The following is a 69,941-nucleotide window of genomic DNA, read 5'->3' as shown; positions in this document are numbered from 1 at the left end:
GACTGCTTTGGTAACCTTGCTCTTTGCCTGTGGTAGTTTTGTGGTGCCGGTTACAGATGCTACCTTCCCCGGTTTTTTCCCCTCTGCCGTGTCACAGCTGTCTGTGTCCCAGTCTTCTGTGGTAGCTGATGGCGTGACGGAGGACGCGTCAGTGGATTTTCGTGCCGAGAGCTCGTTGGTCGAGGTGGAGGCCGACTTCTCATTGGGAGAGAATGTGTTTTGCTTGATCTCCTGGCCGTTTTTCTTGTTTGGAGTTTTTAGGTCCAACCCTTCCCTCAATATCGGCAAGCTGTCTATCTCGGAATAATCCAATGCAACAGAGCAGTCGGCTTCGGTGCAGTCCAGAATGTTAAACATCGGCTTCTTATTGGACACAGAGGAGTCTAGTGGGAGGGGCGTATCGCAGGTGGTTGATGAAAGGCTGCTGTTGTCCTCTTCTTCTATGTCCTTGTGAAGCCAATCTCCAGACTGAGTTATCCCCGCTTTACCCAATTCCTTGGGATCTGTGTCGCTTTCTAAAATGTTACTAAGTGGAGTGATGTCCAAAACAAGGTTTATCGGAGAGGACCCTCTCTGCCCCTCCTCGTAAGTCCCAAAATCCCCCTGTTGGACAAAGTGTGTGTGATTGCTGTTGTTGTTCGGGCTAGCTAAGTCAAAGGTTTGAGGTCCTTGGACTAGCGTGTGTTTCTCAACACTTATGTTCATATGCCCTGTAATTGTTGGGTTGGGGAGTTGCGCTGGGCTTCGGAACATGTAACAGGAGCTGGGCAGAGCACTGCCCTCGGACACAGAGCGGTAATTATTGTTGTTGCAATAGGGGTCCTCATTAGCATTAAACCCTGGGGAAGAGAACCTGGCCAGGGGACTAATGGGCTCTGTTTCTGGACTCGGTGACAGCGCCGCGGGCTGTCTGTCCCGCCCCAGCTCGGGGCTGCTGTCCAGGTCGGAGAGGATCCAGGGAGCGGTCCTCCGCTGATGGGTGCGGCCCGCCCGAGGTAGGCTGTTGAACCTGGAGAAGTCGGTGGGAGCCCCGGGCTCGCCAAACAGCTCCAGGTACCCATGGAGCTCGCGGTCAGCTGCGGAGTTGACGGTGTGGCGGTGGCGACGGGCGCTGGCCGAGCGCGACATGGGGCTGCCCGGGCTCTGGGATCGCTGCTGGAAGAAGCCCAGCAGGCCTTCCTTGGTGAGCATCTCCACGTCATTCTCGCTGGAGCTCCGACCGAAGCCCCCCGCGCTCTGGTCGGCGCCGGTCCAGGCGAAGCGCTTCTCCTCCAGCTCCCTCAGCCGCCGATGCCTGGCCTCCTCCTTCAGTTCCCGGTCCTGGTTGTCCTGAGAGGGAGGGGAAGGGAGAGGAGATAGAAAACAAAAGAGAGGAATATAGAGGAAATAAGTGATATAAATGACTACAGCTAAATTAATACAAATTTGGTTTAAAGCTTGATTTTCTGAAACGTACTCTGTTGAAAACCTACCTTGACGGCTTTCTTGAACTTAATACAGAAATCTTGAAAGATGCGGAAGCCTTCATCCAGCTTAAAGGTTTCCTTGTCCTCGCAGAAGAAGTCGATCAAGGCGTTCCCTTCCTTGCGCAGATCTAGCCGGCGTCTTTTCAGGTCCTGAAGGGTCTGTCCCGAACTCTGAAACCCAAGGAATATTTCGGTTACCTAACGTTGCTATACCTCATTGACACATAAGTCCTCCTTATCATATTAAGAACAGCATAATGTGTGCAGAAAATGGTTGAAAGTAGATGTACACTCATCGCTGCCTCACCTGGAGGAAAGGCTCCAGCTGCAGATGGAGCTCCTGGTCCTCCTGCACCTTCTCCTCCAGGGTCTTGGTCCGGACGTAAAGGGAGGTGAACTCCGACTCAATGCTCTCCACTGAGATTCTGCCACAGTCAAACATCCACAACAACCTCGACGTCAACATTCAGCATTGTGTTGTGAGGGTGAACTGTGCCGGGTGTTTGTTATTCTCGTGTGTGGGTCCTATGTTGTGTTGCCCTGCGGCCGGTGCAGTGAACCGATAGGATAACCGATGCAGGTCACGAGACAACAACAGGCTACTGAGGTGACATACTGTACTGCTGCACCAGAATACCGTACATGAGAGAGAGGAGAGCGGCGGCGTGTACAACCCCCCCCCCCCCCTCACCCACCCCAGGGATAAAAACTAATCTAGGCTCTTGTTCAGGAGATGTATTATGCTATGCCGACACAAAAGCTGGAGGCTCACGGCACACATAGGCAGAGCGTCCTTGAACAATTTCTTAGGAGAGAATCGCAAGTTATGGCATCGTGGAAATATACAGCATTGCCGCCTTTTTGTTATTGTATGGGAATTTTACTGCATGTGAAAGATACGGTACCAAAAACAAAATGGTCGACCTGTAAAAACAAGATACAAATTTTGGAAAAATACTATAATTTGAAAGAAATGCAATGACACAATGCAAATTGAGGATCTAAGTGATGGTATACCTAGCAGCACTTTGGACATCTTGAAGTTTTTCTGGAAACTTGAGCAGCATCTCGTCTTTCTTCTTTGCCTCCTGAATAGGCAGAGTATACATTTTCAATACACACAGATGTATAGGAACCCAGGCAGACAGATATACAAACAGGTGGATAGAAATGCAGGCATACAGAGAGACAAGTAGCCGACGATTCAAACATGCACTTCTTGCAGGTTGTTTCGAAAATAGTTTTGGTGTCAGTACATCAGTTTATATCGGGACAAACCCCATTGTGAAAATCCCAAAAAATCGAGTGACTTTTTATGAGAAGTGTGAATGACTCTGACACATTCATTAATCTATGCATATACATAAATATCAACATCTGTAACTGTTTGTGGAAAACATTGGTTACCAGAGCAACAAAGTGCAGCAGGTTCATCCCGGGCTTGTTGGCCTTAGTGTCAGCCAGTGAGAGGAGAGACGAGAGCTTGAATCCCACAGCGTTTCCAGCGTATCCACCCTGGAGACCACCGGGAGGAGAACGTGAGCAACACAGCACAGAAAACCGTTGGCATGAGTACGTACGTTGAAAAATAACAGGGGGGAAAAGTGCACTGATGTGAAGGCTAGACTAATAGAAAGGAAGGGAGAATGTATGGTGAAGTGTTAACATTACTGTCACGGTATCTAAGACTTACAGCGTTCATGATGTTCCCAGCCTGGAGCACTAAGTGCAGGATTGCATGGAGCTCTTCGCAGTTCATTAGCTCTACAGCACAGGATCAATACAAACAAACACCACACAGTTACACACTGTTTAACGACCATTGGCTGTCAGCTATCCATCTTACTACCATGGCTTTCAGAAAGCTATCAGTCGTTTTTTAAAGTCATGTCAAGAATCAGGAAAAGGGAAGTTACTACCGAAGATTAACACAACGATATGAATGTATGCAAAAATCCACTATCAAATCCACTATCACTAGAGAATAGATTCACTGTTCTACGTATCATTCTATCATCATGCTCTGAGCCATCATCAGCCTTTTATATTTATTTAACCAACATCAGCTAATTAAAGAACAATGTTTAAAACCACAACACAGCTTTATATCACTGGACCGAGTTCGTAGTGAGGATCCAAAAATATCTAAGTCTTTCAATACCTATAATTTTCTGAAGGGGGCTACATACAACTGGTAAGTGAACCTTTTCACCACATATTGGGCTGTTAAGTTTGTTCACACTTTATATGATCAAAACCACCTTTATTTTAGGCACATACAAAACATCATGCTGTAAAACCGAACAGATGTATCTTTTATGCATTCTTAACACCTCGGCAGAGTATTTTGCTGTCTCACCTCAGGTAAGGTGTAGCGACGGTTTTCCACTGATGATGGCTCATATATCTAGGTCAGGCCTGCATGTGTGTGTGTGTGTGTGTGTGTCAGTTTGTGTGCACGTGCTTGTGCATGTGCGTCCAGCAGAAGCTTGCCATTACCTTTAGTGGCCACACGAATGACATCGATCTCACGGCTCATCACAGCACAGGAAGCAGAGAACTCTGCACAGAGCACCATCGCCTCGATCCGAACCTCGAACCTTTCAGAAGGAAAGCAGTAATATATGATAACAGTGTTTGAATCGTGCAGATCGATACACCTCTGAAATCTCTCTGTGATTATTCGACAGACATCGATGCACAACCTGTGGAAAAACAATCTGGTCCGAAATGCTTTTTTGAAATTCTATCTGAAAAGGGAGACGAGAGCCATGACATCATCACGTCCTCTCTGCCAGTTGGTGCAGAGGAAACAGATTAGGTCAGAAGGGAGGGGAGGAAAGGTAGTGAAGGAGTAGTATCACTATAAAGCCGTCCTTTGTGAGAGCAGGAAACATGATTGCACTAAATGTTCTGAACTGCATTACTGTGTTGTTGTTTTTTTATGGCTCGTTTGCATGTTCTGGGAAAACCCATCACTGCATAAATTTCAATGAATGAAGACAACATTAACGCGGTTGGCGTTTCCAGGCGATGTGGTCATGAGTTGAGACCGACAGTCTTGACCCTTGACCCTTAAGAATATTGAATATTGCTTGTGCTATCCTTGTTTGCGTATTCTACTGTGAGTACTGTACTATAGGGGTATACTATAGTACACCTAAGGCCATGGGGGACATCCTTACCGTGGTACCTGGATCAACAGGAACATAAAGGAATCAACAAGTGTCAGCTTGCTTGGGTCCCCCTTAAAGGACTGGAGCTTCTTGATCTATGGAAGGAAACAAAAAGGAGATCAGAGGCTGTGGACAAATGTGTACAATTATTGCTAAGTATGTATCAAACAAACATACGTATCACATAGGCACATGCACACACACTCGTGCACACACCTCCTCTGCATCAGGCAGCAGCTTGAGAAGGTCTTTTAGTAGCTCTGCTCCATAGATCTGGCCTTCTCCCTGTCGTATGTCTTCCACGATGGAATGGTTGGACCTAGAGAACATAGTGGAGGTAAAGTTGAGTTCCTAAACACATTTATCTATAATGTAGCTCTGCGCTATCATCTTATACCAATGTGGGTACATTGATTACTGTTAGCATCGAAACACATTTAGGTACAGTTTAGTTGCGGGTCAATATATGTAGGTCTCATTAAACCCTGAGTCACATTAGAACCCCAGGGTGATGAGAAAGACAACACTGTATACTCTAGGTCTATAGGGCTTGCACATCAGAATGCATCATGTGATTGTGTGTTGGGGATACTCCGCCATATTGAGAGGATTTAAAAGAGTTGTAGTTCTATAATATCCAAAATGAATGTGAATATACCGCAACCTGGGATTTTTTAAAAGTTTTTTTGCCAAATCTCGCAATGAATGTGGCAGTTTCAAGCACAGTGAGCAACAATTTTGCAGTTTCAATCACAATGCTTGTCCATAATGACAAATAGTCGATCAATTTATTACTTGGCAATTACCAAAACATTCACATCATAATAACTAACACTCTGACCCTCCTTTGCTTCCACGATGGAGGCTGTTATTGCGATTTGAAGTTGAGATGAACACAAATCCTTTATTAATCAATTAGCTAGCCACACAGTTTAGTAACACTTAAACTACTTTACACACACCACAAGTACAAAATAATGAAAGTTGAGTTCTAATGTAAACACTTTGAACTGAATGACGGCAGAAGTGAGGACTAGTATACTGGCAGTCCTCTCATACATTCGCGAATGAGTCAAATGGCATGGAAATGTTGCACAGAGCAATGCAAAACAAGCAGCCATGCAAATATGAGTGATTGTGCTGCAGTGAGAAACTTAGCACATCGAGCTAGCCACTCTGTGCTACGCATGGAACACAATGGAGAGCTTGGTTCTGCAACACAGAGTAAGAGTGTTTTTGTCTGCTAAGTATGTAGACCGTTTCCCTGGCCAGTCCTTTGAGATTAATGAGCTCTATCAAGCCTATTCGAAGTCTCAAAAATGTTGACCCCAATCCCCAAATAGTTTGACTATTTTTAAGGAACCACACAGACAACACTATTTCCTAGTTAATAAGGGACATCAAAGAAACTGGCCAGTCAACGTACCTTTTTATTCTCAATGTTAGACAGTTTGTTGTGGCCAAATGTAACAGTGGGTGTTGAATCTGTGTTTCAACCCAATGCATAAATAAGTTTGTGCCTCCGTCTCTCTGAGACCCATAAGTCAGATTCTTTCTGTAACTATAACTACTGTACTGAATGGTGTTCTCATTCAACCCGCTCACTACGGCACATCTGCTTGGCCATGTACTGAATACAAGGAGGGAGTGTGAGGTGGAACCTTCTTATCTAGGATTGATTAAATCCGAATTATTATTCTTATTACTATGTTCAAAACTGCAGACCTCATTATTTAGGCCTCAAAGTTTTGGTTGTTCTGAACTTTGGGCCCCTCTTCTTAAAACCTAATCCAGTTATACAAGCGCATTAGGTGTCACACGGGGCAGTTCACTATTTCCCCACATTGATCAATGGAACAGACTCGCACTCCGCTGGCTTTGTGTAAGCCAGTCACGTACAGAGCACTTACTTCTTAAACTGCTTCAGGAAAATTCCGACATTCATTCCTCTTTTAGCGTCCAGGATGTTGATCTGTAAAAATAAAACAAAATAAAGATTTAGAATGTCTATCAACGTTATATTATTCTAAGCAGTAACACAGGATAGTGTTGGGGGTAATGTGGTCGGCTCCATGCTGAAAAAGTACTAGATTTGATCTTAAGTAAGATACCTGAAAATGTCAACTTCATGCATAAACCTTGGTTAAATGTTTTGCCTACAAGCCTTTTGTGTGTAATGATGTACATTTAAAACCCCAAACTCAATTGACGTAGCCTTTAATCTCAATGGGTCACCCCCCCAACAGAAAATGAAACTCTACCCGGGCTTTCACCTAGGCTATATTATCCATTTTAAACAATGGCAATTGTTGGCTTGTGTTGTCTTCCTATTAATGGTGAGGGGACTTTAAGTTCCCCAACAGAATTCCTGGCAGATTAATTATAGCATTTAAACACAGCTGACTGAAACTCCAGTGCGAGATGGTGTGTGTGTGTGTGTGTGTGTGTGTGTGTGTGTGTGTGTGTGTGTGTGTGTGTGTGTGTGTGTGTGTGTGTGTGTGTTTTAAGTGTGGATGTGTTGAGTATGGATGTGCATGAGCGCATGGTGTGTGAGGCGATAAAAGAAGTGATGGCAAATCTGATATATTGTTAGCCTTATATGTCAAGTGGTAAGCAGTGAATAACATGCAATTATTCTGCACTAGGAATATGAACCACTTCTAACATGGCTCTCAATGAAACTTAACTTTTAACTTTGACGTGTAATAAATGAACCATATTCATTTCATAACTATTGCAGCCGAACGTGTGTGTGTGTGTGTGTGTGTGTGTGTGTGTGTGTGTGTGTGTGTGTGCGTGCGTGCGTGTGCATTTGACACCCTCATAGCGTGGCTTTTGTAACCGCTGAATATTCCCTAAAGGCTTGTTAAGCGTTTGACGATCTATAAACCTGACTCACGACCTGACTCACGAAGGTTGAGGTTAGTCTGAACCTGATTTAAGTCCCTCTTCTCTCTCTCTCTTGTGGGTATTGCCTTACACTTCATGCAGGTTGCTGCAAGCAAGCTTTTGTGTTTATTGTGTATGCAGACATTTTCAATGCGATAAAGGAAACGGGTCATTCAGCACCTTATATTTGTTACCTGGTATGCCCCAGCAGGAGGGAAAAACAAAAAGCTCCTCAAAATGTTCAGGTGCAAGTATGAATGATGTAATCTTGTATTCTTTCATTATATCCTCACATTACTCTCTAACACTCTGGGATCGTCGTAGTTTAAATGTAGTTTAAATGATGCTTCAAGACCTATATTTACCTCCTAATAGACAATGGTCTTTTATGGGTCACGTTTCAGAGATGGCTTGGTTGTGGAAAGCATTAAGAACCAGCTAAACTAATTATAATATATATATCTATACATATATATCTATGTGGGCATCCTTAAACAAAGCAAAATTAAAATATTGTTCCATTTAAATCCTAAAGACCCACTGTATTCAAAACTCGAAATTCTCTAAATATCACGTAAAACATTTTCGATTTTGGAACCCTTTATAACATTCCTTGTTATCTATTGAGTGTCGATTTTATAATGTAGAAGTTTGTTGCTTAGCCCTGAGCTTTGTGGTGAATATAATGGCTCTCCATGGACAACACAACAGCCAACCACTGCACCCTATTGTATCGACTCTCATCGAGCTCTGCAGGAGGACAACAAAAGATTCACACCATCCTTATCCTCACCCTCATCATCCTCCTAGCCATCTTACGGACACCACCCCCACACCAGCCTCAGCCTCCAGCTGAACCCCCTCACCTCATCCTTGCTGCTCTCCTTGAAGGAGCGGGTCCGTCCGACCCCCGCCTGCTGTTCCGAGGCCGGCGTCTTGTCCCGCCGGTGGGCCACGCCGCCCCCGCCGCCGCCCTCTTCGCGCTGTCCGAACAGCTCCTCCACGGAGCTCACGTCGATCTGGTACTGCTGCTGGCGCACGGCCATGGTCCAGATGTTGGGCTTGCCCCGCACCTTCTCCTCCGGGATAGTCTTCCAGAAGAAGCTCCGCACGCGACGCTTCTTCCGCACCCCGCCGTGGCCGCCGATGTCGGGCGGAGGTGGCGGTAGTGGGGGTGGTGGTGGCGGCGGCGGCGGCGGAGGAGGGGGCGGGGCCGGTGCATGAGGCGCTCCCAGGGGCGGGGGCTCTTGGGATTGGTCGCGAGGCGAGGGGGACTGGGGATGGGTCTGGGCCAAGGAGGAGACGGAGGACAGGGAGGCCAGGCCGGAGGAGCTGGAGGTGGAGGCGTCGTCGTCGGCGGTGCAGCTGAGGCTCTCGCTGCTGCTACCGCCGCCGCCGACTCCGCCCTCGGCGTCGTCGCTCGTGGACGGGAGACTCATGGCACGCATCACAGCGTTCGCCTGGAGGGCGAACGCGCCGTCCGGGAGGAGCAGGAGGCCTGCGGAAACTCAAGGCCGCGCGGCGACGCTGTCTCGTTCCAAAAAACCTCAACCAATCAGCTCTCTCTTCATTTATCTCTTTATCCCGTTATTCTGCGAAGCACGTCCAGACCAGAAGTGTCATATCACCAAAGAGATGTTTTTAGCGACGGTAGGGGTCAACGCCACCCCCACCCCTCCCCCCCCACTCCTGCCCAACCCCACCCCTCCACCCCTTCTCCTCCCTTGTTAGAAGACGGCAGGTGCCCCTTCATCTAGTTTACAGCGAGTGGAGCGTCGCCTTTGATGGTGTCCATCTCTATCACCGAGCTGGTCATCCATGGCGCTGCGGCGCCGTGCCTTTGAAGGAGCCCTCCTGGGGACGGGGGCAGGCCGGGGGGGGGAGCGCAGCGGTAATGGCCATGGAGCTGTGGGAGAGAACACACGGAGCAACACAGGTCCGGATTACACGGAGGTAGTCAAGCATGTCGCGCTGCGCAATCTGAAATTAGGGGACATTAAGGCGAGCAGCAGATGAAAAAGGAGGCCCTCCCGTTCAAAGGCGGGGTGACGTTAAGGGGGGAAATGAGAAAAAATCCTATTGTTTGTTTTCAGCGTCTTTGAAGTCACGCTCTGGGGTATAAAATGGTCAGTGACACTTAATAATGCCACTGCATTGCAGGCCCGATGAAGAGAATTGGTTTTAAAACGGTGTAGTTGTCATCGGTGTCCATGATGTATTGAGGCCGCAGTCCTTTAAAATGTTAGCGAATTGAATTCTTACTGGATGAAAAAACACCAATTAACCTATTAATAGCTGGCCTGGCCTTATAATGGGATTCTTATTCAAAAAAATCAAAATATCAAAGAGCCAATGGATGTTTTGCCATTTCCTATTTGTTACGTTTTTTTTCAATCTGGAAAATAATTGATAGGCGCCCTACAGACTACACACCAAGGTGACTAGAACAACAAAAACCATACAGTAGGAATCTGCCTCTTTGCATAAAGGCGCTCCATGAACGACTAGTTCCCTAAAAGCCACAAAAGTTGAAAGCGTGGGTTGAAATGACGATTTTTTCCCATTCAGGTAAAGACCCAAATCTAGGCTATTCAAAAAAGAAAAATGGTTACGTGAGCTTACGGCTTAGCCCTACAACTTAGCATGGGTCTTAGTGGAGGACATTTGCTGGAACTTTAGTCTACCCGATACCCATGGGTCTGCTTTACTAATTAATACTGCCGACGTCAGGGCCAGCTTCATGTTGCCGCCATGGCCAAAAACACACTCATCTTGTCCCGTCCCCAGCAGCGCACTGCATCATCTCTCATGTTTAATTCATATGGACGTGTGGGGTGGGACAGACTGACCCCACTCTGACTCACCTCCACCGGGCACCGGCCCACAGAGCTGTGACACCACGAATGAAGGGCACTATAGGCGAAAGGAAAAAGAGTACTGTTTGCTTTTGTGTGTGTGTGGGAGGGTTGTTTGTTTGTTGGGGGGGGGGGGGGGGGGGGGGTCCGTTACTTTGGTAATTATCGTTACCACTGCCTATGTGTGTGGTCATCTGTTATTTGAAAGGTGATTTTATAAGATATAGGATTTTCTCATCATTCTGAATCACTCACTGATTTACCAACCAACCAAGTAACGACCAACTAACTCATTTGCTAGTTTGCAAAAACCTATCGATACACTTTGTTTTCCATTGTAATGGTGTTTTAAATCAAAATGCTGGGACCACACTACAACTATTAGCTTTGGCATAAAGTGATGAGGGCGGGGAGAAGAGTGGAGGAGAGAACAACCCCGGAGCACAGTGTAACTCTATGAGGAGGCGCCCGAGGGGAGAGAGAGAGGGCCGGCCAACGGGGAAACCAATTCAACCCAATGTCCCGGGATGTCCACCTGTCAACCCTGAACGGACACGGATAGATTATCAGGGGGTCTCACTCCAATAGACCACCTGCTTCCGACCCCCAGGCATTAACCTGCGCTCATCAGTCCTCCTTTGTGACAAGGACTGCCACACCCAAAAGGATCATGCCCAGTAAGTGTCAGAGTGCCATGTATTGAAAAGGTTAAGGGTTGCCATGTTGGGGAAATGGCCTTGTAAAAAAACCCAAAGTTCAGTAAAAAGGGTGGGAAGGGAAATAAATACATCTAGGGGGGGGGGGGGGGGGGGGACAACAGCTTTGACCGAAACTGAATATTGAATGTTGCTCGTTTAGACTCTTAAACACTTAGATACATTTATATATTTATACATTTGTTTTATAAATGATGGCTAGCAACAGATGCCAAAAAAAATACAAAACAAATTACATAACACATTTACCCACATCTAACATGCTTATGTCTCTTCCTGTTTGGGCTGTAATCCCCTGTCACTAACTTCCAGTTCAATTTCCTGAGCGCTGGTTAACCCCCATAGAGCGCAGGTCTTTCACTCACGCTGCTAGGGCAAAGAACCTGTGTTCACAAGGGATTTAGCCATTCCTCATCAACCCTCATTTCCACGGAAACCCTTGTTAGCGAGGGCTAAAGTTGTTAAATAGCACTACGGTAGGGCCACAGTGGCAATCAGCTGCTGTCATCAGTGATGATGGATTATTTCTTGCCAAATACTTGAAGAAATGTGTTACATAATTGACTATACTTTAATATGCTGTGGCATAAAACCATCACTACAACTATAAGTATAAAATAAGGCTCCTCAATGAGTCAGATCCTCCGATCACCTATAGGTTTCTATAGACTAAAAAGCAATCAAGCTTGCTACACACAGAAATCTTTGCTTGGATGAGCCCATCCATAGTCTGTATAACTTTACCTAAGCCAACAAGGGAAGCTGTAAACCTTCAACCGTTTGAATGATACAGCTACAGCTAGTTCTTTTGTAAAAGTAAAAGAGATCTTTTCTGAAGAACTCACTGGCAACCATTCTACATTCAACCATTTAACAAACAGAGGATATTGACTTTGACAACTGCACTGTTAACACAGTTATAACTCTGTTGTGTTGAATGAATCACAGATTTGTTTTATAACCAAGAATCTGCAATTTGTCCAAAACAAAAACGGAACTTTAGGCTGTTAAAAATATGCCGGTGGCACTTTTCCATCTCCCTTTATAAGAAAGTTCCAAAATTAAACAAACTAAGTACCAATCACCAGTACCAGCAAGCCGAGATCTCACAAACTATTCCATGATTTGGATGAATGAGCCTGCATGAAGGATTAACATCAGCAAAATAACTCAACGGTTTCACAATTCTGCAAATCTGCTTTCAACACATGAACACGGTGTGTTTTTGCTTCAGAGAAGAAGAATGAGCATTGGGACATTTCAGTGCACTGTACAATAAAAAGCCCAACCCTTCAGTTTAGACTGTATTGGATCTTTTCAATCTCTGGTTGTCTCCTAATGACCACGTATGTATCTCTGTTTACTGAAGCGTTTAGCGGTGCATGGCTGTAATCATATACCAAACATTTGTTTTAGAAAACATTGGATTTGTAAGAGGCACAGCATACATATAATTATCTCTGGATATCACGAATGCCAGGCATAAGGCTAGGATCTGCAGTACAACATTATGATTATAAGATCTACTGTGTCGTGTTTGATCAAAATACCAATCAAGAGGAGAAAGTGGGCAATTACGCCCTTAGATTTTGTCTCTATGATTGATTGTAGTGATTGATTAGACCTCCGTTTAAAAACCTCCAATTTGTGGGTCACTGGTGGTAACCCTTCTAAGGACACTGGCTAGAGGTCACAGCGATGACTCATGTCTCATAGCCAGGTTGTAGGCCCTAATAGATGCTCTACCACCAGGACCTCTAACTTGGTGAAATATATATATATAATACACCAAGAAGGAAAGATTTGTGTGCCTCACACAGCAGCATACAATTGAGTGTTATGCTGCTGTGGTTTCCTTTGGGGTGCAATTATTTCATGAAACACTTGAGAATATAATAAACAAGAGAAGGGAAGATAAATCTCAGTTTTGAGCAGTGCAAGCTCAGACCTTTCGTCGTTTTTTCTATTTCAGAAATACAGTGTAACAGAAGAAATAAAGAATGACTTTAATAGCTACCATAATGAATGGGCCGCCGCACATATTGCAGCAGCGTGTGCGTTTTCAGTAGTCTGCTTCTCCACATAGTTGTAAATGATCCATGCCCTGTGAACTGGTTGTTTTTCTAATGCTTTTAACCAAGAGATTGACAAAAGAGTTAATTCATTCTCACTTGTCGGCTCAGCCAAGAGTTGATTTGAGCGGATCAATTGACTACATCAACAAGACACCTCAGCCACACAGATAGACGCAATGACATGAATGCAAATTAAATAAATCTAATTTATTCAATCAACGAAACTATGCATCCATCCTCCTAACTATTTATTTCATACCCATTCAAATCATATATACCTTCCTCAGGAAGAAAACGGTTACTTTTTTTGCTATAAATCTTCTACAGAAAGTAAGGATTAAGGAGTCAAAAAGCAACAAATAGCGAAAGACTCATTATTTTAGATACTAAATCTACGTTGAAATGTGTCAGACAGTTGAATTTATAGTGTCATGAAGCCCCTGAAATCAAACAAGCATCAGCTGGTCTTGCAGAGATGGGCGCCTGAGAGAGAGGGTGTAAGAGGGGATTCAGCCACACAGCCCAACAAAGCCTAGAATACTTTCCTGTTTGTTCTATTGTTCAGGCGTTCTCCGTGTCTAGCCTGCAGCAGAAAATGGGTTCTATTAAACATCTGGCAAGGCAATTCGATCCATAAACTGCCGAAAGCATCTTCTATTTTTTAGGGAGCTTGGTTTTAAATTTTGAAGTAGGCTTATGCATTGCTACTTTTAACAAGTTTGGTCATTCAATAATTTAGTACATATGAAAGCTTACAGATTATAGAACATGTACGCCAAATGGTGAACGGCTGTGCAGTATATGCAACAGAATCAAACACAGATTGAGGCAGGTGTTACGGGTTGCTATGAGACAACAGGTGGGAGACAAAGAGCGAATACAAACATGTTTTCATGGCAGTGGGGAGGGGACGACTAGGCCCAGGAGCATAGACAAATACAAACAGCAGTGAAAGTATAGCAGTTGTTACCTATGAACCACCGATCTTCGCAGCATCAGCCATCGCATACAGTCTTCCAATGCCCAGGTCTCTCACCCAAAGACTATAGATCCTAATAGACAACTTCCACTAAAAAACGATTCATAGGATTAGAAACCAAAGAAGATGATGCTGTTACTGAGTCCTAGCAGCAGTAGTAGTAGTAATAGTGGTAGCAGTAGTAAACAAAACTGAGACAGTCACAGACCGAGTTGACAACTATACGACACAGTGTCCCTCCTTGCTCCCACACCAATAAATCAAGTGTCCCAACTGTGCTCCTCGCAGTGCTGACGTCAGAGCAGTGAGTTTTCCATGTTGGTCCCGGCCACCACAGCAACCAGGGGGCTGGAAGCATCCCTCCCCCCTGACCTGACCCTTGGAGATACTTTTTTCTAGCCCTCGGGGTATTGTTCCCACCACACTTGAATGGGTCTCCCTCTAATTCATCTCAGCATGTGGAATGGCTCACAAAGGCCCGGAGAGCCAGGGTTTGGCTTTAGAACAAAACTAACTACCTAGACACTGTTACAAAGCCATACGTGTAAAACCAGGGGGCTGGCGGGGGTCTTCGGACTGGACCACTACTAACACTTTGGTGTCATGCTGAAACCAAAGTTGTAGTGGACACAAAAATGTATATCAATATTATTGTACTTCTATCATCACTAGTGACGATGGTGATGGCTATAATAGTGATACTATTAATATTGACAAGGGTAATAATAAGGTAATTGAGTAAAATAGTGTTAGAACTGTAACCTAACATGACTTGTCTGCTGCCACAATAATACTACCTGAAACAAATGCTATGCTATTGTCTTTCAGTGTCAATGGAATACGAATAGACTCTTAGAGCCTGCTCATCAAATTGTAAATAGTGCATTGACCAAAATGTCTTAAGTTTATCGTTTATATATATCTATACAATTTATCATATTTATGCAATGTTGCACTATTACTGCATTGCAGGCTATTGCCGGACACAAGAACACGGAGCTACACGGTGATATTGTACCAGATAACAAACGATGCAAATGAAGATCAACCCCATCCCCAAACTTGCATTCTGATAACTTTACAGCATAGTCGTTGGTCACCGTGCAATCGCAATCGCATAAACCACGTCTGTACATTTGATGAAAAAAAATCCCTGCATGACTTACCAGAGGATGAAGAGGAGTTTTCATGGAACGTATGCTAATCCAGCATTGGGTTAAGGGTTTTAAACTAGCAATTAAAAAAAAGAGTCAGAGGCGAAAACACCTGCTGTTGTCAAGACGTTAGATGGTTAGAGAGCCGTTAGGAGTCGATGCGATCCCGTCCTTCGTCCCCGCGTTGAACACTGAAGGGCGGCCAGGGAAGACAGCAGCAGCAGCAGCAGCCAAGCAGGCTGGCTTCTGCACTCGCTCGTACTTGATTGGGCCAGGTGGAGCAGACAGGCCCAGCCCACCCCTTCCCCGCACACACTCTTTACAGTGGCCGGCGATGACCGCTGGTGCAATGCCTCCTGCTGCCAGAGCAGAAGAATTTGAGAGGGAAATAAATAGATGCACCCTCTTGTTACCTTACCTGTATGGGGAATGACATTCTTCAGTCAATTTCGTTTTTGTCACTCGATGACAAGAATAGTCATGCAATAGTCAATGCCCTATCAGCAAGTCATCAGGTGGTAGGCCAAAAGGTCCAGTCTAGATATGTAGATCACCAGAGGTAGATGAGGAGGCGATCGGCTCTTATAAATATCGGTCTGATAGAGCTTTGCCTAGCTACGATGTAGAGTTTGGACAAGTTCCAATGTCTCCTTTCTGAGGGCATTTTTAAAGGTGGTGTGGTGTGTAGGCTATCATTTCTCTTTGTTAAATGGGCCTTGACTCAGACAATCGTGTTGCTATAGATGCCAAGCCATTAAACAAAGTAAACACAAAAGCATTCACGGAGGCCCTAATTGGGCGGTGATCTCTTGTCATGTTTGATTAAAGTGAACAACGGGAAAACAGTGGTTTTACGGAGCAGCATAACGTTATTCAGAAAAAGATTACGCAATGGCATATTTTTATAAATATAAATAAATAAATATAGCCTACATATATTTTATACATTATTTTGGTATGACACATTGATTGAGTCTTTAATTTTAAACATAAGGTGTAAGGTGTATTTTAAGAATTGATTTAGCAAGCCCTTTCCATCATTCTGTAGTGTTGTGTTAATAAAGATTGCTTAAATGCCATCGATTCATGAAATCATTTTTCCTAAATCATCGTTTCTAAATATATCCATAGAAAAAAATATATCGTCTAATCATCCAACCTCTTTCAAATGAAACATTTGTTTGTTTCTATGTGAACAGCATGCAAATATTAGTTTATGCTGGTGTTTGGAAGTTTTCACAAATAATAACAGGAGAAATGTCAGCATTAATTTTATTGAGCAAAAGATGCAATAGAGGAAATTACAAATATATATTCTTCTGGAAAATGCTTTAAAGAGAACACCTGTTTGATTCACAACAAAGTCCTCATCTGCTTTCTACCAAAAGTCATACAACTGGTACAAAACAGAGTTAAGATGACATACCTTTTCCAGAAACTACTTTCACAAAATATTTACTTCTGTATCATTTAACCGTCATTGAAGAGTTAGCAGCTGAGGAGGAAAAGGTTCAGGATGGTCTTTTGTCCCAATAGACAAAGTCATTCAGTTTTTTATCTTGTACACGTCGTACAAATCAAAAAGGTACTCATGATTGGTCTCGAATGCATACATGCCCAGTATGCATGACGTATTAAACATTAATTATTTTAAAAGGCATTTAGGTATCTCGGGGTACACCGATTTCTTGTGCAGTCGTCCACCTTGCTGTAGTTGTACTTTGTGCATGTATGTGTGCGTTTGTGCACGATTTTGGTCCATTTCCTCTGTTTAACAGTGAGATTGTAAAAGGCAGGAACAGAGGCAGGGCTTGGAGTCCCAGAACAGGGGAGCATTAACAATATACACCAATCAAGGCACAGTGGAACTAATCAAAAGGCTGGTCCTTCAAAAGTGTTAAATAATTTATGTATATAATTCATTATCCAGTCAAATCTCTTCATAGAAACGCTATAGAAAATCGGAAAACCGTGAGAGCACGTGATTGTGAATTCTGTACAGTCAAATCATGATTTTCCTCTGCCAAATGCTATTGACTATAACCAAGATAATTAAGTTGAAAAATGAATATAATGATGCCAGGACCATAAGATGGCAGTTTAACCGCATGAAATGAATGAAGCATATATGTGCTGAAATAAACCTGGTCTGGCTACCGCTAAGAGGCACATCTAGAAACTATAGGCTTCCCTAGGCATCGCTCTCCCCATACAAAAGTGCATTTCCCATGATTTGAAAGAATTGCAGAACTGACAAGTGAAGCAAAAGTATTCAGAATAATATAAGCAGTCCAACAACCTTAAGCATTTACATTTTTTGTTGCCCTCGAGAAGGGTTTACAGCCTAGATAAACAGGGAGTGATAAACAAAAGCAAAAACTAGGTGGTGTCCCTGTTTTGTGGAGATTTGGGGGAACCGTCCATTCCCCGTCAAAGAACTACGATTTGAGCCATAATGGCCGCCACGTCGGAGTGACTAGTTCCCTTCGAGCCAAGATGGAGTGTCGCCGCCTGGCAGTTTCAGCTTAATGTGGAACTGCTTGAGTGTCTGTTCCAGCTGCTGCTGGTTCCCCGCGTAGTACGCAGCGATGGCGTTGTGGAACAGCATGAGCTGGTTGTGCAATACTTTCACCTGTTGAGGAAAAAAGACAATGATCAGAGAACATGCCCAACAATAAAAAGGAAAAAGAAGAATCACCTGAAACCTAATCCCCCAGACATCCAGTAAAGGGACACGGGTGTAGCATTGGCCCAAAGCCTTTACCTTGTTCTCCTCCAGAAACCTAAGCTTGATGGAGACGTCGTTGCGCATTCTCTCGTACTTCTCGCGGTAGGCCTGGAAGTGCTGCTGGGAGAGCTCTATCTTGGGCATGGTGGAGGCGTCGCGAGGGCCCAGGTTCAGCTCCTCCAGGTCCGTGCGGTAGGCGTCGTACTCGATCCTAGGAGCGAGGACCCAGTTCAGTCAAAGGATAGAGACCCAAAAATATGCATGCGTCCCTAACAATTACAAATGCATAGTATTTTACGACCTGAATTCATTTACCATTTAGGGATTTATTTAGTTTTTAGAGGGGGTGGGGGGGTAGGTATCTTGCTCAGGAAGACTTTCTGTTTGGAGTCGTACACCCTAGCCAGTAGACACTTAAACAATGCAGCCCCTAAGGAGTGGGGAATAGAGCCGGTCACAACAATAGAGTGAACACGGGTACCTTGCGGCTTCATATTGCTTGATGTTGATCAGGGTGTCCTCGATGGTTTTATCTACAAGCGTGTTGACACTGGCGATGAAGAAGTTGATGGCGCTCAAAAGGGTCTCTGCATTTTTGGATAAAAGCCTTTGGGTTTCAGCGTTGTAGCCAAACTCCTCCTACAGGTGGCAAAGAGGAATTATATTCCTTCACATCAGTGAATCCAAACAATGAATCCAATTTCAGGGAATGTTTTGATCCAGACAACAATGGCATATGGTTTGAAATATATAAATATCTGAGACAATTCACTCTGAAACATCAGCATCATTCATTAGATTCATTAAGATTAAGCATTTTGAAAGAAATCAAGCCAGTACACCTCTCCAATCGTTAAGTTAAACAAAATGAAAATAGACATTTATTTTTAATTGTTACGTTTAGCTGGCGTTAGATGGTTAGGCATTACATAAAAATCAGGCATTAGATTAGAACTGGTAAAGTCGGTGTAGTTTAGAGATTACTGTGAAAGTTAAAAAGGTAAGGATCTGAGCAGTGTTTCAGGCATGTCAGCATGATGTCACTGCCAGCACCTTAAGAGATGGAAGGTCTTAAATATTAACGAGACATAAATTAAACAGTGATTGCGGCTATATAGCAAGGTAGGGTGAGTCTGTGGAACACACCACATACAAGTGGACAACCCAAAGCACACGAAGCACCGATTTTTGGTTAACATTTGAAGCGCCACCAAAAATAGAAAATAGCTTTGTATTGTTTTAATGGACAGCGAATGTAGCGGGGCTGTAGTTTACACAAATCGGTTTGAATAAGACTCAAGCCTATTTGGGATTGAACTATTCTAAAAAGTTAGTTTGGGTCCGTCCCAACACAGCTGTGTGCTTTTGGCAGAAGAAAATAACACTGATTGTAATGTGCGAATGTGTGAATGAGTGCTGAACTGACATGGAGCTCTGGGGACTTGAGGCTAAGGTCGGCGAAGGCGTCCCCCAGCGCCTTCTGGGTGTGCATCATCTGGGCCAGCTGGGTGGAGAGGGTCTGGGCCAGCTTGACCACCTGCTCGTAGCGTCGCTTGTTGTCGCGGAGCACCTCGATCTGGCTCTCCAGCTCCAGGTCCACCGTTTTGGATCCCCGGCCCATCTTCTCAGACAGGATCTGCCGGGTGCACTGTGTTTGGGGAGGGAGGGAGGGGGGGGGGGGGGGGGGGGGGGGGTGGTGGTCAGAACTTGAACCATAACCAGGGTCTGGTAGGAAAAGGGAGGAGCTCCACAAGAGGCTGTGTTTATAGTGAGGGGTTTTGTCATGTAATGGTTAAAAGAGAGATGCAGAGAGATATGGGACATGTATTCAGTCTAGGATTAGAACAATGTCCTCTACAGTAGAATGAGGACAGAGAATGTTCCCTCGCTTTAATTGAAGAAGGGAGCTACTAAGGGAGTTTTAATGTACAAAGAAGTTGTAATTGAATTTCATTAGTCAAAAAAGAACATCAAAACACAAAATGGGTCAGACCAATAAAATGATTACTTTGTACGTATTGATGCTCCACTTTCGCACTAGGTCCAGTTTCTCCATGGCGGGGTTCTTCAAGTCATCCGCGAGAACCATGGCCCCGCTCGTCTGCTGGCCTGGATAAAGGAACGTACTTTAGAGCCGTAGACTGAGCTTCTTCTGCACTGGGTTGTAACTAAGGTTGGCGTTTACACGCCACTAACGTTTAAAGGTTGCACCAGGGAAAATAGTTCTGACGTAGGCATAAGTTACAACTTACACGTAGCCCCTAGTAGGTTTAAAGTCCTTTGTAAAATGGCGGTTCATCATGGTGCATCGTTTGGTGGAGGTGGGAAAATTTGGGAGGATGAGGAGAAGAGAATTAAACCGACTGCTTGGTGTCGGCAACGCATGCTCCGTGACAGATTAAACCCTCTGGAAATTGGCCCATAGTCTCTTTTCTGTTGCTGAGAATGTTCAAAGCACTACAATAGTTGTTTTCACCATTTAAGCACAGGAGGTGAAAACGTAATGTTCTGCCACAATGTTTCAGTTAGTGTGGACTTAACGCCAGAGTAGTCAATATAGTACATATAGCTGGTGCAACAGGCTGCTCGAGAGGACGTCAACCAGCACATTTGGAAAAAATCATTAACAAACAGTGTACATTATAGCGGAAAGACATTGATAGAGGAAAATAGCAAGTGCAGAAAGAGGTTTTCTCAAAGGTCAAAGGAAGCAAGCAGAAATACCCGAAGACAGGATTTTCTAGCAAAGCAGCTTTCTTCCAGAGAAAATGTACCCATCCGGTATCACCTCAAGCGGTTTAGGTGAAGCGTCTGGAATTTGGACGAGTTTTGATTGTCAAAGCAGGGAACTACCTCCACAAGTAACAGATCACTTGGGTTAAAAAAAAAAAGCATAGGAGAAAAGTGAGGGTTTCACTTTGAATGGGAAACGACCATTAATGACAAAGAGAGGAGGGATGAAACAAGCTCAGGAAGGACAGATTGATGCACATACGGCGATAGATTTGCTGGCGCATTATCCCTGAGCCTCAAGCCGTGCCTGTGCTTTACCTGTCTCAGGCTGACTAGCACTGGCAGAGCGGGCCAGACGGCCGCCCACTGCCATACTGGGAGCTACTGGTGTTGCTGGGGACGTGGGCAGGCTGGCTGACCCTGGGAGATATTCACAGTGGCGATTCATTAGAAGTAGGTCTGTTTCCAGTGTGAAAAGAGAGGCTATTGAATATCGAGTGATGACATACATCACAGGGTAGAAGTGACTCATCACACTTTCCATAAAAGATCTTCAATCTGGAGTTCATTCATTCCATGGTCTGGTTTTGCCAATTAACCTAAACATTAAACTCTGCTTTTTGAAATGTAAAAATAGGGTAGCATACGTGTAGTCTTATTGAATGATAAAAGTGGTAAAGCGAGCCAGAGACTCATAGGAAAGCATATATGCATATGTGAAGGCACAATAATAAAGAGGAAATCAGGGAACAAAATGGAGGTCAGAAGCAACTCATTAAATCACACTTAAGACTGTCAGCTATACAAATTCAAATTTTAGCCTGACCTATTTATCAAAGATTGCTGCCATATCCTTATGCACACAGAGTATTATCATGTAACAGTGTGTGCAGTCATAGCAGTAAGCGGTATTAGGCGGAAAATGGTTCACTTTTTTTGTTGTTTTGGATTTTCAAATTCAAGATTGAATAATAAGAAAGAACAAACATTGTATATTAAGAAAATGGGGAAAATAAATAAACATAAAAAATCTAACGACACAGATTAAAATATAATGCAAACTGGTTTGTACCTCTGTATGGCCCTGATTCAATGATGCCCTCTGTTGTTGAAGCGTAGTTACTGGAGTGTATATGGGCCTCTGCGAGGTTAGGTCCACTGGGAGGACCGGGAGAAGTAGAAGAGTCCTGGAGGGGTAGACCATTGTGGTTCAATAAAGAGATTATACTTTCAAACAGGTTTGAATGCAAATGCACACAGCATGCGTTCCCATGTGGCCTCTTTTGTACGGCAACGCAATTCAGTTTAGACATCCATATCAAATCAATTAATATCCCTCTAGTCATGTATTCCTTTATGTAAAAACATAAACACACACATCACATTGTTATGGGTGTGAGGAATTATTCTTGGACCACTTTACGTAAGTTAATATTGACATACTTTTACTTGTGTAAAATATAGGAAAAAATACACTTTGGTTAAATGGCTTCACTAAAGTTTGAAATCGTGATAAAGATGTAGATCTATAGTTTCAACTGTGGATACCAAATACGTAAGTATTTACATTTGCAACTAAACAACCAGAGCTTTGGAGGTGGAGTACAGTACAGTTTCAGTGTGTGGCGGACTTCCTAACACAAAAGTTTGACCCTATTTGGTACCTTTTCAGAGCTCTGGTCCATCTCGCCGTTGCTGGTGATGGGGATCTCTGCAGCGGAACTTCTATGGGAATCCTCAGCCATGGGGGTTTCCTGTCATTAAAACCGGTGCACATAAAAGACCGATAGATATTAGCCCATAGATATTGTAGCCCTTCACCAGCCTAGCCTATGGGGTAGCCTTAGCAACAGCATTCTGCATACATCAACACATTTGGAAAAATACAAGACACACCATTGTAATCACAACCCTACTTCCCACGTCACTGCTACCCAACCATTAGCAGCAACATTATTCTTCATTTCAGTTTTTTTTTTTTTTTTTTTTAACAGTGTTCAAATTATTTAAGTCTTGTTAAACTGACCTTTCCTATGCCTTTTTTTTTTTTTTTTGAAATGTTCTCACTTATCACAACTTGTTGACACAGCAAACCGCTCACAGTAGAACCGTAAGCATTTTACATAGGCCTATCTTCTACCTCCAAATCCTCCTTTGCAAAATAACCTTTGCAAAGTAAGAGTGGTGCTACTATGATAAGCCTCATACAATCCTCTTATTATGCACTATTCCACCATGTCTTGGAGGATTCCAACAGAGATTTTTATAATATGCAAGGACTTCCAGAAAGTCCTAAAGATGTGGCAAGTCTTAACAATAAAACGGTGGACTTTGGTTGAAAGTCAAGCAGTTACACATTTATTTATTATGCCATTGAGATGAATGTACTCAGGCCTTTTGCTGTAGGCGGAGTATAAAGAGAACGGAGATCTCCCACTGGGAGACAAAATCTAGCACTGATAGCAGTTTTACAATGCCACCGTAAATTCAATTTGACTGTGGTAGGGACAACACTTGGCCTAGTGTAGTGCTATTGAAAAATACCATCTCAACAAATATTCCCAACTCGTCTTTCAAATAAGAGGCTTCTCTTCAAAATCAAGACTGAACGAAACCAGTTCATATTGTAACTAGTCACAAAAAGAATAAACTCAGATAAGGAATGCATAGAAAATATAAAATAATTGTATGCACATTGTTAAAGCATGTGACCTCAAAGTTACATTACACTGCCAAGCCCTTTGATAATTTAAAGTGTTGAGATGCGTCAACAAATAGGTGGACAACACAATGTGTTTAAAGAAATTTCAAAAATAATTTTGATCATCATTCAGCCGTGTTGCATTTGGATTTTAGAAGTCAAGATGGACAAAAAAACATTGCCACAAGCTAGCCATCAAGTTCAAACTAATAATTTGATTTATATTGATTACGTAATTACATTTTCCATAATATCATCCAAATGTATCAAGACGAGGAAGCAATTATCTTACAAGTTGAGACGTAGGCCTATATCCTTTTATATCATGACCCAACCCAAGACAAGTGCTGTTAACAGATTTCTGTAGACTGTAGTCTGTTCCATTGGGGTCATATAACACAGCATAAATGTTTAAAGGCCATATGACACCCATATCCTAGCAGACAACAGACACATAGACGGGAAAACTTCCACGTGCTAACGGCTTAGATAACGACAGGTCGCTCTCCCTGAAGAAAAGCTGGACAAATTCAATCCAGTGGTCAGGAGCTTTCCCACAGGAATACCACATTATGGGTTACACTAGCCATATCAGTGTTTTTGGGCATGTCAAACAAAATAATCAAATATCTCACAGAACTTCGGCCAACGCTGTCCAATAAATGAGTTTATCATGGGTCATTAACAAGATTTCACGATACTAGATAATTCACTTTGTTCAGGAATTCGATATTGATGTATTCTTTTTTTAAGGTTGATCCTATTTGCGTTAGCACGTGTATTTTCTGTGTGAGTAAATATGCACTGGGTTGGAAAGCTCCATGTCAGTACTTTCTTTGGTGCCATATTTGAATACTCAAATGCAGTTGCTTAAGAATGTGAAACAGAACACATATCCTGTATTCATTGATAAATAGCACTGTGTAATAAATGTAATTCCAGGGATTAATCACATTTACTCTCAACATTTGAAAACATAGAGACAACAATGAACAAGCTGCAGAGGCGACAATAGTACTCAGATTACTCCATCTGCCAGGAATTATGGCGGCCAGCACAAACACTAGCTTTTATGTGTTTTGCAATTTCCTTGTTCTGCCATTTGGGTTAAAGGTCATTATCACAACCTAATGTGCAATGTTTTAATAATAGGGAAACACAAAATATCAATTATATACAGTACATTGGCACAAAAAGAGCAAGATACCTAATATGTAGCACAGGGAAGTGCCCCAACACCCAATCACAACATGTTCAGCCACTTCAAGAAACCTCAACCAGCCTCATACACTGTCCTGATTAATGTACGACAGAAAACCCCAAAAGAGAACCAAAGAGACAATGAAAGCCCCAGCCACCAAAAGCATGTGAGACACAGGCGCAACAAGCATGTGAGCCAAAAGGCAAAACAAATATGCAAGCCAAGGACGAGTTCATGACTGAAAAGTGGCGGATATCACCTGAGTTTGAGGGCAAGTTTCTCCATTTGCCTCTGGTGTTTCTGAAGTGTTAGTAGTGTGGTGATTTGTAACGTGCTGCTCCTCATCGTCTGCACTGCCCTTCGTGATCACAGCATCTCCGCTGTTCTCAACATCTGTGTCACTGCATGAGCCCTTACAGACACTCTGAACATCTGTATCCAACTGTGGGTTCACCTCCTGAAACCCGCTTTCCACATGATGGGCATCAGTGGGGGAATGGTCTTTGTCAAGGTCTACACTTTCATAATTGTCGTCATTCTCATCATTTCGCAAAGAATGCTCTGTTTTAAGATCCTCCTTATAATCCATTTGCAGGTCCGTGGTTATGGTCTCCGATTCAGCTTCAAGACTAACTTCAGACATACCTGAAAAAAGATATGGATAGACCAAGTACATTTGAGACAGCAGATTATTCTTACTGTCCACCCTCTGCAAATATGTGAACGGAGTAGCCTATTGGTAAATACGGCAAATAAGTTTATGCTGTTGTATTCATTACTATCCATTTGCATTTGGGGCATAGGTAAGGAGCAACATTCTTGATCATTAGCATAGTTATTTTCAAAAGGTAAATGTAGTTTATTAAACTCAGATGGGAATTAAGGGTGTCAAAGCAGAAAGTACCGGATATTCAGCACTCTAAACTTGTGATTTAAATTTGTCACCAACACAATGACTTAACACTAGATTGTTTATTTAACAATGTAACAGTTAGAAGCTAGGGACTACAACTTCCTGTAATGTTTTCTTTAACTGACCTTTGCAGTATCACAGTTTTGAATGGCATGAACCCAATTTAAAAGACAATACGCGGTCGATATTACAAAGCCATATTCACACAGACATATTAAAAGATTCATTGAGGCATATATCTCTGACACGAAGATGCTAAGGCCAGCAATGGCTAGTTAGGCGAGGCACTGTTGCACACCATACAACATGGCTAGCTCACGATTACTGTCAGTGGACCGCATATGATGTGCGAGGACCTTTCCCTTCAAAAACCACGGTCTAAAAACAAAACCCTTTAGTTCTAAGTTACTAGTCGACAAGCGTCCCCATACTAGTACATCTATGGCGCTGGAAGCTACTGTCAACGTTAGCAACACACACTAAACATACAGTTTACTCGTCGCAAGTTCATCTGCTTGGTAACAATATAGTAAGGGCAGCCCAACAAGGTGGTCTAAATACCCGCATTGTGGTTAAATGTCTGTAAATTAGTAGATAGATGGAGGTAATAAACAAGATTGAATTATCAAGCGAGGGGTTTTGTAATGGAGAAAAACTTTATCTTACCTGTCTGCGACCGTGGCTAACTATGTTAGTTAGCTATCGCTTAACAAACGTTTGGTGGCGTTTCTAAACGACGCAACAACTCCTCCCAATCACGAAAAGTGCAAAAATCCACCGTATCTATTCAATGATCTGTGCTTCAGGCTGCGGCTATATCTGCAGTTGGGATCCCGGAAAACCAAATCGAATGGTTCATCTACTGCCATTATCTGCAAAAACTTTGCTGCATGCGACCCCCCCCTGCTGTTGACCTCCGCTGTGCTGTCACGTCAGCAGATGTGGGTGACAGTTTATGGGTCACGTATTTATCACAAATATCAACCAGGAAATTAAGATACATTTGACATCGGCGTTGCCTTTATTTCTATTTTCAAGCGTTTATACTGTCTCTTATCATTGGTGTCTATAATTCTGTCAGTGATCGTAATAAAACACAATTTCCCAGAAGTACCAGCGGCACGTTTCGTACGTAGGAACGCAAACTCCAGCCCGACGAGGCCAACCAGAGGCCATATTGGAATCTAGTCGGCTTACACTTGGATGGCACTGAGTGTCTGCCGTTCTGGTAGTCTCTAAAAATCATCTTCCAAACTTATATCGGAGTATTCTTACACGACATTCCCCTCAAGAGCCTGCCAGTTCTGAAAGGCACGTTGTCTCCGTGTTGTTGTGGAAAGAATGAGTCCAACCGATGCTAAACGAGGAGCTAAACGTAGGAAGAACAAGCGGGGCGGTGGCAGTAGCTGCAGTACTGTCTGCAACAGCAGCAGTGGCAAGGCCGGGGTTGTCTCGGCCCTATGTTCTCAAGGAACGACAACACCTGTCCCTGCAGTAAGTTTTTTGACATCCGATTGCAGTGGAAATGGGAATATAGCGTCAATGGCTGGTCTGAATGGAGAGGTGAGTGTGTCACGATATCCAGTTTGTGGCAAAGCCAGGGTCGCTGTCCACATATCAGCGACACATCTGAATTTGGGCCTGACATGGCAGGCGAGGAAGGAAGCTAATGAACCTCTTGGCAGCTAGACAGTATTCCAATAGGCTTAGTACACATAATAAGGTTTATGTACGTTGCGTTCATATGGTACATACATAGTTAACGATATGCACGATGTGGTACTGACCTCGTTTTGTTATTCTGGTGTAAGAAGGTGGCCCAGTGTTGTCTTATTTCATTAGCTGGGGCTAGCCTGAAACAACCATAACATGGACACTAAGTGAGCGCTATTTAGGTAAATAAAAACGTATGTTTAGTTGTTCCACGCCTGTGACATCTACTGAACCTATTGAATAGTGACTTGTCGTTCAGTGTGGGCGATGTGCATTGCTACTTACACAAACATTGGCACACAGGAGTTGCTAACGTAAAGTTAAGTCCTGCTGGGCCTTGTTTGAACTTGGGTGTTTTTTTTATGGACTAGACGAACATCTTTTTATGTCTAATATTAAGCATATGATTGCACATTTGGTGGATAAGAAAATTGATTGCAGATTGGTTGGAAATCTATGACGTTGCGTTGTTTGGATATAGCTAGATATAACACTAGGTTAGCATGTTCCATGCTCAATAGCTGTTGTACATGTGTACATACACATCCAAACCTGTGACGATGTTGTCAAAGTTGCTGTCTGACACACGCCCAGCAGAACCTACTTTCGTTTCACAAGAAGATTAGTACATAATAGACATACGGTGGTTTGAATAAATACTTTCATAGTTAAAAGGAAATGGAATAGGTGTACTTAAAATAAGTAAATAGACGCACGTTAAATGGAGCCACAGTTCACCTACATTGCTGGGAGATATGTTATTGCCATGATTTCCCCAAACAATATCGGTACCATTAGGCTATGCTGTTATTTTGTATTTAATGAATATCTCAATGTATTATCCTTAGCCTTCCTCAATCAGTTTAAGATTTACCTATGTGCCCCCCCACTCTCATTTCAAGAGTTGATTTGATGTATAAACAAATGTTGATATCTACTAAGCATTATGATCCTTTTTCCAATATGTGTATGTTGATGCCAATGACTGACAGCTGTCATATGTGTTATAATACATTTCATAAGGTGCAATTGAGTGTTCATGTTGGGGTATTTGTTTTCCCCTAGGTTCCAATGAACAATAGTCTCACACCACAGTTCACAGAGGGGCCAGTCAATGCTGACTTCTCAGGCGTCCTTCAGGTAAATTACTTGATGAGAAAATTCAACAAAAAACGTCCACGATCATTTTTAGTGTGTGGTTTTGAAAACATGGAAGACGTCTGCCAGTATATTGTTATCAGATTTCAAAATGCAGTAAATAGCCAAGATTATTTATAATTAAAATAAATATTTTTTCTTTACTGTTTGACCCTAAGATGTGTTTGGTTTTAGGGTTGTATAATAAGCTGTCCCGTATGTAGAAATGATTTCAGACTGTGCATGTTGATTCTGTTACAAGTTTGACAGAGTTACGCTTTCATTTTAAACAGTGACTACCTGAAGTTAAAGCTAAGATGGTTCTGTATTGTTTCTACCATCATTTCATCAACCCTTCCCTTCCCCCACCCATAACAGACCCCATTCACCTTCGGTCTGAACCAGCGGGCACCCTACACGTCCGGTGACCGATGCCTCTTGTGCCGCTGTGAACGCAAAGAAAGTGTCTTACAGTCTGAGACGGAGGGCTGCGGCCAGAATGGCAGTGACCAGCCCACAAAGAACCCCAGTGCCCTACAGCTGCCCCTGTGGGTCTGTCCTGACTGCAGGCGCACGGTGGAGAAGGAGGACCGACAAACCGCTCTGGAGCAATCGCTTGGGGTGAGTCGCGGCGGCTTATAAGTCTGATGTAAAGTGGTTGCTTTTCACTGCTCCTCTTTGCTTCTTCGTCCTGAATGTAGTTTGATTTAGATATGAAATGCTACTCTGTTTGAAGGGGTAGCTATGTTTAGCATTGCCTTGAGTTCAATTGTTGTTTTTGTGGGTTCTTTGTGCTTTCATGTGTCCAGAAGTGTCCAACTTCATCTTCTTGTTTCTTGTGTGTGAATGTGAAAGTTACCATATAACCATTTATCATACTAGGGATGTAACGGTTACCGGTGGTACGGTAAAGCCCGATAAAAATGTTGTCCTAACAATTACCGTTTTCAATTCAAATAAAATTATTATCTTGGTGGATAACTGCGCTCGCGGCGTGGTAACCGTTTGCTTAAATCCTTCCCAGCGCTTCATCCGAGTCTCCTGAAGTTGCCGCGCAGGCGCACTGTGTAGCCTACAACATAATGTTTTTAAGTTTCTTGAAGTTGGAATCATGGCAGAAGGAGGAGACGACAGCGCTCAAGACATCCATCAGCCTTCTAATAGGGATGTGCATTTCTGGCAAAAAATACTATTCAATGTTCGCTGAAGAGTATTCGAATAATATTTCAATCAAGAACCCCCCACTGCGAACGCACGCACGCAACTCGTATACACACACAATGACACAGGGAGAGGCTTTTATGATTTGTATGAAATCAATTTGTTTATTTCAACAACTGCGCCATCAACATTCAACATCAAAATTATTTCAACGTGGGCTTAGGCAGATATGCCTACAAGCACCGAAAACAGATCGCTATTTATTTTACTGAACACAGCCTGCATGACGGTGAACTAGACACGTCTAAAGCATACCAGCATTCGTAGTGTTGATCGGCAGAGAAATAGTCCGCCAAAGACGTTGACGTCGCTTAGCAACCGAGGACGCTGGGGTTGAAAAAAAAAATATCCCCTTTCCTTGACAGCGGTCATTATATGCTTAGCAACGTTGAATTATCAAAAAGATTTTCACCACCAGAAGTTAACCCTTGTGCCTTTGAGGTTAGAAGTTACACTTTTGATAATATAATATATAAATAAATATAAACTGTTAGACTTTTTTAAACTATTTCAGTTGCGTAGGCCTATCAGTGCTTTCTGAACATATTGAACCCACTTTTAAAAAATACCTTGATAATACCGAAAACCGGGATAATTTTGGTCACAATAACCGTGAGGTAAAATTTTCATACCGTTACATCCCTAATCATACCACTGTGTTTTTCTAATAAGCTGTGCTGTAAAAATCATAATTGTAGGGCAATGGCAGTTTGTCTTGTTGCAGATTTATATGTAATGAAAGGGTAATAATTATTACAAATGTCTAAACATGTTTGTGCAATAAAAAATATTTGTGTAGATACAGGCATTTCCCTACCCCAATATGAGACCCAACTCACATCCATTATATAACATATCATATTCATGTACTATGTTACTGGGTCACAGAACATACCAGCTTAGATATGGACATGCTTGCTTATCTTCAAAGACTTTCAAACCTGGAGGTTAAAACGTCAAACATAAAGTTTGCATTTTACCGCCTAGTTTTCCATAGGATCACTGTGACCCTATAATGTTTTATATTACAGTGTTCGGTCTCATATGGGTTCTGCATTTCCTATTTCTTAACTGTGGCATGTCGGAGCCTTTCTTACACTTGTTGTGGTCCTTTGCATGTGGTCACTCACTGTGAATGTGCTGCATACAATAAGTGATTATTGGTCGACCAGTCCATAATCTATCGTATGTAGGCTTAAATTAATGGGCACTTGTTTTCAATGTCTTAATAACCACCACAGTTACATGCCAGCTCTAACACATACGTGTTAAAGTGGCACGTTTACAATACTGGAAACAGGTTTTAATAAAATACGCTTCTTGAATAGAATCCATATACCGGTATATATTTTATATTGCCTACCAAAAATGGGTTCAAACCCTACAACTCCTTCAACATATAAAGGGTCTTCTCGAACATACACAAGATAAATTAACCTCACCTCTTCTCATATTTCCCCCTTGCTCAGAGTCAGGACTTCCTTTTACACATGCCTGTGGGTAATGGAGGCCTGGTGCAGGAGCCCGCCCCCGCGGACAGACTGACCACTGCAGCGCCCGCCCTACCCATGCTCCCGGCCCCCGACCTCACCACGCCAATGACTGCAGACACTGTGTGCAGCTGTGAAGCCTGCAACGAAAGACGGTCCGTTTCAAGCCATTCCTCGTCTCCCCTTTAATTAACCTTATGTTTTTTTTATCAGATCCTGACTTATAAATCGTAGTGTTTTAAATATTCCTTAGTTAGCATTTTAGCCTTTTATTGGAATCCAATAAAACTTGAAGTTAATCCTTAGACACATGTCAGTCAGGAGCAGGTGAGGGTTAAGCTTGTTAGAATCTCGCACAGGGCTGCGTACAGGTCGACTGCAAACCCTGGGCATTCGGGTTGAGATTAAACCACCCAAGCCACCAGTCTGGTGGCTTGGGTCTCCTATCTGCCTTTATTAATCAATTTTGGAAACCCCTGAATCAAACCCCCTCTGGTTCGGCCCTTTGCAGGGAGATCTCGGCCGAGTCGGAGAGGGAGTCCCAGCAGCTGCAGAACCACTGGTCGGAGGTGAGGTACCTGGTGCGCTGCATCTACCGGCAGACGGGAACCCCTCTGGGAGAGGACCACGACCAGCCGCTGGACAGAGACAAGGAGGGCATGAAGGAGCTTGTGGATAGGTAGGACACAGCCCCCCCACCACCCTATCCTTTCCTCGACGTCCATCCTCTGAAAGCCTATGAACACAACAAGGCCACAAGGAGAGAATATGTGTTAGTACTGCATAAATGTAATGTTGTCTCAGACTAACTTTAGTGATGGGTGTAATGGCCACCATTGAACAAGAAAGGGATACCGGCTGTTGGATGGATGATTTGTACATTTGTTTATTAAGGGATGTTTTTTATGGTTTTCCAAATGTTTTTAAACTGAGCAATATTTTTGACTGAATAATCAAATTGGAGCCACATGTTATTAAACTTCAGTTTGCAGTAGTTTGTCGAGATAGGAAGTGGTCAGTTTGGCATATTGCTCGGTCAGCTCATTTGGGGACTCCCAGCACAGTGACACAGTGACCTGGATGTTTTGGGTCTAGTTCACTGAATGCCAGCTTGACTTGTCAAAACGGGGCCAGCTTGAAACATGCTGAGTAGAAACCTAGAAGAAAAATTTACCAAACATATTTTAGGACTGTGGCATTAACGTATGCCAAATAGAAAGCATACAAACAGTGCAATGTTTAGAATTGTATAAACAAGTTTCACAGGACAATTTGTTCCCTCAGCCACTCCCAACTTTCACCGACGTTTAATTTGTATATGGCTAGGAAAGGGCTGATGAATGTAAGAGAACTTGTTATCAGTTAGTATGTTATGGATTTAGAGGCTTGATAACCTTCAGGGCTCCAGACTGCGACCAAATGGTCGCATTTTGCGACCAGAATTTGAGAGTGTGCGACCGAATTTTCCATCTCGTCACGCATGTGCGGCCAGTAAATTTGCCCTTTTATTTTTTACACGGTAAACGTGGAAGGGGCACGTCAATGAATCCGGAATCTTTAGCAGGCCAATGAGTGTAAGAAGGATAGGGAATGGCCACTGTAAGTGGCTAATGTGTCGAGGAGGAGGGTCCTAGAGATTATCGAGCGTGTGTAAACGTCAGGCGTCCGACCCAACTCGTTTCATCCAAATTGTGCGGGTCACCCGAACCAGTGCAGGACTCTGCTTCAGGTGCCATAAAGGGATTTTCACACGGGAGACGTTTGTCGGGAATGATAATGCATTCTCAATGGAGAGGCGAGCGGGCCGAGAGGATGCTCAGCGTCCTGTCAAGCGGCACGACAAGCGGGCGCACTCCCGTGAAACTGTCGCTTCCGTACTTGTCGAACGCATGAATGCGCAAACCTGGAAACCGTTGGGATAGATGAGATCCTAGTGAAAAAAATAATTCTGGAGCCCAGACAAGCCCAAAGTCCCATCTCCAAATGTAGTTTGTTGTATATGGGGCCAGGTCATTAAAGTAAAGCTAAGCAATAAGAAGGAACTTATACACCATAAACAAACTATAGTTAACCAAACTGCTTAAGGATGTCCTAAGAAGACTAACTTCCATTTGTTTTTTTGTTATCACTGGGGTTAGTCACAATGTCATGGGCAGAACAAAACAAATCACCATTAAACAGTGGTACTCCCATTTCTGTTATAATATGAGGTCATCAACTACAATTAATTTAAATAAAATACAGCTACTTGCAGATTCACTTAACAGAATAGAAAAGGTATGCTTACAAACGACTAGCCGTGTGTATTACTATAAATAGAGTTAGGAACAGGGCAATGAGGAGACACTGAACCTGTAATTCCTGGAGGTAGAAAGTTCAGAATCGTCCATCGTTGCCACATTAGTCAGAAAAGGACAGCTTTGAGCATGTCGGTTGTAGTGGAAGTTCTGTGGAGCACAACAGATATTGCAACATATATTGTGTCATGTCGTTTGTTTGCAATCAGTATTGCATATTGATTGATAAGAGAGAGAAGAAAAGAGAATTTTGGACACAGCCAAATATCTGATCACAAACGGGGCATTATTTGAATCGAGACAATTTTACCTTAGATCAGCGTTCAGCCGACGAATCCTTTTGAACTGGATGGCATGTTTCAAACAGACTGAGGAGGATTGTACTCTGTGTGGCCGTGGATGGACCTCAATGTGTTCTAGTCTTAACATCAACTATTGTTCTCTCAGGCTGTGTGAGAAGGACCCCTACCAGCTGTACCAGCGGCTGGAGCAGCAGGCCCGCGAGTACGTCCTGGAGATGAAGGTGCGGCTGCTGAAGCACCTGTCTGCTGGCTCCAAGGCCGGGGCCGCGGTGGTGGTGGGGTCCGGGGCAGCAGCAGCAGCCCAGGGCCCGCCCCAGGCCCACCAGTTCGTCTCCCTGCTCCTGGACGAGTACAATGCTCTCTGCCAGGCCGCACGCAGCATCAGCAGCTTCCTGCTCACTCTGGTCAGTTGGATATTATTCCCATGCCGGTGATGCTGTTAAATATGTGTACACAAAGGGAAAGTGTTTGCTGTCTGAAGTTAATTAAGTGTTTTTTATTATGTTGTTCCTCTTTTGTCAACCCTTAGTCCCCCATAACTCACTTTGGCATGTTTGTACTAATCTCACCATGCCAGAATTTGGCTCCCAACTCGGTTTATGGTCTCGTAAAAGCTCAAAAAATGGAAAGGTAATCAGTAGACGATGCAATGCGATATCACTCGCAGTACGCTTTTCTAAACTAAGATCCACGTTTTCCCCATCAAATGTCATTGTTCCTCCCCTTCTCGAGGCAGTTATTCCCCAATCCCCGGAAACTAGTTAAATGTCTGCCTCAGTCTCTTGAACCAGCTCTTCTTAGAGCGACTTTTGTAGATGCCTTATCTGGGCCTTCATTCCAATGTCTAATTTGGTTTCAGGAGAATGAACACCTCCAGAAGTTCCAGGTGACGTGGGAGCTGCACAACAAGCACCTTTTTGAGAACCTGGTGTTCTCTGAGCCAATCTTGCACAGCAGTTTACCTGCACTGGTTGCACAGCTGAAGTAAGTCATTGTTCAACTATGGCTCACGTGTTCAGTTCCCAAGAGAAACGTTGTGGTGTCGAGATTTGTTTTCTCTTGTTGGCCTCGAGATGTATTTAAGAGTTGCATCACTTGCCAAATTCTGCTTCGGACGGCGGTAAAAGGGATCAACTGTATAAAGCAACCAGGCCCAAATGATATGGCTCACTGATGTTATGAGAGTATGTCTTTAACTTGCTATAGAGTCCACCCATTTAAATGATTAATTATCAAGTTTCATCAAGGGTTTGGTTTTATAATCTCCACAAATTAACTTTTCATAAAATTCCCTTTGAGCTAGGGTAGGCAATTTTGAGAAACCAGCAGGAGTAAGCAACATTTTAAAATGATCCAACTGAAAAATCCCCCACCTCCCTTCAGGTCTCCCTAAAACCACTCCTGCAGAACACAGGACTAGCTCGCTAGCTTTAGCAATAGCTCTGCCTTGCTCGTGGATGAATCTGATGGGCAATGAGTGCACAGGCAGAAGATTTCATTTTTTTGTTTTTTTTGTCAGAGCACTTGATTTATTGAGTGCCATCTCTAATTAAAGGTAATTTCAACAAAAAAAAAAAAAATCTGAAATATATTTCCTGCCCTAGCTTTAGAAAAGCGAGGCTCATCTCTTTAGTGAAAGTGATGGGTGTAATTAGGTAATTCTCGGGAATGTACGAAGATGACATGCATGGAGCAGATCACAAGGATAACGAGTGACACGTTTCAAGCAAAAATATAACATTTAGTAAAATAGACACTACTGTGAACTGCACGTGGACAAAGATTTGTAGTATCTTGTATTATCCCTTTTTAACCTGTGATACTTGTGAAACATTATATGCAGGAAGCAAAAAATAAATAATCCAAACGTCCCTCATTTCAACGCCATTCGAGTCGAGTAAAGGCATGACCTCATCAAACCGCTGCTGACTCTGTGTCCCATATCCGAAGGCTGTGTACACACCAGCTTCCTGATTGTGCCCCGTGTCTTGGCCCCGTCTCTGCTCCCAGACAGGGCTCGTCCTCTCATGACTCATACAGCGAGGACATGTACGGCGCCCTGCTGGAGAGCTACCAGCAGCTGCAGCAGGACATGGCCGCGGTGGCAGCCAAGTGGCAGCAGTGCGAGAGGAGGATCGATGACTACGTGGACGAGCAGGTAGGCGCCGCTCTATACGCCCTCGCTTCTTGTGATGGCGATTTGGACCGATTTTCTTCCTGTGGCGATGGAAACAAAAACATATCAACCCGTATTTTTTTTTGCTGACATTGGTGTACTGAGTCGATCCGCTTGTGATAATCTAATTAGTGTCATTGTGATATTTGTTGTGGAGGTGATTGAGGTGCTAGTTCAGGATGTCAACATGTGAGATGTCTTGCAGCTGCTTTTTAAGGTGGAGGGTCAGAATCTAACCAATCAACGAACAGAGCCACACAAGTCTTTGATTAGTAAAAACGTAAGATTATAACCTTTCCATGTTTTATTGTTGTGCCCTAGATTGAAATGGTAGCTCCTGTAGTCAAGAGTGTGAGGTAGTTGTTGATTTGCTTCCAATGTTTCTTTCCATATGATTTTGACCTCACCAGCAATGCTATATGTTTAGATTTATGGCTTAAGTAATATGAAACGTTGCATGCAATAGACGTTTAAGATAACACACTTCACTTCTGCTTCTTCTTCTACACAACGCACAACAACACCACACACAAGAAAAATAATGTCCTCCTTATAATTCTTTTGGATTTCCAGACACTGAAAACAAAACAGCAGATGCTTAAAGAAGATTGGGAGTTTTTTAAGCAAAGAAGATTCATAGAAGAGCAGGTATAATATGCAAACATAATATTAGGAAGCTGGTGTGACAAAATCATAGGAAACATCCCATAGTGAACGTGCACGGCTCATAGTTTCTGCTTTGTGTTCCTTTCTTTAGTTAACGAACAGTAAAAAGTCCACTCCGGGGGATAACTTCGAAGACACAATGAGGATGCTCTCCTCTCGGCTCAGCATCCCAGATTGTCCAAACTGCAATTACCGAAGAAGGTTAGTACTGCCGTTTCAAAATCAATAATGTAATCAAAATCCGTGATAGCCCATTCACGTTATTCCGTGTATTGACGTGTTTGAACATAAGCAATAGCAGAGCGGACATGTCCGATTTCAGCGTAGTACCTGTTTTACAGATTGGCTACGTTTTCATCTTCCCACCCGCGATACATGTTCTGCTGATATTCATCCTAGCCAGCCTTCCTTAAAGCCCCCACCGTCCGCAACTAACACTGCCCCCCTCCGCCCAGGTGCACCTGTGACGACTGTAGCCTCTCCCACATCCTCACCTGCGGCATCATGGACTCCCCGATGGCCGAGGACCTCCACATCAAGCTGCCCATACACGGGGAGCCGCCCCGGGGCTACCTGGCCGAGGTGCACCCCCCCAGCCTGTCCTCCGGTAGCTCGGCCTCGGGCTCCAACTCCAGCTCCCCGGTCACCGTCCAGCAGCACCCCCGCCTCATGCTGCCCCAGGGAGACACGCACAACTTGTGAGTCCCTCCGGCCCCGCCCCACTACCCTCCGAGCCGCGTCTTCGAACAGGGATAATAATAATAATAATAATCATACATTTAATTTAGAGGCGCCTTTCAAGTCACCCAAGGCTTTGGTGCGGATGGCTGGGATTGCACCTTGTGCCTCGTGAGCCCAGTTGCAGTGTGAGGGGAGAGTGCTGCAGTGGGCTGCACAGTGCAGACTAGTGCTAGGATTCCAAAATAGTTTAGCAGACGTTTTCGTTTTTCTTATTGTTGCATCATGGTTCATTTTCACATGCCTTTTCCCTGAAATGTTTAGTTATTTAGGTGTTATTGTACCATGTTAAGCGTGAAATAGTTGGATCAGTTGATCATTATTTATAAAGTGACACCTTTATAAAATACGTGGCTGTTCTTCTTTCATTTGGTCATCACGTTTTTTTCACAAAGTTAAACATCCAATAATTATCGAGACCCCTAATCACCCCCCCCCCCGCCCACCTCCCCCCACCCCATCCCCCCCAATATCCTAAGCACAACCCACAACTCTCATGTTTTTATTTCCTGGTTTGCGCCGACAGCATCAGCGACGACGACGAAGGACCGCCGATGTCCACCAAGTTCGGGGACGTGTACGCCATGGGTGCCTACGAGGACCACAGCGTCGTCACGGGCGCCGTGAACGGCCTGCACGCCGACCTGAACGGGGGAGGGGAGAGCGCAGAGCTGAAGGTGAGGGCGGTGACGGTTCACACTCTGTGTTCACAACCTATTTCATGCTGCCGGGGCAGCGCCATGTGGTGAACACATTAAACAGACAAACATGCTTTTGGTGCAGCAAACCTGGTTTAAGAATCAGGTTGGATGATGATAATGAAGATACAAAGGGGAAAAGGCAAGAGAATTATAAGATTAATTGAAGCTGATTATAGCAAGTCAATTAAATATGAAAACCACTCTGAAGAAACCGTCCTCTTCGTCCTCTTCCTCAGGGTCTGAGCAGCAGCAGCAGCTCCTCGGAGGGCGAGGAGGAGGAAGAGGAGGAGGCTGACGGAGGGGGCGCCGGCGAGCCCCCCGGGCGTCCAATGGACCACCCCTCTGGGACGGGCAACAGCCCCCCTCCCTCCTACAACCACCAGCTGGTACGGCCGATCGCATCGCAGCACATCGCCTTAGACTCGGGGTGCCTTTCTTCCTTTGTGAGAGCTGGATAGGAAAATAATCGGGCATTGTTTAGTATGTTTAATGTCTCATCCTGCCTCCACTCACACTGCACGTTATGTTTTAATATCATTAACGGTTCCCATTTCATTCTATTACGTTTTCATGAGCGAAGCTCCTCCCCCTGTCTTTATGTTCGTTTGTGTGTGTGTGTGTGTGTGTGTGTGTGTGTGTGTGTGTGTATACACTCCGGACAGCACCGTTGGTAACCACGCCCTCCCATTACGTTACATCATCACTCCGCTACAACGCATTCAAACCTGCCCAGTGGGATGCGCACCTTCGCTGTGTTTCAGCGGGCCAATCAGTGAGCCCGCTGTGGTCTGTGTTGCGGCCGCAGGTAGAGCAGGCCCAGCACGCCTGCCAGTGCCACGTCTGCAGCCAGGAGCCCGGCTCCACCTCCTCCTCCTCCGCCCTGCACTCCAGCCGCCTCCAGACCCCCGGCCCCCCGCCCGCGTTCGGACAGCAGTTCTTCACGGACACCAAGGCCCCCTCCGCCCACCCCGCGCTCCACCTCTACCCGCACATCCACGGCCACCTGCCCCTGCACAACCTGTCCCACCTGCCCCGGCCGCTGCTCCACCCCACCCTCTACCCCCCCAGCTCGCCCCTCACACACAACAAGGTCAGTGTGTGTGTGTGTGATGTACTTTTTGGTAATTCTTTTTAGGGAACCTTTCAATTTGAAAAAAACGTTAAATTCTCTTATCAGTCGTGTCTTTGGTTTTCTCCCAATCCGGTTTGATCTTCCTCTTCAAACTATTTTTATTTTTACCTCTGTGTATTTGTACTGCTCTTCCCTGTGTCGTTTCTTCTTTTCGCCACAAGGGGTCACCCTCGGCCTAAAATTGACTCGTTTGTTATCATCAGACCAGTGTTGTCTTCACCTGATGGAAGGAGCTCACCCTTAAGCCCTCCACTGACCCCCTGAACCCCACCTCTTCCCTTCCAGCCCCTCCCTCCGGCCCCCTCATCGAACCACTCTGCGGCCAAGCAGCCGGCCTTCAGCCCCTCCCTCCCGGACCACGTCTACCAGAACTGCTTCGGTGCGGCGGGGGGCGGCACCGGGGACTGGAACAGCTCGCTGCAGTGCCTCTCGCTCAAGTTCGAGAACCTGTGGGACGCCGCAGTGATGAAGAGCCTCAACACCTCCATGCTGCTACCAGAGTCCCTTCCCGGTGAGTCCGGCGCGGCGGTCCGCCACCAGGGGGCCCCAGCCACCACATTCATTTCTGAATTAGATTCAGATATTTAGGAGGTTCCATAAAGGCGCTGTATTTATTTTAGGGATCGACCATACAGATTTTTTAGGGCCGATACGATACCGATATTTTTTCATCAGCCTTAGCCGATACGCCGATACCGATATTTAGAGCCGATACTACTTTTTTTTTTGCTCCCTCAATCATAAAAAAGACACTGATAACAAATGTTACAAGTCTCAATTAAAAAAAAGGAACATTTATTGAACTTCAATATAAAAAACTATATTTAACAAATAGTAAAAACAGGTGAGGTAGAACAAGTAAAAAATAAATAAAAAAGGGTTAGGGTTAGGCGAATATCGGCCGCGTATCGGCCGATACCGATACACGTAAAAAACACTAATATCGGCCGATAATATCGGCCGACCGATATATCGGTCGGCGTCGAACCCTAATTTATTTAGGGACAAAGTGCCTAATTCTGCCTACCAATTCATTGCCGTGTTTAAAATAGTGTGTCAAGATTCACATTCATTCCCTGGGTTCTTTGATATTACCTGCCGACATTGATCGGGGCTAAATCAGATGGATGTTAGAAGTTGGGGAGAAAATATTACATCTCGTGCTTGTGTCACAAATGCGGGTTTAGACCTGGGTCATGCATCAAAAGCCACCTCAGAAAGCTAAACCCCTCTTGGCTGAGACTAAACCCGTTAAATGAACGCTCTACCTGACGTCTCTCTGACCTCCATGTGACCCATGCACCCTGCCCCCCCCAGGTGACATGCTCAGGCCCCCCCTCCCCGACGTGCCCCTCCCCCAGCCCACCTACATCGGCGCCCACCGGGACGGCCTCTCGCTGGCCGCTCCTCTACCTCCTCCCTCCTGCTCCTCGTCCTCCTCGTCCTCCTCCTGCTCCACCTCCTCCATGATGGAGGCCAAGGAGCAGAAGAAGAGCGGCGCCAAGAAGAAGTGTCTGTACAACTTCCAGGACGCCTTCCTGGAGTCGCACCGCGTGGCCATGGCCACCTCGGGCTCCACAGCCTCAGTGTCCTGCACCGCCACCACTGTGCAGTCAAGTAATAACCCCACCCTCCACCTCTCATCCAAAAGACCCAACTCTTTAGGTAACGCAAGGGCTACTGTAGGTTGGTGCCTCAAGCTTATAAGGCTTTGAAGGGGTGCTTGAGATATTTCTCCTCTGTACTCTGCTGATAACAATCCAATAGACGCTCTAGAGTATAGTGCTTAACCGCAGATACGGTCTCGGGGAGATTCCGATGTTTATTTTAACTTTTGTTTGCTTGCACATTTCAAAAGTCCGTTTTTTCTTATTGTGTACCTCCCCGTTGTTAATCAGATTACATTTCTTGGTGTGTTCATGTTTATACTTGTATTAAGTACACAGCCCGTTTGGTTTCGTCCGCGGTGACATTAACCACACGGCCGTCTAGCTGTTAACTCTAGTTAAAGCCTTTTATTGTCTCCTAAAGCCTCCACCGTGCACCGCCCTCCTTTCGCCCTGACACTGCGATCGTGACCCTGGTTCTCCCTCTGTCTCTCTCCCCCCCCCACCCCCCACCCTCCCAGACGACGTGTTCCACAGTCTAGGCAAAGAGGACCACCGGCTACCCAGCCCGGTCGCCCCCAGGAACAGCCCCACGGGCCTGGCCTCCCTCCCCCTGCTCTCAGGTCCCAGCCTGCCCACGGCGCCCAACACCCACCTGCCCGCCATGGGCTCGCAGCCCTTCCCGAGGATGCCCACCCCCGCCCCCGGGTTCCTGGAGGCCCACCACCAGGGCCTGTGCCTCTCGCCCGCCGAGCCCCCCGCCCCCTCCATCGACGGCCCCGTCAGTGCCCCGCCCAGCGTATGCAGGTCAGTCTGCTGCCCTCCTATGTTTTAGTCTTTATTGATGATACAGTGCTCTCCTCCTATGTTTTAGTCTTTATTGATTATACAGTGCTGTCCTCCTATGTTTAAGTCTTTATTGATTATACAGTGCTGTCCTCCTATGTTTGAGTCTTTATTGATTATACAGTGCTGTCCTCCTATGTTTAAGTCTTTATTGATTATACAGTGCTGTCCTCCTATGTTTGAGTCTTTATTGATTATACAGTGCTGTCCTCCTATGTTTAAGTCGGTATTTTTTTATACACTGCTCTCCTCCTATGTTTTAGTCTTTATTGATTATACAGTGCTCTCCTCCTATGTTTTAGTCTTTATTGATTATACAGTGCTCTCCTCCTATGTTTTAGTCTTTATTTATTATACAGTGCTCTCCTCCTATGTTTTAGTCTTTATTGATTATACAGTGCTGTCCTCCTATGTTTAAGTCGGTATTTTTTATACACTGCTCTCCTATGTTTTAGTCAGTATTTATTATACACTGCTGCCCTCCTATGTTTGAGTCATGAGTCAGTATTTATTATCCAGTGCTTCCCTGCTATGTTTTAGTCAGTAAAGGAAAGCAATACATGGTTAATAACAGGGCTGGGTAATTAACACACCACAGATATCTAGAAGTATTAAGACAGAAAAAATGAAACTTAAGATTACACTGCTTATTTAGAGCCAGAGATCTGCTTGCCATAAGATGTCCCTGTCTTGGTTCCCCCCCCCCCCAGTGATCCGGACTGCGAGGGCCATCGCTGCGAGGGCAACGGGGCCTACGAGCACCAGCCCTACGACGGGGAGGAGAGCCAGGACGAGGACAGCTGCTCCGAGCACAGCTCCTCCACCTCCACCTCCACCAATCAGAAGGAGGGAAAGTACTGTGACTGCTGCTACTGCGAGTTCTTTGGTCACGGAGGGGTAAGAGGCGCTCGAACGCAACTCCTTTTTATGTCACGTCAGGAGGGTTTGTTTCAGCCAATCAAACAATTCCGCTTTATCTTAAATAGTGGTAGTATTGCATATCAATATTAGTGTTTTTCTTTTATTTTTTCCGTATGATTCTTAACAATCCGTACAAAAGATCAATAACATATAATAATTAAATAACCGCCTATTTGTGTACATTTAGTTTCATAAATCTAAATGTAACACGAGGAAACCGAGGGATATTATCGACACTGCCGACGGGTCATTTACCGATCCCTGGCTGACCTCTGACCTGCGTCTGTCCCTCCCCCCCCCCCAGCCCCCGGCGGCCCCCACCAGCCGTAACTACGCCGAGATGCGGGAGAAGCTGCGCCTGCGCCTCACCAAGCGGAAGGAGGAGCAGCCCAAGCGGGAGGAGCAGCAGCCGGTGGTGGAGCGGGACGGGGGCGTGGAGGACCACCGGCGCGTGGAGGACCTGCTGCAGTTCATCAACAGCGCCGACAGCAAGCCCACCTCCAGCTCCAAGGCGGCCAAGAGGGCCCGGCACAAACAGAAGAAGGTGGGGGTGGTGTTTTTTTTTTTATCGTTCGCTAGATCGAACCCCCGTGTGTCGCGTGTTTGTTTTTCAAGGTTTAAATCTCTGTTATGAAGGTGTTTGTTTTAATAGACACTGCCTCTACCGTTTGCTATGTGTTCACTTGTTTACTGTTCATCCTAACTAGATTTCTATATTTAGTGTCTTATTTTGCACATTTGTATTCATTTTCATATTTCTCCTTAATTGAGCTTTTTGCATTTTGTAATTGACCCACAAAATGAGCTTACAAAGTGGCTTTGTAAAAATAACCTCCTAATGGTTCTTGCCCTCTGTGACCCGTTGCGTGCCAGCTGGAGGAGAAGGCCCGGCAGGAGGTGGAGGCCCGCGAGCGCGAGGAGCAGCTCCTGGAGGACGAGCGGCGGCGGCGGCAGCAGCAGGACGAGGAGGAGGCGGAGCTCCAGCGGGAGCTCCTCCGGCTGCAGGAGCTGCAGCACCTGCGCGCCGCCAAGAAGAAGCGGCGGGAGCGCGCCAAGGAGAACACGGCGCCGCCGCAGAACAGCCCGCAGCCCCTGAGGCAGACGGCGCAGAACGTCCTGGAGAACCTCCACAACGGCAAGTCGCAGCTCCTCCACGGGCTCATCCGCCTACCCGGCCACAAGGAGCCCCGCTTCGAGGCCACGCCCCCGCCGCCACCGCCGCCGCCGCAGCTCCACAAGCAGCACATCCCAAAGAGCCCCCGGGAGAAGGCCACGCCTCCGGCCCCAGGCTCCCTGCCCTCCCTGCCCGCCTCCCCGCTCCTCAACGGCACCGCGCCGGCGTCGCACCCGGAGCTCCACGGCAAGGCCCAGGTCCGCTCGGCCTCCCGGACGGCGTGCTGCGAGGCGGCGGTCCGGAAGACGCCGGAGAAGCCCCGGGGCTGTGACGCGGCCGGGCCGCTGACCAACGGCACCGCGCCCGCCACCTCCGCCGCCGCGCCCCACACCAAAGCAACGCAACCCAGGGCCGCCGCGGAGGCTCTGACCCCCCTCCCCGCCGCGGCCCAGCCCGGAAGAGAGGACCCGCAGCAGCTCCACCACCAACACCATCACCTCCTCCACCACCACCACCGGGTCGGCAGCGGGAAGAGGCAGCACCAGAGCCACGCCCCCCCAGCGCCGCCTCCTCCTCCTCCCCCTCCTCATCAGCCCCATTACCCCCAGGTGAGGGAGGAGAGAAGGAGCCCACCTGTGTTGAACCACCGCCACCACTCATCCTCCTCCTCATCGTCACCCCCGCTGCCGCCGCCGCCGCCGGCCGGCCAATCGGAGCAGCCCCAGCAGAACGGCAAGCCCCCCAAGGCGGAGTCGCCCCAGCCCAAAGGCAAGGCCAAGAAGAACAAGAAGAAGAAGGGGGACAAGATGAACAGCTCCATTGGTGGGTGACCTCACTGCCTGGTTTGGGACCTCTGCCTGTTTTTTGTATTACTTCAGACAGGCGGTATAGGGTCTTGTTTGCTTGTTTTGTATTACTTCAGTCAAGCGTTTAGGGTCTTGCTTGCTTGTTTTGTAGTACTTCGGGTCAGTCGGCATAGGTCTCTTGTTTGCTTGAATATGTCATTGATCGTTAGATCAGAGATGAAGTTCAAAAAGTTTGACTGACCCCTTTTAAACTTTATTCCAGTTACGCCATAGCTGGGCATCACAAATTAAGGCTAATCCCTTTATCCGTTTTGATTTTCTTGTTGTCGTGATTAACAGTAATCAGCAGTTCAGCATGACATTTTAAATATTGAAGGAATTTAATGATTTCAGGATATTATTTTTATTTTTACAAAGTTATTGTTAATCCAATTAAGACAGTGGGTATAGATCCTTTCCTGGTAGCTTTTTTCTGTTTACTGGCCTAGGTCTTAATGCTCGTACAGTACAATTATCACAGCAATGTGAAGTATGGCATTTCAATTAGTCTGTTTGTTTCTCATTGTGTGGCACATTCTCTCATTCCAGACGACGTATTCCTGCCAAAAGACATCGATCTGGATAGCACTGAAATGGATGAGACTGAGAGAGAGGTTGAGTATTTCAAAAGGTATGTTCGGCCAAATGCTTCCTCGTATAACTGAGATAGTCATTTGAAATCGAATGGTGATCTGAAAGTTGCCGGAATTAACCTCAGACAGGGAAATGTGATCACTGCCAGGAGAGTTCATAATGTTTTATTTCAACCGAAAGTGTATGCAGAAGAATGACCAAAACTAAATGCTAAGCTAAAAAACAATGCAAGGAAATGAAAGTACATGATGTTAGTTATGCGGAACAGCGGATGGTGAAGTATTTGAGGGAGAATGATCTAATAGATAAAATAAGAGTGAGATTCGGAAACTAGTGAGGAGTCTGGTTCATATACCATCATAGCTGGTATAACGTTGGAAAAATAGAAGATAAGACGTCCATCAGGCGCAAGTGCCTAAAGAAGAAGAGGAATGCTTCGACATCCCATTCATATTCCTGCTGCACGTGTATGTGCAGCATACACGTGTATATGCAGCATACACGAGAGGTTCTGACCTCTCTGTCTCCCCCACCAGGTTCTGCTTGGACTCTGCCCGTCAGACCCGCCAACGGCTTTCAATCAACTGGTCCAACTTTAGTCTAAAGAAAGCAACGTTCGCCGCACACTGAGGACGTCTGTGAGTGACTTATGGCTGTGTGACGTTATCAGCCCCCCCCCCCCCCCCCATGGCCGGGCTCGCAACCCCACCCCTCACCTCTTGTACCCCCAGACACCACACCCCACACCATTCTGGCCCATCCGTCGTGCCCCGCCCTTCTTTTCTGCTGTGCCCAAATCACACACACACGCTGCCTTGCTTTGCTCCCGCCGCTGCTTCGTGGGCCAGCCACACCCTCCATCGGATTGATCTTGAAAAGAAAAAAAAATACACAAAAATTATGCGATAAGAAAACGATTATTATCGACACACAAAAAAAAACATGAAAAATCTGCTACCTTCTGATGAATTTTCCTTGCGTGCTTGTGTGCTTTTCAGTCCAAATAGGGGGTCGGTGTCTCTCTCTCTTGCTCTCTATCTCTCTATCTCTCTCTCTCTCTCTCTTGACCGAAAAGCCATGTTCTGAAAGTTATCGTTTCTGACATTGGCTGATCTGTAGTCAAAAGTGCTAACTATGTTTGGATGGAATCCTTCCAAAATAAAAGAGACACAGACACATTGTTGTAATAATTAAAAATATGAACATATATATATATATATATATATATATATATTAAAATGATACTTGATTTGTTGTGGCTCACTACCCTATTGTTTCCAAATGTTTCTAGCATGGCATCTCCTTTGACAAGGGAATGGGCTGGTTCGCTGGTCTCCTCTACCTGCCTCCCAGCCAGCTTAACTTAAGAGAGAGGTGGAAGACTCAATACTTGACTGTTTTTTTTTTTTTTTCTTGGTTCACTTGACAAACTGTTCAGTTAATGTACCAGTTACAAAAATGATTTAAATTTTTATTTGTTTTGTTTTATTTGTTTTTGGATTATTATTATTATATTGTTATTATTATTATTATTATAGCCAGCTTGTATCAGAATACTTTCAGAATGGAATTCACGCTATCAATCTGTTATAGAGTGTATATTGTATTAACACTGAGGCCAGACTGGCTACCTTTTAACATATTGTTAAGTAATATTAAATCTTGTCTTTCTTTTTTGAAAGATGGAATACAAGTAGTATAGCAGGATACGTGTCTTGTGTCAAACCTTATTTCCAGCACACGTTGACAATAAAAGGCATGTGCACTTTAAAGAGCGCTCATATTGAGACGGTGACGAGCTGTTGATACTGCACACGGGGCCCACTCCACTTTAGCCCCTTTTCTCGGGTTCATTGCTGTTGACGAGGGAATCGGGCTTTAAAGTTCAGTGTTTAGCAAAGCACACATTTGTTGTCCGACCGCAGCACTGCTCACACCTCATTTGGTCATGTATATGTGTGTACCGGTGGCTCCTATGATGTATTAAAGTAGTATATACTGTAGATGCCACCCTTACACACATGTATAAAACATGTGGTCCTTGTGTGAAGTTTTAATTTTTTGGGATTAGTAACGCATTCAATTACAGTGCAATTTCTTATTGGTAACCTGATTTGTTGAAAACGATGACGTTACAATGACAAAGCATTCTTCTCTAGGAGTGAGTCAGCTGTTTTAAAGTTTTTCCCTTTTGTTTCCAGCAGCCCTTTAAGAAGGGAATTTCACCGAGAAACTACCAGACTTAATTAATTAGAGGAAATGGTGGAACACACTATGCTCTCAGAACAAAAGGTTTTGGTCTTGTAAGAACACACAGTGTGAGTCATGGTTAAGATCAGGTGTGTGTGTGACAAGGATCAATCACTTGGGTCACATGTTATACGCCAAATTAATTTTTAGGGCTTGGGTTGATAAGTGGGTCACGAGTAGATCGTTTTGAATGAATTAAATACTTTTAGAATAAAGTAATTATGCTTCAATATTTAATTATATCCTATAAATTACGTCATGTCTCATTTTGCTGGGTTATTTCGAAATGTTGACATCTGTCTTGGTAGAAAAACACATTATGGCGCAATAGACCAACATCATTTTCAGTCTTGGCAGACTGTCAATGATACGGGGAATGATACTACAGCATGATTGTACGGGTACAATGTCCTCTAGGTTTATAGACCAATTTGGAGGGGTTTTTACTTTTGGACTTCCCATGGCTGTCTGGAGCTTGTAATTAGCAATGGGAACTTTTTGATTGTCGGTACCCTGAAGCATTTCAGGATCATATTTCCATCCATCGTGGAACCCCTCCCCCTTACTGTCCTCCCTGGGATATGGCAAGAATGTATACAACCAAAGTCTATATCCATAGACTACATCAGTTTACAACCAGCGTCAGCCATTGAAGTTGGACGGCTGCTCTAGGGAATTCCCTGGTGATTACAATGTTCAAGCACAACAGTCCCCTTTTGTGGTGCTTGTAGGTCTACAGTCAGCTACAGGAACTGATTTTACCACCAGTCATCTGACTTATATTTATAACTTTCAGAAAGGTCCAACAGCCCCAGAGTGGAAATGTGTGACCCACTTTGTTTCCATGACTATTTCCATGGCTGTTGGGGAAGGTGAGTGAATGAGACCCGGTGGGTGGGCTTTTGTGTGTGTGTGTGTGTGTGTGTGTGTGTGTGTGTGTGTGTGTGTGTGTGTGTGTGTGTGTGTGTGTGTGTGTGTGTGTGTGTGTGTGTGTGTGTGTGTGTGTGTGTGTGTGTGTGTGTGTGTGTGTGTGTGTGTGTGTGTGTGCTTGTGGGGGGCGGGGGGAGAATCCCGGGCAGCCTCGTGATATGTTAATCATTTGGGTATTAATTAAAGTCAGTTGTGTGGGGTGAATTGTGTGGTAAGCATGCATAGTAGGGTGTTCAATGTTGGGATAGGGGTTCATCAAGCTATGAAGAAAGCACGGGTCATGATGCACATAATAAAATCAGTTGACTCTTCCTCTGAGATACTGATGAGTGCGTTTGCTCCAGTTGCCATTTGTCATTTCGTGGGCGGGCTGAGCTCAACATGCTACCCCGACAGTTCTGATTTGCTACTGGCTGCAGTAAATAATACACGGCCGTTGCGTTATATCAACACACAAAGAAAGAATAAAAGGGGCGGTTTGTCTTTAAGAAAGTTTTAAGTGCACTCTTAGTAGCTACTTCCTTTTTTTCTCTTTAGGGGATGTCCGTGTTTCCTGTGTACACGCCAAACGAACCTAACCTATTCACCACAGACTAATCCATGAGTATTTGTTCAACTTTGAACGTAACCTGATCTATTATTTATTTTTCTCGGTCGGTGTGTGCGTGTGTGTGTGCATGCAGTTTACTCCCTCTGCGATTCACTATATCCACACAACAGCTGGGAATCTGTCTGCTGCTCCTGCTGCTACACAGCTTGTCTGTTCAGGGCCAGGCTGGCCGTATGATGTGAAGGGGGTTTCCGCGCAGGCGGGGAACTACACACACGCACACAGCGTCTTGCACAACGATATTGTGTGGTGAGCTATTGTTGTGTGTTGTTAAAAGATCTTTATACAAAATCTCCAAATGAAAGCCCCTTACCGAACACAAATTAACGTTATGCAAAATACACAAGAAACTGTTTTATTTGTTTAAAAATAATATATAACTATAGCTGAAGAATATATTACGAATATTTTCCAGATACAAATATTACATAATTTAATATATAAAACTAATAATATTCAGTCAGAAAAAACTCAAGCTAAATATTACAGAATAAAAATAGCACCATGGTATCAATAACCGTTTCAACAGCTTATACATTACATGTTCCTATATGGTAGTCCTTTAAATGATTTTAAGATAAGTCAGAAAAGTGCAAAAATGTTTTCAATTACAAATTTGAGGTATATCGCATTGCGTTTACATCTGTTTATCTCACGTTTGATATAGTTTGATACACAGTATATAAATAAATAAAAATAAAATAATATACATACATATAAAAAAATATTTATACACACACACGCATATATAAATATATACATATACACATTTATATACACACACAAAATGGGTCTTAAACAGGCCATATGATAACTTCACATGAACCCAATCCAAGGACAATGGAGCTGTAGTAAAAACGTTTGAAGCTCCCCCAAATGTATCATGAACAAAAATAAATACGAAATTTCTCCGGTATGTAGTGTTCAGTGGTTTTCAGTGCCAGTGTGGCGTGGCTATACTGTATATGGTCATAGGTTGGCACACTCCTGGCAGTGGTTCAGATACTCCACGGTGTCCGCGTCGCTGTACCTGCTCTGACAGCGAGGGCACAACAGTTCTCCTTGGCCCTGGCTATGCCCCCCCCACACCATGCTGGGCATTGCCATGGCGACTGCAGGTGGTTGCTGCAGCTGCAGCTGCTGTTGCTGCTGCTGCTGCTGTTGTGACGGTTCAGCGGCGGACCGTACCAACTGTTGCCCGTGATGCCTCGGGGAGATTCGTTGCTCGGTGTGCACCGTGCGACGCAAGGGTGCCACTTCAAGGCTCTCGTCTTCTGGCTCCTGAAGAAAAAAGAATGGCGTGAGTCCACACAACGGGGTTTATTTATTTGGGTGTGTGGGTGTGTGTTCTGTGGGCGTCTGACTGGAGATCTATGTGATTGGCTTCACGCGGGTTTACCTGTACGTGGAGCTCTTGCTGCAGGCGGGCGAGCTGGTCCTGCAGGCTCTGGATCCTCTCCTGGGCTCTCTCCCGGTCGGCCCGTTCCCACCTGAAGTCCTCCGTGTAGATCAGCACCTGAGGACGAGGGGGGGGTCACACGTCAACATGCCATCCGTGGACTTTAAATGGCTTTTTATTACGTATTGTATACCTGAGGGGGCCGTGCATCCGGCATGAAAGGCCTGATTCGAAGCTATGCTAGGTTGAGGCGGAGGCGGACGCCATACCGACATGCAGCCATACGGATCAGATACAAAACACAAGAGATGGAGCCCTGACCTGCTGCTCCAGGGTCTGTGTCCGCTCCTTGTTCAGTCTCCTGGTCTCCTCTATCTCCCGGCCCAGCCTATCAACGTCGTCCATCTTGTCTGCCAGTAGGCCGTTGAGTCTGGTCACCTCCTGCTGGAGAAGCACTAGGCCGGCGCCTGCAGCTCTGCTGGTGGTGTTGTTGTTGCTGTTGTTGCTGGTGGTGTTGCTGTTGTTGCTGGTGGTGTTGCTGCTGTTGCTGGTGGTGGTGGTGGTGGCGGTGGCAGAGGCCTGGGCGCTGCAGTCTCTCAGCCTGTGACACAACACTCTGACGTACTCCTCCCTGCTGGAGTCGTACCGCTGCCATTTGGCGTTCAGGTTCTCCACCTGAAAAAGAAATGGCGTCCGTTACATTTGATGGCGTTTTCAGACACGTGGCGTGTTTTTACGTTGTGCATGTACCAGGTATTCAGAAAAAGCGTTTGATAACAAGCTACAGTGTAATTTAGCAGCATGGTGGGGGTTTACACGCCAGCCCTTTATTAGCATAATGAGGATTTAATTTCCGATAAAGAGTTTGATCTTTGTGACAGGTGCCGGGGGCGTAACCACTGGCTGCTACTGGGACCTCGGGGTTCTCAGGGTCTACAAGCATCGCTTAACCCCCACAGTTCTCTCAAATACAGTTTCAGCCCCGGTTACGAATGTTTACAATGAACCAGTGGCCAAAACGACTTAAAAGAATCGTTCGTAAACAGTATTTTTTTCTTACATGTGCCACTCGCTGTTTAAGCAGCCTATTATCCTCCTTAAGTTGACATACCACAGCGATATCACTCATCGAGCTGGAGGCCTCTGTCGTCTTGGAGAGAAAGAGAAAGAGAAACAGAGAAACGGAAAGATTACACCCGGTTACTTGAAATGACTTTGCATTAAGCCCAACGGAGTAATAAAAGGTTGAACGTCCAAAGATTGAACTACAGCACGTAGGTCCAATGATTACATCACCACAAACAGAAACCCCACCTCTTCTGGTTTCTGCTGGGAGGGGGTCTCCTCTGCTCTCCCCCGTCCGGCCTTCCCTGCCTCCAGCCGGGCCATCAGCTCCTGGCAGGTCCGGATGGTGAGGCCCAGCTGGAGCTGGAGCTGCTCGGCCTCCTCCGCCAGCGAGCTGCAGAGCACGGCCCGTGTGGCGCCGTCTCGCTCCTGCTCCAGCAGGCGGGCCCGCAGCCGGTGGATCTCCTGGTCCTTGCGGTGGTCGGGCTGGGCCCGGAGATGCACCAGCTCCCGCTCGCTCTCCACCAGACGGCCCCGCAGATGCTGGATCTCCTGGAAGAACAGAGAGATGATGTTGAATGTTAAAACGCATATATATATAGGACACGTGAGTGTTCTGTTGATATCCTACGTGTGTGTGTGTGTGTGTGTGTGTGTGTGTGTGTGTGTGTGTGTGTGTGTGTGTGTGTGTGTGTGTGTGTGTGTGTGTGTGTGTGTGTGTGTCTCTGTGTGCTTTCAATTCAATCAATATAAATATTTAGCATAATATGACATAAACCATGCTAAACAAAACACACAAATACAGACATCAGGTTGAAACATACAGACTCAACCTGTTGGATGGGAAACACTTCAGACATTGGGTCAGACATTTAGACGAGCAGGCTAGCTAGTGCAATACCACTGTTTGGTTTTTTGATAGTTCAGCTGTTCAAAAGAGCAGTTTTCCCACAACTAAACTTGACTGAAAGTCCAATATGTTGCCCTTTTCAGAGGCAATGAAATACCAGTCCCCAGCATAAGGCCACATGCCTTGCAAATTAGCAGAAAGTACTACTACTCACTTGTTGCGATGTGTCTGCCTGTTTGGCAGCTTTTATCTCCAACTCATTCTTTCTTTTTTTCAATTTGCAGATTTCCTGGCACAAGCTTTCGATCAATGATTTGGAAGGTCCAACGAGGACAGGTTCATTTTCATCAACATGAATAGAGATCCGTTCGTATTTCCCCAGCTTCGCTTTTAATTCGCCAATGACATTGTCCCGTATGCACAGCTGCGTGTTTAAATTCACGATATCTTGTTGCGTTTCGTGATAAAGCGTATTTAAAGCGTTATAACTCCGTATCTTCACCTCACTGACCATATCAACACTGGCGTTTTCCATCGCAAACCGAGACGTTGCCTACTTGTTCTTCGTATGCAGCCCTCGATATCCAAACATGTGCTTGTTGCTGAAGAGAGATCTGCGCTTAAAGAGAACAACGGTGAAATTGTGTGAGAGATGTGGCGATAATATTCCGTCAGTGCGCGGGGATTTCCTCGCGGGGGGACTTCCCTGTAACGGGATTTTTGAAACGTCGTAAACCCGAGTTTTGCGATTGCCTTCAATTTAGCAAATTGTACGATAGTCGTTGATCATAGATGCGATTTGTGATCCCCATCACAAATTTGTAATTAAATTCGTTACAATTATTTTATTTTGAATGGTCCGGGACAGTAAACGTAACTTAAGGACTTTTGGAGCGGTTTAGCACACACGCCCCTAGGCAAATTCATGGATGAACAAGGTCATTCGGGGCCGAACAAATTCAACAGAATTGTTGGTTTTTCATTGTGTGCTTATTGGAGTTGGGACAGTCACCAAATTTAAGTTCATATCGCCTAGATTGGCTAACTTTCCCTGAATGTGGTAAGACACAGAGAGGCACTGCTTCCTCAAATGCAGACTTCGACTGAAACTGCGCACTGAACTTAATACCACGCCCATTGTAGAAGCCACGCCCCAGGCCCCATGCCCCTCATCAGAAAACCGCGGCCCTAGTAAGGCAGAAGGGTTGGGTAGTATCACATACACAACAATGTATTGGAATTAATATTTTCACATGCTTTGCTAGAGTTTAAGAGAAGATTAAACCCGTACTGATTCTGATGATATGTCAATCACACGGTAAACAATGACAGGGTTCCACGGAGAGAGGATTTGTATGCCTAGGCCAAAAACTAGTCTGGTTTCTGAAGATATGTCTCCATTTATTTACAGCTCAATGCTGTTTCTTAGCATTCCACCACTGTAACCGAGCCTCTAACATGAGCCCAATCTATTCTAACCGCGGTGAAGTATTAAGGCCTATATCCCATTACCTTTTTAATCGTCCATTGGAACACATCACAAGGACTGTGTGTTAAAAAAAAGAACCAAGGAGAAAAACAACCACAGCTGTATCTCATAAAGCTTATTCGTTTATCTCCACCAGATGGTGCAGTTTACTCAATTACTATTTTCTCCCTTGCAGAGCAGGAGTAGGTATTATTTTCAACGCTGCATGACTTCATGTTTAAGTAAACGAATAAATGGAATTTTGTAGAAATTGTCATCTTTATTTTGCACCAGTTGAACAGTATTTTCTATTTACAGAGTGCCTATGCCTAATAGGCTACAAAAACAGTAAACATAAAGGTAGAATATGGTTGCTATGCGCTCAAGTATAGTTGCAATTTACTTAATCTTAACTGAACCACGAATATCAAACCGACCTTTGAATGAATACGTGGAGTTGAAATGTTTTTAATAACGAAACATGAAGACAAACCGTAAAGTCCAGAGCAAAAAGTAAGTAGAAAAATAACCCATTCAATCACATTTTCATCGAAAAGCATAGGCCTACAAACACGCAGAGAATATAGCCCGCTATCTCTCATTTAGCTTGAGAAATGGATAGGTACAAAATAACATCCTTAATTTGTAGACCTATATGTCCCACCAATCAGAATCACCCAATTCAATTCATAAGCTATATCTATTCCGCACCCTGCTTTTATTATAAGCCTACCCAACACTCAACTCATTGTACAGGCCTAGGCCAGTTCAAACCCATCCCACCAAAGAGTCATTATTCCAGACACCTGCTGCTGATGTGCAGCATTAAATTAATGAACACATAACGTTTGAACGGACAAAAGGGCCCTTTTTCTGAGTCTGTTTTAACACGTGAACACTTTTAACACTGCAGCTTGCGGATGCTGCGGGAGATCCGTTTGAACTCCCGCTGGCCCCTCTGCCAGCGCTTCAGGGAGGTGATGACCAGGTGTCCGTCCAGCTTCTGGCCCATAACCAGGTAGGCGGCGTTGATGTCGTTCATCTCCTCGCATACGCACTGCAGCCCGTCCTTGAGCCACAGCACGGTTTTCCGCAGGTCCCGGTCCGTCACGCCGTTCAGCTTGTAGATGGTCTTGCTCTTGGTCTCCGGCACTATCTTTGTGTCGCCGTTGATGTACGAGATCTCCTTCACCTTGATCTTCAGAGCTGCGGCGTCGCGCGGGAAGAGGAGATTAGACCCACGTGTTATTGCTATAACCTATACCTATACCTTAATTTTATGTTTTGTTTTATGTATCTTTTGAATAAGTAAACAATGTAACATTTTATAAATTGATAAATGTATTTATTATGGGTATTACCAAAATCATTCTTGCATAAGTTGTCGACAATTTCGTTGTCATTCTCCTCTCTTTCCTTGCAGGCCTCACACACTCTGGGCACTGGAACAACAACAACAACAACAACAACATGCCAGTGCAACAGGTGATGTCAAGGGTTATGTTGCACACATTTGAAAAGGGGCTATTTGTCACTCGGCGGATTCCGGAGTTCTTTTCTGCGGCCAAAATGGTAAAAGGCAATTATAAGCACATATAGGCCTATACCATGACTAAATATTAACATTAACTATTCAGTGTAGCCCTAAAAAAACAGGATATTTCGAAAAAATAAAATGTATAGCCTATTGTCGAATGTAAAATGCATATTTTAAAAGGTAAATCTGGTCTGGGTTTGAAAAAGTTCAATCAAAGTTAAATTAATCAATTACATCAATGTCCGACGGAGCCTACCTTCTTTAGTCACCGGGACGAAGTTGTCCATGCCCGCAGGGGGGATGCACAGGTCGTTGTCGGCGGGGAACCGAGTGCAGTCCAGCATATCAGGCCATGGGAACCCGAAGGCGTTCATCACCGGTGCGCAGCCGGTCTTAACGCTCTCACAGAGCGACCTGCACGGCTGGATCGGTTCGTCCAGGTCATCGAGACAAACGGGGGCGAAAAGGGAGCAGAGAAACTTTCTGGTGTCGGGGTGGCATTGCTTCTGCACCAGCGGGGTCCAAGAGGACGCCTGCTGCAGGACCTCGTTCATGGTCTCGTGGCCCAGGAGGTTGGGCAGGCGCATCTCCGTGTATTCAATATCGTGGCACAGATGCAGATTCTCTGGTATGGGCTTGCAGTTGTTCTTCTTTGGATGAAAGAATTCAGGTTGGCCAAAATTGTATAATCCGTGGATAGCCTCCATGCACGAAGGTAACGACACTACCCATAGCAGTGTGAGAATGAAGCGCCTCATGATTTCAATGTAAACTAAACGTATGGGCTTTAGCGTCCACCAGCGCAGAAATAGAAGGGGGGAGAGACTTGTCTGGGACCGGTTCTGCTGTAACTCCAGGTTTTCTTCTCTTGATATTTGGGAGGAGTCTCCATTATAGCCCCCCTTCAGACCCCGGGATTCTTCCTATCAGGTGAAACCGAGTAAAATGTGGATTAAGTAATTACCTCTTGCAATTTTCAATATTTTTAGACTGTTTCATCACTCAAATTGGGCATATTGTCATGCAACATAATATAGACCTAGGTCTTCAGATCTCCAGGGGCCTGTTACCCCATATCGTTGGACTGACAATTCCCAAAGCGACGGAAACCTATCCAAGAACAAAACCATGAATTGACTTTACTTTCAGACAAAAAGCAGTCCGAATTCATTTTTTCACGCTCTCTAAAGAGGCCCTCACTCATGTCCGTCACGCACTCATTCATCATCATTAGGAAGGGTGAGATCCTGTGTCCCTCACTGGGTCTAGATCCTGCAGAAACGCTGTTTCCCTGGTGTTAGAAGCAGACTTCCATTCACTATACCCAGGGGTGAAAACGAGCCTCACTCGTGCAATATAGTCGTTCTTATTCCCATTTAAAGTCCCTCGAGTTGGTCTGCTTCATCGGCGGTATAGAATGGTCTTTCTCACTTTTGACATTGCCCAATTCCAATCATTAATCATTTTTAACCAATCGTCAAAGTTGTTCCACCTAAGCTGCTGATCAAAATGTCTTGTTTTCCTTATTATGAACATTGTATGCTGTGTATCGCCGATAGATGACAAACATTTAAGTTTACAGCTATTGCATTACACGAGCAGTTTGATAGCAAGTGGCTGTGGTTACATTCTTCCCAATTAGTAAATACAGAAATGTATATAAATTGAGGTAGAATTAAACACATTAACTGAACTGAACTGAATCAAAAGTAGCTTTTAAAACCAATCCCTTGTGAAAGAGATTTTCACTTCGAAAGGTACAGATAACTTTTTTTTTTTTTAACTTTTTTTTGATTACTTTTTTAATTATGTTTTGGGATAACCTTTTTAGGATTACTTTTTTTGGACACTTTTGTAGGAATACCTTTTTGGAACACTTTTTTTTTTTAATTATGTCCTTTGATTAAAAAAAAGATGTTTTTCTTTTTAGAAAAAATAGGATATAGAAGGTAGTTGAAGTGGAATTAAGAGAAGAGTGGTGATGGAAAGAAGAGAATAAGAGGAAGAGATGTTGAAGAAAGAATTTTTATCGCGGACAACAGAAATCAAAAACTTCTTGCCGAGTCCTGAAGTGATGTTAAATCCAACGCACAAACCGTTTTTTTTTTCTCATTTTAACAGATAATCCCTGTTTTAGGTATTCCATGGCCACTATCAGTGGCATTCATGTCCCGAGTGATAAAGCCATTCTTCAGATCTCCCCACAACACTGTTGGAGAGGTTGAGCACCCTATTAACCAGTTTGAGGGTGTAGTAAGTCTACATGCTTTACTTGCATGTCTCATACTATACAGCACTGTGAATAAAACACTTAATAACAGTAAATATCTGAAGCAGAGATACATACAATAAATGTTAAACCCTGTCGAAACTTTCTGGTGACCAATCATTATTATAAAGAATAGGCTTTCTTTGGGCAACCTGAATATGATAAGGCGGTAAAACAGATTACATGCACTTTTGTTATGGACAGCATGGAACCCCTTAATGTTGATAGCACAGCTTTAAGCACAATGCCATCCCAGTGGAAGCTACACTCCAGTGAAGTAGCTGGCCTGGTTTCAAAGTATTCCAATCAAAGGCTAACAAAAAATAAAGTTTGCAATATAATAATAAATGGTTCAAATGCAATAGCGGGGACTGTTGCATCTGCCTATCCACAGATGTGTTTTTTGTAAATGTTTTATGTCTTACTGCTGTCCAATGTATCCAATTCATTGTTGCTTATGGGGCCATCATTGGTGTTGTTATAGATTTTTTACTATTACATGTTGCAAAACAAATTGCCCCTTGGTGATCATATAGATTCTACTCAGGCAGAACTAAAGTTTCCAGACATCAGTGGTCTTACATCATGGATAGCCAAACCTCGACCTATACCCTGAGGCCTGTTTACAATGCTACTGCACAGACAGTGGAGTGAAGGGGGTCTGGTTGGGGGGGGGGGGGGGGGGGGGGGAAGAAAGGTAAACCGATCCAAGGCCTTCTGCACCTAAAGGAACCCCCAGCAGGTTCTCGTTAGAACCCTGTGTGAAAATGAGCCCCAGCCTGGGTCCGGTCCTATACCCGCCCATCTGTAGCCCACTATCCCCCTTCCCTTTCACCCCTTCCTCCTTTATTCCCCTTCAACCATTTCTCATTTTCCCTCCTCTGTCGAGGACGGAGGGGTAGTGCTGCTGTGAAAACCAATCACTAAGCGTTCAATCAAGTTCAGGAGAACCTGATCACCAAATGAGGGAGGAATTGTCTATATAATAAGAATGGAGATCGTTCTGTGACGTGAGGCGAAGTAGTGGATCTCTATGGATGGAAAAGCTCCGTTATCGGTTCTATTGCAGTAATCAATCATAAAGAAAATTTTAATTTTCTTTTTTTCTATACTTGGCAATGCAGAGAACATTGACATTTTTGACTTAATTATAATGGGGTATTTGTTTAAGTATGGAATGGAATACAAAGCCAAGCGAGACCTAAATGGGGATCAAACTTAAATTTAGATGCTTAAAAATGGGTAGCTTAAAATTACTTGCTCAAAAAAAAAGAAAAAATACATCTTAGATTCCACCAGCTTATGTTTCTTCATCTTACATTTCAGTTGATCAAAAGTCAAGCGTTATTGTAATTTAAGCAGCTTAAAGTTAGGCTGCTTAAAGTAAAGCTGCTTATGTTTTTTACTTCAAGTTAAGGTTTTGTTCTGTTGTGTATATCACATTTTCAGTGACCAACACATGATTATCTGTAGGGGCTTTACAATATCTTGAATTAAAAAAATGAATTTATTATTATTATTATTATTTAAATCACAATCGATCAACATTGACTACAGATATTTCCAGGGTATTTTAAACTACGAGCCAGTTTAAATGTTACACATGGTGACTTCAAGCTCCCGTTTTAGCCATTTCATTCCCCAAATCTGTTAGCCCTCATGACTTTGTTTAGCCACGATATGTTTTTCATCACTTGTTATGCATGTTTTCCTTCATAAAAAAAGTCTCTGGATGTGAGAATATTTTCAAATGGTTTCCATCAAAGTTAATATATTTTTGCCTGTTTCCTATTAAGCCTTTTAGGTCATCTCACTAAAATTTTAGAATATGCATTCTTACATCAATATAGATGACACATACAAGGATATTGATTGTTTGGGAAATCATTAGAGGTGATGTGATTTTTTAGTCCTGATTAGATTAGCACCTTATCCCGCAGATGAGGCACCAAACATCTTCCTATTGTTTGGGAAGTTATACACTCCCACTTGGGCATGTGGACATAATCACAGAATGGTTTTAGTTTAGATAATGAAAGGGGATTCAATGTTTTTAATAGAAAATAACAAAAAAAGACATAGGAAAGGCAGTTTAGACAAACCTTTTGGAATAGTTTCATACGAGATGATCTGGGAAAAGAGAGTAAAGATCAGTCAAGGCCCCATTTGTCCTGCAGTACCCATAGACCTCCAACAGAGAATCCACCGTAGAACACTAAGGTACGCCTTCACATGGGCGCACATTTGCTAACGAGCTTGTTATCCTCAATCATGTTGGGAAAGAACTCATTCATCCCATCTTAAGGGGAATTATTCTCATTAGAGTCATATAGATTATCCTTGCTTGATATAATTTATGAAATGTTACAATCGCCAGGGTCTAATTGACCCAGTATGGGGGCTTTGGCCAGCTTAGACTTCAGAGAAATCCGAGCTGCATAAATAGAACCAATAGTAAAAGGACCACGAAGAAACAACTTGAGAGTGTAAAAGGGAACACATGAAGGTCTCCATATCCTGTTTACGCCAGAGATTGCAAGGCCCTTGAGAGAATAGTGGGACAGTTGAGTTCTAGTGTGCATGACAGAAGTGCCAGTGCCAACCCCATTAGAGTTGGACAAAAGTTTTTGTTAACATTGGCTTGAGAGCAGACCTATACTTTTCCAGTTATAATTAATAAATTGAATAGAAGCATTGAATCCACGCTATGTGGCTCTGAGTGGCAACTGTTTGCCTTTGTCTGTTTAGGATTATGTGTCTAAAAACCCATTTTGGCACTCGCACACTTGATAAAAGCTCCATCACCACGGAGACGACCGCAGAGGAAGACGAGTCCCACTGACATCCTCCAGAAACAACGGGGCCAAGGTTTACACTAGCAGGAAGCCATTGACCAAACAGCCAACCAATGGGGTGCCTACAAATGCCCCCTTTGCACTTTGACCTTTGACTGATACTAGAGCTGCTGGAAAACTCCCACTGTGAGAGAGGTACTTTTGTTGTCTTGTTTTTTACGGTTTCAGACCAAAGAGCAGGTCTCCTTACTGTTAGTGGGGTGTCTGTCCACTGACCTAGACCTGCCCCCCCATGGACCTGGGCAGTCAGGAGCCCAGCATGTGTTGTCCACATTCCACGTGTAGGACGGACTTGCTGCTCAGCTTTGACGCAATGTGAAGGAGCCCCAACTAATGTAGCGTCAAACTAGCTGGTATTACCAATGAACCGATGATCCTGGTAATTAACTTGTTGTCATGTGTTGTTCATGTGAAATGCTAAATTGTCTTGCTACTGGCCGTTTGAAGACATAGCGGATCTCCAACTGATGTTCATATTTCATTCTAGGCTGGCCTTTATGAGACTGGTTTGGGAACTGAGGTTGCACCCATCCAAGGTATTGTTTGAGGATGTTAAGTCTAAGCTATCTTTTATTAAATGTAGTGAGATATTTCTTTCCTGTTTCTTTACTGTATGTTTTTGTGTTTTGAATAGTACGTATATAAATATGTTTCTCTGTTTGTACTTCTTCTGTTTGAGTTTGTACAAATTTACTTTTCTTTCTTGAAAGCATAAAGACGCTAAAAACAAACAGTAGCAAACAGCTCCAGCAATATTCTTTGAATAGGAAACAACAATGTACTAAAATGGCAATTCCTGGACTTAAACATTTGGGGTATTTTTTGGGGTTCATTTAAAGTCTTCCGTGACATGACATAATTGCTACTTTGTTCAAAGACATGGCTCATTTGCCTTTTGATATTTTGTGTTCTCAAAATACTCTCAGACCTTCATGAGGGAAATTTAGAAAAAGATAAAACAGTCCTCTTAATTATAGCCATGGCGGCTGTGGGCCGGAGAATGACCTCCAGTGACCTCTAGAATACCAGGCAACGGTGAAGTTTAAATAAAGATTTGGCATTCATTCACAGTCGGGACCCCACAATAAGAGGTTGTTCTCAGGGATTGTCTAAGAGGGACAGTTGTCTTGAAGAAGGAATGCCACACACTATTATTGCTTTCACCTCTCTGCACCCGGAACCTTATTGATGTTTAAAAGGCCTTCACTTTATTTACAGTATTATTTTACATACTGAACAAATGAATGAAAAAGATATTGATATCCCTGACATGTTTGATGAATGATGAATTTCTCTAAAGAAGTTCCCCTGATAATGTGATAATCACAGACTATTGATTATCCCATCCCCCCTTTCTCACACACAAACGCACACACACACACACACACACACACTCACACACACACACACACACACACACACACACACACACACACACACACACACACACACACAGACACACACACACACAAACACACGCAAGTGCGCACACATAGACACGCACACACAAACACACACACACACACACACACACAGACACTACCAACCCCGCCAATCCTGATACCTACGTCGGGCCCCATTTACACTATCTTCATTATCACCGGACCCTCATCAACTCAATTCCTCCTCGGTCCAGCAGATAACAGCACATGCATGGGCATTTTTTTTTGGAGATTGGGGAAATACCTTACAGTAAAGTCATGAGGTAACCCCCATCTCGAAACTAGAGCCCCACCCCCAACAGACATATATGCACACGTATGTACATACAGGAACACTCCCGCACACACACACACACACACACTCACACACACTCACGCACACGCAAACCCAGACAGTCTCATGTGTGCACGCATGTGTGCTGGTGGACGGAACAAGCCCAGGGCGGAGAACAATAAACCTGTTGGGTCCTGCTGAGAGGTCTCCACATACTTCTTTATCCTGCACTCAATTAGGAGACCCCTCACTACACACACACGCACACACACACACACTCCGACGGCCACACACACACACACACATACACACACAGGCGGCCACACACACAGACACACACACACAGGCGGCCACACACACAGGCGGTCACACACACACACACACACACACACACACACACACACACACACACACACACACACACACACACACACACACACACACACACACACACACACACACACACACACACACACACACGTGAAACACATGCACACGTGCACACATGTACACGAAGGCCTCGCATATATTGAACGATAACTTTGTATTCGAATTGAAGCCATGTCCAACTCTTTGAGCTTATTTTAAGAGTTGTTAGAAACCCTGTATGTTTTGTTATGAAAATTCACATGCTTAATTTCAAACAAGGATTTTTGGCATCAGTTCAGAGTCAGAAGTTGTTTTCGCCACTTACCGTATTATGAAGCACTGATTAATAATAGCAATTGCACTGTTTTTAACAATATACTGTGTTGGATCAGTGCTGTACTACAAAACCTTTTAAATGGCACCTTAAATGAGGAATCCATTTTATACATGTATTGAAGCATCAAATGGGAGATTGTCTCCCATTATTCCATGCTTGATGCAAGAGTTGCATGGCTTGTGTATTGACTGCAGTGCTAAACAATAAGTGACAATTTAGCTGAATGTAAACTTGGTGAGATTTTAGTTGTTTATTTTAAGACATAAATCTCGTCTTTCAAACCAAACAAACAATCCCGCCAGAAGGAAAAGCTGCGATGGCATGATTTATCACTATTTACATGATTATCTACTTGCCTTGAAGAAAACATTAACAAGTTTAATCAGGGACGTTAAACTTATGGGATAATCTTTTCCAAATAATTCCAAATATAGAAATAAAATAAAAAGTTTATTATCAAAGGTAGTGGAAAATCGATAGTATTAAGAAAATGTTAGGGTAGATACATAAAAAAATAAAGAAGCGGAACATGATCTGCTAATCTGCTAATCAGCTACAGCTGCTAATTTCATTTAATTTCCAACACAGAGGGGGCATAGTAATGGTAACGCCATTACCACAAGTTCGGCCAAAGACATTTCATTGGTCATTGGATGAACCTTTGCTCTTTAATATCTCGACTTGCTCAGAGTATGTGCAGGCAGAAGGTTATGGTTGGGGAACTTAATTCGTGGTTCCATGAGGATCCTCAGGATTCAGTGGAAAACAAGCAGATAATGCCTTGGTCTGTGTGGATGGATTTTGAGGTTGTATTGCCGTCTGTTTTTTTTAAGTTTTCTGGTTGATGCAATTACTGACCATTTTATTTCTTCTTTGTCTTTTGTTTGTTTCCAGAACACTTGTGAATGTGGTGTGCCTCAACAACGGAATCCCTTCCTCTTTCAAAATAACCTGCTGGATCCCAAACAGTCAGGCGTTGTCCAGTTCTTAACCTGTTCAACTTGTCAGTGGCATTCGGCACTGTGAACCATCACATCCACTTGTCCCGGCATCGCCAGACCTGATATCACAGGTGGCTGGAGTCCCATCTCTCTGGTGGATCCTACCGGGGACCGTGGAGGTGTCCAAGCCAGGTGAAAACCGGTATGCCACAGGGGTCAGTTCTTGGCATTTCACTGTAGGCTACTTCTCCGCATTTGGATGGTTCCTTGAGGTGCATGTGCTCAACTCTATCGCCTGTTTCCACTGACCTGTCCAAGACAAATCTTCTTAAAATAGAACCTTTTATCCATTGCTCCCTTCCAGTTTTGCCATCATCAGGATCACTTTCGCTCACCATGTCGCAACAATATAGATCAGGTGGCACCTGTGAGTGCAAAACTCCTCATACAGGTTCCAGTCATCTCAGGGCTAGGGCATTACATCGTTCATTGCATCGCTGAGCAGAATCTCTGCTCAGAGTTCAGAAGGCAGCAGCTGCAGATCTGGTGTTCAACCAACCACAGCGTGTCACACCGTGCTACAGCGAACATCGCTGATTCCCCGCTTGCCTATTTGTTGTAGTAGTGTTGTAGTGCTTGAATATATTATTTTTTTGTGGACATTTTTAAGTAGCAATGACCCATGAGCAATTGAGAAATTACAAAAACAAATATTAATGATTGCTTCTGATTCCTACAGTGATTGTTTGAATAGTGTTGTTGTTAGAAACCTGGCCATGCATAACTTGTACTTGTACTCGCTCCAATATTGGTTGTATGCATTGATTGCCCTCAGTCTAACGGAGAACAGTGGCTCTGGATGAAAGCATTTGCTAAATGACTGAAATTAAATGTAATGTAAAGCTCAACACAACACAAACAGAAACCAAACAAAGGATTGAAATAGCATAGGAAAATTTTGAGATGAGGTTGAGCAGAGAGAAAGAAAGAGCGAGAAATTGGAAAAATGTAATTGATTTAGTGTGTTTGCGTCTCAGTGTCTGTGTTTATCATTATAATTGCATCAATATGTGTGTCTTGGTCTACGTCTGTGCATATTTGTTTACCGGAGTGTGTGTGTGTGTGTGTGTGTGTGTGTGTGTGTGTGTGTGTGTGTGTGTGTGTGTGTGTGTGTGTGTGTGTGTGTGTGTGTGTGTGTGTGTGTGTGTGTGTGTGTGTGTGTGTATGTTTCTGTGAGTCACTGTCACGTTGTGGATGGATGCAGTGTACGTTGAGGAGGCCGCCATTTGAACTTGGGGGGGATGATGCATAAATCCCCATCACCTGGGACAAGGCCCCCCCCCCCCCCCCCGGCTCCCATGTCCCCCCTGCTGAGTGGACCAAACCCCCACGGGGGGTTACCTAGGCGTCCCCGCCAGACCCATCAATCATCCTCAGCGGGGGGATCACCTGCCCTGGTGATCTCACCTTGTGGTTTTGGCTAGCCACCACCCCAACCTCCACCACCTCCACAGGTCAGCCCCGTCCCCCCTCTAGTCTTACGACAGAGGTCAAGAGGTCAGTGAAGAGGGGGTTAGGGGGAGTGGGGGTCAGACACACACAAACTAGCGAGTGGCTAGTGCTGTTAGCGAGTGGCTAGTGGTGTTAGCCACTAGCCCACACATGCTGCAGTCAGACGGTAAACAAGGCTTGTTATACCACCGCTGAGATGCAGAGCGTGATAACGTCAAAGCTACACTTTCAGAGGCACGCACCTCACTTTGACGGAAGCAGAACGCTGTATAATAATAATGCAGAAATTGTTTCGTCTTATTACGTATTATATAAAAGTATTAAACTTCCGTCATTGTTTATACGTATTTGCCCTGTGTTTCCAGTACACACTATCCCAGAACGGACAAACAATTCAGTACAACTACAAAGGCAGCAGCAAATTCATATTTCAAATGAATCAAAACAAAGTGTTTTGTGCATTTCTTTGGTTTGGCTATACTGCACAACAAGTTTTTGTGGAGATGTAGCCAGCCAATCACTGGTCCATCTGTTTTGTATATTATGGCCAAAAACATCACCAGGCTGATTAGACCCAAATGTGATGCTTGGGGCCCCGTCATACTGCCAAAGCCCCGTTTGACCCTCCCTCGCCTGCCCTCTTCCCAACAAAACATCCCCCTCCACCCCACTGACAGCCTGGATGGAGGCTGGGGTCTGGACCTTATCTTCCTATTGAAACAACCTGTGTGTATATCTACATAACCAGTATATACATAGCAGAACTCTGCTGTATTTACGGAAGGAAAACAGTGTAACCAGAACCACTGAACACCTATACAGCAAGAATCAGAATATACCGTACAACAAGAACAATTATATACAGGAAGAACCAATGTATACAACAAGAACCAGTATAGTCCTTTATACAGGAAATGTATAGAAATACAGTGTTTCATGCCGAAATAAAGTGTACACTGTATAAACCATGTTATGCCTCTCTTTAGCTTGGCGAGAGTATGTGCAAAAAGGTTTTGCCTAATTTCAACTAACTTAAAGGTTGGGTATGGAATTCTCTCTTTTGGCCATTTTTGCAAAATTACTTGAAATCCTTATCATAACCCACTTACAGCCACTGAGTTAGAAGTACTGACATGGAAATTAAACAAGTCAATCATCTGTGGAACGGGCATGGCTCGAAAAACTCCAGCCAATGATTTCCAGACCCACCGAGTGGCATTGGACAGTAAGTACGTCAATCAAACGGTCGTACTGCACACCCCCTCCCCCCCCCCCCCCCTCCCCCCTCCCCCGATCCTCGCGCGACCCCTTCGTGCCGCCACGTACTCAAAGCTCGTGACCCAGAGCAAGCTTCTGTTTGTTGTTATCCTGCGGTAGCTACTGGAGCTAGCTAACTTGCTAATGGCTCATCTGTGTTCGCTCGTGCATGATTGCGCGTCCATGTAGGCCTACTTGGAATGGGTGGAGTCAGAGTCAGCGTTGAAGGAGAGGGGGTAGGACCATTTAAGTTGTGTATTTTTAAAATCTGCTGGCGTTTCGCAAATCCCATACCCAACCTTTAAGTAAGCAGAACTCTGCTGTTGACAATGTAAGCAACAACAACAAACGCGGCAGCTATGTTTCTCAAACCAAACTATTATTTTCCCCCGAATATATAACCATACTGTGCTGAAAAAAAACACTATCATTCTTCAATAACTCCCTCCCTCTCTTTAGGAAATGGAAATAATAAACCACAAAATAGCCCTCTTTCATGCTAAATGCTACCATGGCTGCTGCTCCTTTAAACCCATGCGCTGATAGCCATCAGAAACAGGCCCTGCTGTGCTCTCTGGCATACGTTGTCCAACCCATTTATCAAACATCTGAAATGTATAAAAAAGATGTTCCACATGGTTTTGATAAGCGCAGACATAACGCTCGTTTTTTTCTTCTTTTCAAACGTTGATCAAATTATGTGGGTTTTATTTTTTTTCCCTCTAAATTCGGGAACGATATATGAAAGTGATTGAAAAAAAGAGAACATGATGAAAGTGGTCCAATGTGAAATATATTTCAAATGTATATCATTCTTCAAGACTGTTTAAACTAAACAGCATTGTGCTCAACTGCATCCATTTGAGATTCAAATGCATCCATTTGAGACTTTCCGTCACTTCATTTCTCTGTTTAACACAGCTCAATTTCTGCTGCACAGCCTTCTCAAAAAAAAACAGATAAAGTGAATTAAGTGAAAAGTAGAGAAGACAAACATTCTCCAGATTGGTTTCACTTAATAAATCCAGCAAAGTGTCATGCCATTAGTGCAACAGTGTTTTGGCAACACTTTTCAGTGGAAAAAAATAGTTCAATGTTTACTGGCTGTCAGGGGCGAAATAAATGGTCTTGTGGTGATTTATGGCAGCACAGACGTCCATTTCTCAAAAGTCGAATACGTTGATAGACGCTGAACAGAATCGGTATGCTCTCCTTTGCTATTTAACACTCTGAATGAGTTTTGTCAAGTACCGAAGCTTTATGTGCCCATATAAATATGACCATATAGGGTGTCATTTCTCAAACAGTGTAAGGTGATTAATGTAGCCTAATGTAAGTTATTATTTCAACACCAAAAGCTTTTTAGTTTAGTTTGGTAACATGAGCAGGTCCATGCTCTGTCAGAGGCGAGAGAGACACATATCATAGATTATTAACTTCAGGCCGTTTTTTTTTTAGGTTTAACAGCGCCAACCACTCAGCAATGTCTGTATTTTTTGTATGGGGCAAGTGGGATTCCTGACATGAGTGTTAGAGCTCCAAACACTTTTTAAACATATGGAGGGTCAATCACAGAACGTTTAACAATCCACTGTTGTATACTGCTGACACCATAATAAACCCCAGGCTGGCTAATGCAATTACATTGAATTTGTTTAAACATTCCACAATGCTTATAAAGTGACATCTATATGCTGAAAATAAAATTTGCATTTAAGGGACAATGTTATGTAACTAACAGAAAACCATGAGAACATTCCAAAATATCTGCATGTCATCTTAATACTACCTTTTAAAAAATAAACATTTGCCATTTGGATTTGGTCCAACTGGAAAATGCATAGAAAACTCTTGAAAGCCATCTGCTTGCTTTTAAAGTCTTTGGTTAAGCATTTCCTAATGTATCTCATGACTAGATTGCTAAATTAAATATATCAACTTAAATATATAATTGTTGGGTATACGTATAGAATCCACTTGTAAAACATATTATATTTAGGTAAAAAATGATACTTGGATACAAACAAGGTCGTTTTTAAAGACTGTAGCTCTCCGCTCCCAGATAAATCCCAACTCACATGCAGGTCTCCTCTCCCTAGGCCTTCACAACCACGGGCCGTTAACCACAATGAAGAACTCCTTCTGGGGCCAAGAAAAGCCCCCCAAAAGATGGGTATGAAATGGGGGCCAAGATGATAGTGCATCTGGGTTGAATTTAGAGTTTTCAGGCCGTCCTGTCGAAATAGATATGAGGAGAACTACAAGAGCCCTGGTACACAGTCAGGCACCAGGGCTTCTCTGAGCTCCCAAGCAACCATACATTTGGAAGACATTGTTTATTTTTATCTCATCCTTGAGTAAAACTGACAGGTTGCGGGCTCAGAAAGATTAGTATTCATGATTCCAGTAAGAGACGGCAGCACGCATGTTAATCAGTGTTTCATTGCTTTGCTTTGGCCGTGCCCGTGATTTCCCCTCTCATTCCAATAGCATTCCTTATCTAAACTTGCATCTGCAGCAGGGACGTTTTTATATGATGTTCTGTCAACAGTCATATAAATAGTGAAAACTTTTCTTTCCTTTTTTTTTTTTTACAATTCCATAGAATTGAATCTGTGAAAATAAATCAATTGGTTATTTGCTGTTCGTACCCAGCCCCAGTTCTACCCACTGTGAAGTGGGGAGCTATACGTTATAAGACACGGGCTCCACCGCATCATCCCTCGCCGCTGTTAGCAAGATGTCCGCCCTGTCACCGTGGCTCTGCAGTTCACCAGCTGGATGCAGCTCCGTTAGATCTCGGGGACCTGGTCGATGCATAAATGCGTCTCTGTGTGACAGCGTGCGGTTCACGTGCAGGCCGTGGGCTGCGGCTCTGAGCTGAGGCTGTCTGTCATCTCTCGTACATCTGTTAAGAGACTCAGCTATACAACGGGCCTGCGACTCTTAATACCAGTAGGCTCCCAGGAGACATCGCTCTCTGAACAAGCATGCGTCCAGGTGGTTGCCATGACGAATCACCATTACTAATTAACTCACTTACCAAGACAGATGACCTGAGGAGTCGGTTGCTCTACAAAATTGTCTGACTCCTTAACCATCCACCCAACAGATGAGCTAACCGTCTATCTGACTGAATGACCAACTGACCGACTAACTTTGTTTACCGGGGCCCCAATCGGGCTTGAGTTTAGATTATTAAAAAAAAAGCCCTCACGGTACTGCCTGTGATCTCAAATCTGGTTTGACTCATGTAACTCCATTTGAATATGGAGTAACATGAGCATACGGGGGCCTACTACTGAGCCGGCTACAGACAGCCGTGTGCTGTGTGATAGATGAAGTAGGGTCTTCAGATGAGTAGCTGTTGCTCCCAGTTCAAACGGTCCATCAATCACTGCCCGTACGCTCTGATGTCAGACAGAGCCCGGCCATTACCCAACCAGAACGGCTCTTGCCTCAGAGCAGGCAGTTAACATTCAACTTCAGT

At 44.3% G+C, this 69,941-nt stretch overlaps 5 protein-coding genes across 8 annotated transcripts in view; 1 reads left to right on the top strand and 4 right to left on the bottom strand.

Moving 5' to 3' along the window:
* The window catches only part of fhdc1 (FH2 domain containing 1), an 11,576-nt gene extending 2,606 nt beyond the window's left edge, over positions 1-8,970 (bottom strand). Inside the window, exons 1-12 of the mRNA XM_056587251.1 lie at positions 8,878-8,970; positions 8,398-8,817; positions 6,553-6,614; positions 4,859-4,961; positions 4,652-4,737; positions 3,966-4,066; positions 3,160-3,230; positions 2,874-2,981; positions 2,484-2,554; positions 1,774-1,891; positions 1,473-1,637; positions 1-1,329 (exon numbers count right to left, since the gene is read on the bottom strand). The exon at positions 1-1,329 is cut by the window's left edge and continues 2,606 nt beyond it. Of these exons, the coding sequence (XP_056443226.1) occupies positions 1-1,329; positions 1,473-1,637; positions 1,774-1,891; positions 2,484-2,554; positions 2,874-2,981; positions 3,160-3,230; positions 3,966-4,066; positions 4,652-4,737; positions 4,859-4,961; positions 6,553-6,614; positions 8,398-8,817; positions 8,878-8,970 (2,727 nt within the window). The remainder of the gene's footprint in view (positions 1,330-1,472; positions 1,638-1,773; positions 1,892-2,483; positions 2,555-2,873; positions 2,982-3,159; positions 3,231-3,965; positions 4,067-4,651; positions 4,738-4,858; positions 4,962-6,552; positions 6,615-8,397; positions 8,818-8,877) is intronic.
* A 7,597-nt stretch (positions 8,971-16,567) lies between these two features.
* Positions 16,568-26,599, bottom strand: arfip1 (ADP-ribosylation factor interacting protein 1 (arfaptin 1)). 3 transcript variants are annotated; one of them, XM_056586514.1, is made up of 10 exons: positions 26,253-26,599; positions 24,933-25,318; positions 22,436-22,525; positions 21,844-21,958; positions 21,090-21,191; positions 20,047-20,147; positions 19,465-19,686; positions 18,520-18,677; positions 18,075-18,249; positions 16,568-17,942 (listed from the first exon to the last, which is right to left on the bottom strand). In XM_056586514.1, the coding sequence occupies exons 2-10, from the start codon at positions 25,314-25,316 to the stop codon at positions 17,787-17,789; spliced, it is 1,503 nt and encodes a 500-aa protein (XP_056442489.1). In that variant the 5' UTR covers positions 25,317-25,318; positions 26,253-26,599; the 3' UTR covers positions 16,568-17,786. The 3 variants fall into 3 exon arrangements, with proteins under 3 accessions (XP_056442489.1, XP_056442490.1, XP_056442491.1); XM_056586515.1 differs by lacking the exon at positions 21,090-21,191; XM_056586516.1 differs by lacking the exon at positions 24,933-25,318 and having other exon boundaries at positions 26,253-26,597.
* A 135-nt stretch (positions 26,600-26,734) lies between these two features.
* On the top strand, positions 26,735-48,152 carry fam193a (family with sequence similarity 193 member A). Its single transcript, XM_056586428.1, has 24 exons — positions 26,735-27,080; positions 28,365-28,439; positions 28,815-29,057; positions 31,127-31,302; positions 31,659-31,826; positions 33,892-34,150; positions 34,606-34,730; positions 35,757-35,904; positions 36,128-36,202; positions 36,496-36,570; positions 36,680-36,789; positions 37,044-37,286; positions 37,853-38,003; positions 38,264-38,413; positions 38,833-39,117; positions 39,445-39,670; positions 40,477-40,824; positions 41,288-41,573; positions 42,323-42,509; positions 42,838-43,077; positions 43,407-44,469; positions 45,042-45,123; positions 45,623-45,724; positions 46,378-48,152. Exons 1-23 carry the CDS (start codon positions 26,928-26,930, stop codon positions 45,714-45,716), a joined length of 4,962 nt encoding a protein of 1,653 aa, XP_056442403.1. The 5' UTR covers positions 26,735-26,927; the 3' UTR covers positions 45,717-45,724; positions 46,378-48,152.
* A 511-nt stretch (positions 48,153-48,663) lies between these two features.
* On the bottom strand, positions 48,664-53,303 carry tnip2 (TNFAIP3 interacting protein 2). 2 transcript variants are annotated; one of them, XM_056586518.1, is made up of 6 exons: positions 52,405-53,303; positions 51,590-51,892; positions 51,387-51,425; positions 50,597-50,950; positions 50,276-50,392; positions 48,664-50,157 (listed from the first exon to the last, which is right to left on the bottom strand). In XM_056586518.1, exons 1-6 carry the CDS (start codon positions 52,723-52,725, stop codon positions 49,846-49,848), a joined length of 1,446 nt encoding a protein of 481 aa, XP_056442493.1. In that variant the 5' UTR covers positions 52,726-53,303; the 3' UTR covers positions 48,664-49,845. The 2 variants fall into 2 exon arrangements, with proteins under 2 accessions (XP_056442493.1, XP_056442492.1); XM_056586517.1 differs by having other exon boundaries at positions 48,668-50,157; positions 51,336-51,425; positions 52,405-53,302.
* A 603-nt stretch (positions 53,304-53,906) lies between these two features.
* Positions 53,907-56,026, bottom strand: sfrp2 (secreted frizzled-related protein 2). Its single transcript, XM_056586555.1, has 3 exons — positions 55,452-56,026; positions 55,020-55,100; positions 53,907-54,864 (listed from the first exon to the last, which is right to left on the bottom strand). Exons 1-3 carry the CDS (start codon positions 55,951-55,953, stop codon positions 54,560-54,562), a joined length of 888 nt encoding a protein of 295 aa, XP_056442530.1. The 5' UTR covers positions 55,954-56,026; the 3' UTR covers positions 53,907-54,559.
* Between the last annotated feature and the right edge of the window lie 13,915 nt (positions 56,027-69,941).

Source organism: Gadus chalcogrammus, chromosome 3 (assembly GCF_026213295.1).
Source record: "Gadus chalcogrammus isolate NIFS_2021 chromosome 3, NIFS_Gcha_1.0, whole genome shotgun sequence".
In the NCBI taxonomy this organism is placed as follows: domain Eukaryota; kingdom Metazoa; phylum Chordata; class Actinopteri; order Gadiformes; family Gadidae; genus Gadus; species Gadus chalcogrammus.
This window is presented reverse-complemented; position numbering and strand designations above follow the sequence as displayed.

What these genes read in the sequence shown, in the direction of transcription:
- sfrp2 (XM_056586555.1), bottom strand. Translation starts at nt 55,953, where the DNA reads ATGAGGCGCTTCATTCTCACACTGCTATGGGTAGTGTCGTTACCTTCG. An exon ending in CGTCCCGGTGACTAAAGAAG is followed by an intron (nt 55,101 to 55,451) that starts GTAGGCTCCGTC and finishes TTGTTGTTCCAG; the next exon opens with TGCCCAGAGTGTGTGAGGCC. An exon ending in CTTATGCAAGAATGATTTTG is followed by an intron (nt 54,865 to 55,019) that starts GTAATACCCATA and finishes GCGACGCCGCAG; the next exon opens with CTCTGAAGATCAAGGTGAAG.
- tnip2 (XM_056586517.1), bottom strand. Translation starts at nt 52,725, where the DNA reads ATGGAAAACGCCAGTGTTGATATGGTCAGTGAGGTGAAGATACGGAGT. An exon ending in CCCAGCAGAAACCAGAAGAG is followed by an intron (nt 51,426 to 51,589) that starts GTGGGGTTTCTG and finishes TTTCTCTCCAAG; the next exon opens with ACGACAGAGGCCTCCAGCTC. An exon ending in AGCAAGAGCTCCACGTACAG is followed by an intron (nt 50,158 to 50,275) that starts GTAAACCCGCGT and finishes TTTTTTCTTCAG; the next exon opens with GAGCCAGAAGACGAGAGCCT.
- arfip1 (XM_056586514.1), bottom strand. Translation starts at nt 25,316, where the DNA reads ATGTCTGAAGTTAGTCTTGAAGCTGAATCGGAGACCATAACCACGGAC. An exon ending in TGGACCAGAGCTCTGAAAAG is followed by an intron (nt 21,959 to 22,435) that starts GTACCAAATAGG and finishes CTACCCCTCCAG; the next exon opens with GACTCTTCTACTTCTCCCGG. An exon ending in TGCTAGTCAGCCTGAGACAG is followed by an intron (nt 20,148 to 21,089) that starts GTAAAGCACAGG and finishes TCCTTTATCCAG; the next exon opens with GCCAGCAGACGAGCGGGGCC.
- fam193a (XM_056586428.1), top strand. Translation starts at nt 26,928, where the DNA reads ATGAGTCCAACCGATGCTAAACGAGGAGCTAAACGTAGGAAGAACAAG. An exon ending in ACTTCTCAGGCGTCCTTCAG is followed by an intron (nt 28,440 to 28,814) that starts GTAAATTACTTG and finishes CACCCATAACAG; the next exon opens with ACCCCATTCACCTTCGGTCT. An exon ending in GAAGATTCATAGAAGAGCAG is followed by an intron (nt 36,571 to 36,679) that starts GTATAATATGCA and finishes TCCTTTCTTTAG; the next exon opens with TTAACGAACAGTAAAAAGTC.